Genomic DNA, 60948 nt, shown 5'->3' with positions numbered 1-60948 from the left:
TAATTATTTGAATGTTTGGCTCTGCATCGCTAACACTTTTCCGGAAGAATTCAGGGGTGTGGCCTTGTAGAAGAGGTATTTCACTGGGACTGGGCTTTGAGGTTTTAAAATTCCCAAACCACTTCCAGTTAGCTCTCTTTCTCTGTCTTCAACTTGCAGATAAGATGTAAACTCTCAGCTACTGCTCCAGTGTAGTGTCTGCCTGTCTGCTTCCATGCCCCTGCCGCGATGGTCGCACTCACCTCTGAAACTGTAAGCAAGCCCCAACTGTTTTATTCTAGACGTTGCCTTGGTCATGGTATCTCTTCACTAAGACCTGTTTGGCCTTTTTTCTGTTGTTCCAGCCTAAAGACTGCCCAACAGGCCCTAACAAGAAACAGCAGGTCACAAAAGAAGAGGAGCTGCTGGAGTTTGGGGGAACTCCTGCCTGTTCCCAGAAGAAACCCCCGAATGCTGGTAAGGTTTGTCAGCTTGACCGAAGCTGGAAGAGGGAGCCTCAGCTGAGAAGTGGCATTCCTCAGATTAGCCTGTGTGCAAGCCCATGGGGGCACTTTCTTGACTGATGATAGGTGGAAGGGCCCATCCCTCTGTGGGTTGTTCCACTCCTGGGTGGGTGGTCCTAAGGTAAATATGAAAGCATTGTGACAGGTCATGAAGATCAGCCCAGTAAGCAGGGTTCCGCCGTGGTTTCTGCTTCAGTTCTTGCCTCTGTTTCCCTTCCTGGTGTTACACCCCAGGCTGGTTTTGGTCATGGTCACAGCAATGAATGTGACAAGCACAAAGAATATCGCAGCCCCGCACCAGCCTTTGCCAGTCCTGTCCTGCCCAGTTCTGTCCCCCTTTACTTGGCTGTTCTGTGAACAGAGCTCCCTTTTTCTACCCTTTGGTCCCTGCAGCTTTTTCTACCCCAGCTCTGTCTCTGGTCCTTCCCAGAGGCAGCTGAAGGGGCCCTTTGCTTGGTCATGGAAAAACCAAAGAGTTAGGTTGCCCAGGTCAGTTGCCAGACAGGGAAATTAGGAATTTTTTCCTTGCTCAGTCTTTCTACAACCCCCACTTGCTAATACAGATAATTCTAAGGAGATATCCAAGAAGATTTTACTCCACACAGCTTCACCCAGGCCGGGTGCTAAGATAACAGAAAAAGGCCTGCAGGGGTCATGCCGCATTTTTACTAGCTATGTACCAGATGACATTATTTCATACAATAGTTTCATTCACGCATACGGATCGCAGGATTCCAATCACATTTCACTACACAGCTGAACCACTGCCAGCCCCGGGACCATCCTCCAGCAACAGAAGCACCAAGGATGCTGGTGTCCTGCTTGCTGGCAGTGTGCATCATTTCAGACCTTAGGGAAAGAGCCAGAGCAGTAGCCCAATTCAGTCTTGACGCTTTGGGAGGACAGAGAGCAGACAGCATATTGGCTGCCATTAACAAGAAGGGTTGTCCCCCTCATTCAGAATGTGTACCTGGGCTTGCTCCAGGTGTCTGGGGAGAGATCCCTGAGGTCCTTATTGAATAGTGAGAGACAGATGAGCACAAAAGCCTAGGGTAAGAGAAAAGGTATTGGAAATGCTGTTCCTAGAGGCTTAAGGTGAGGATGGAGTGGGGGTGAGATGTCAACTATTTTTAAAAGGGCTGAAGGAAGACAAAGAGAAGAGGAGGAAGAGGATAAAGAGGAAGGGAGGAGGTGTGGACGTTAGGAAAGGTGGTGACACTTGGGGTGACAACAGCAAGAGCGGCGAAAGCAGGGGGAGGAAAAAACGCACCGAGTCCAATGAAAATGAAGGAGATCATCGTGTTAAGTGAACAGAGCAGTCACAGAACACAGATCCGTGGGTCACACGCAGGGTGTGTGGGATGCTGGGTGTCCACTGCACTGCGAGCCCCACACTGCGAGCCCTGAAGTTGATGTCAAGAACGCCAGGCAGAAGGGAGATGGCGCAGAGCAGCGGGAGAGTGCGGCTCAGGGTCTCTGAGCGTGAGCCCTGCGGGTGCTGCTGGTTAGAAGCTGGCTTTCAAACAGGTTAACTGAGTTGATTAAATTGCTTAAAGTCAACTGAGTTAAAAGAAATTGTTTGCAAAAATATTTCAATTTAATGAAGGGAGACGAAACTCTTTTTTATTTAGTTTTTATTTTTTTAATATTACTTTTAGTTTTGTACGGAGTAAGACAAAAAAAGGTACCTATTTTGTAGGGAGTAAGACAAAAAAGGTACCTGGAGGGACAGCCGTGGGTGCTGGGAACCGAACTCTTATATTTTTGGTTGTGAGCCTAGCCTTTAACGGCTGAGCCATCCCTCCAGGCCGCTAGCGGTAGTGAATCTGGACCTGATGTAGGTAGCAGGCGTGGCTCAACGCCACCGCCATTTTAGTATCAAATGACTTCATTCTATGAATTTTTGCTAAAACACATACCAACAAAAAACGGACTCTTTGCAGCGATCGTTTCTGATCTGGACGACCGCTGCTTGCTGCTTCGTTCATGCAGCGCTAGCGAAATGGAGCCTAAGGGTTGAGAGGGCTGAGGACACGGATTGGAGTGAAGGGGTCGTGTCAGGAGAGGAGTGAAGACACGAGGGTTGGGCGTGTGCAACTTTGCGTGGGCTAGAGCTTGTAAAGTGCACTGATGCCTGAAAGGCTGGAGGAGTTGGTTGGTGCCAACTGGGTGCAGGCGCGGGTGCGAGGGGCCGGAGTGGGAACAGAGTGAGGTTCAGAATTGTGGCAGTTGTAGGGATGTTTGGGATGATGTGTTCCCGTGGACTTGTTTTTGTGTTGAAGTTAGAAAAAAATGCAATACAAGAGAAAAAGAAGAAAAGAAAATTGTGAGGGAGCGGTTTAAAAAATTGTGTAGTCCAGGCTGGCCTCGAACTCCAGATCCACCTGCCTCTGCCTCCTTCAGCAAATCCTACCGGCCTGCGCCACCAGAACCGGCGAGGAGATGCACTATCAAAATACTAGTTAGCATTGAGTTACGATGACGTCACCGCTTTCTCAACACTACGGAAAGAATGTAGAGTGAAAACGACCGGGTTCGCCTTCTCCTCCAAACCGCTCTGTCAGCCAGGTCCAAGCGCGTTTTCCGCCGGGCTCAGGCACACTCCCCTCACTCCAGGGAACCCCAACCTCAGGAGCCCCGAAGGCCCCTCCCGCTCCGCGCCCCCTGCTGGTCACCCCGGCAAACACACTCCCGCACCTCCCGGCGTGGATTCGTCTAAACTGAGTCTTCTTCCAGTTGCTCGTTTTTGCTTGTGCAATGCCGGTGCCTTTTTCTAGGCAACCAGACACGACTGATCCAAGTAAAGGAACTGCAGCATTAGACCTCGAGTGTGCCGGTGAGGTGCAGGGTCAGGGAAGTGTGATAAAGTCTCAGGGTGCCTGTGACCTTGTGCACTTAACGCAGAACTCCAAAGTTTCTTTACTTATTTCCTATGTGTCCTCACCTCTCTTGCCCAGCCTAGAAGAGATGTTTGCTTTCCACATGGGTGTTGTGAAGATGAACCAGAAACTTCCAAGCTCCTTCTGGAGATCTAGAAACCAGGAGCTTTCCTCACTGCGTTTTCATTTTAATACTCATGATGATAAGCGATATTGTGCGACATTTCCCGTGCTCCTTGGCTACCTTTATGCTGTTGTGATGCTCAACCTTGATTATCAGCTTGTTTGGATTAAGATACACCTAGGAAATTAGTGGAGCAAGTCTCTGTGCGTGTCGTGAGGACGTGTCCGGCGAACGTTAGTAGTGCTTCATGGTTTTAAGGAAATGTATGAGCAATCCTGGGAATATTCAACAGATGATGGCATTTTGAGAGCCGGTCACAGCTAAGAGATTGTGGCCTGAGGGAATCAGTAGCTCACAGAGATCCCATCCTAGGATAAGCACTACACCCTGGGCCTTCTCTGTATACCCCATTCACTTGCTTCCTCCTGAGATTCTCCTCCTACCTCTTTATCTGTAACCCATAAATTTGGGCTTCATGGTGTCTCCAGATTCTTGCCTATTGTTTTCTTTGTTTGAGTGTTCCAGTTGCTCTATTGTGCCTCTGAGTCTTGACATTCTATCTTCGTCTCCTAGGAAGCTTCTATATGTGTGAGCACTCAATTTCCGGTGGAGAGAGCCGAACCAGAACCTAACCAGACAGAGATCTGTTTGGTAACAGACTTTAATGGCTACTTTAAACTCCTAGGGTGGGTTTAAATGGCTTTCACTTCAAGGAAAGAAGGTCGGCTTGGGGAGTATTCCAAGGAAGGCTTTCCATTGAGTCTTCTCAACGTGAGGCTGACTCCCTTGAGACCCAGGGCAACAAAATCCAGAACGCAGCTACAGGGTGGAGCAATGCCCTATGTACAGAAACATTGATACATCTCTCCAGCAGTCCTGTCTTTGATTAGTAAGCTTTCTAGGAGGCCGTGAAGGAAGAACAAAGAGACCACCATTTCATTTCGTCTCCGCCAAAGTGCTACGTGAGACCTTGGAATACTCCCCAAGCCGACCTCCTTTCCTTGAAGTGAAAGCCATTTAAACCCACCCTAGGAATTTAAAGTAGCCATTAAAGTCTGTTACCAAACAAATCTCTGTCTGGTTAGGTTCTGGTTTGGCTCTCTCCACCGGAAATTGAATGCTCACACATATGGAAGCTGTTTGCCTAAAGGTATCCAGTGCCCTGTTCTCTGAGTGTCCCTAACAAATGGGATTTTTTTTTTTCAATTCTGTCTCCATTTCAGCCTGAGTTTCCTTCAGAATTTATGCCTCTTTATTGAGTGCACCTTTCTATTCCTGCGCTGCTCATTATTCCATTCAGCCACTTACTTGTCTTCTGGACTTCAGTTGGGATTTTATTCCCGTCCTCTTCCAGGGCATTCAAGAGGTTGTGACCTCCTCAAACACCGTCACTTCCTTGCTTCCGTTTATAACTATTCTTTTAAATCCTTAGTCCTGCGAGTCATCTAGGTCATTCTTATTAGAGAACATTCTACAGGACCGGGTCTTAGTTTGCCTTCTATAGCTGTGATAATGACCATGACCAAAAGCAGCTGCTTGTGGAGGAAGTGGTTTAGCAACCTCACGTGTCCACCATGAAGGCAAGGTAGGCAGGAAGATCTCAAGGCAGGAACCTAGAGGCAGGAGGGGAAGCAGGGGCCGTGGAGGAATGCTGCCGACTGGCTTGCTGTTTATCGCTTCTTCCGTTTGCTTTTTTTTTTTTTTTTTTTTTTTTCTGGTTTTTCGAGACAGGGTTTCTCTATGGCTTTGGAGCCTGTCTGTTTGCTTTTTTAAGTAAGCCAGGACCACCTGCCCACAGGTGGCACCCACCCACGGTGTGCTGGGCCCTCTTATATCAATCATTAGCAAAGAGAATGCCACACAGACTTCCTGCCAATCCAGTCTTATGGAGATATTTTCTCAATTGATGTTTCCCCTTCCCACAAGACTCTTACGTTCCAAAGTTTCACAAAAGCTAGCCAGCGCACATGGGGTTACTACTGTTGTAAGTTGTTTTCCCCAGTGCCATTTTGGACAGGTTGGTTGGTGCAGCCCAAAAGTAACCCCAGTATAGAGTGCATTTTACCTAAGAGGAGAGAAGAAGTGGGAAGACGCAGGAAGAAGCAAGGGTGAGAGGAAGATCATATGGCAAAACAGGAAACTAGAGTCAAGACTGGCGCCAAGAAGGACTTCCAACCCGGCCTCTTCTTTAACATCCTGCCCCCTCAGTATTGGCACTGAGGACCAAATATTCAGACAGACATGCCAACCTTTTGACACGGCGACAGGATGCTGTCATGCACAAAGTTCACTCTTGAGAACTACACGCCTGAGTCAAAACAAAACAAAACTCAAACACAAAATATCTCAGCATGTTTTAGTAAGTTTTCGATTCTGTGGACGGAGGGCCGCATTCATTCCGAGCTGTCTCAGGGCTCGCTGTGGCCCGTGGGGTGTGCATGCAGGCTTGTAAGAAGGTATTCCTGTGCCCACGGTGATGACAGCTGGACCTATGACCATCTGTTTTCAGGGGGTAGCTTAATACCCTGTGGGAGTGGTCTTGAGCATCTCTGGGGGAGGGGTTATCATTTGGCCGGCTTTCTGAGATGCAGCAGGGTTTGGAGAGAGCCAGAGGTGGGGTAGGGTGGGGGCTTGGGGTGGAGCTTCTTCCCGAACATTCCAGACTCTTTGGGTATATGGATGCCAGGGGCTGGGGTGAAGCATTCACCTGAACAATTGTGTTTGACATTTTTAAGTATTATATACACATTGCCATACAGGTATACTTGTTTTTTGTGTGTGCTTGTCACTTAAAATCTACGTACCAGTATTAAAGTGCCCTGTGCTGTTGTGTGTGCTGGAAACATTGTATGACTGTGTTTTTCTCCTTACTGTCCTTTCTCTTTGACCTGAAGACCTCTGGGTTGTCTCTTGTGCAGCAGGTACAGTGCTAATAAACGCCTTCACCTTTGGAATATTTGGGAAGGTCTCAGTTTCTTCTTCATTTTGGAAGAATAATTTTGCTGACTGAAATATTTTCAGGTGGAATGAATTTTCCACAGCTTTGAAGACGTCATCTGTATGAGTCCATTTGCTGCACTTACAAAATACTGAGACCAGAATATCTCTAAAGAAAAGTGGCTTATCACTTTTTTCCACTTTTTATAAGAAGGCAGTAGGTGTACAGCCAAACAATTTTCCTTGTGACATGTTCACGCGTGTGTGTACCATGCTCTGATCCACTGACACCCTGTCACCTTCAACAGTCTCCCCTCTTTTTGTCTCGTCCTTGTTCTCCTTCACAAACATTCCAACTTTTGCTTTCATGAAAAAAAAGTTTGTTTTGCTTACAGTTTTGAAAAATACCAAGTTCCCTTGACCCCCAGTGAACATTTCATTTCCGCTGTTGTGGTTTTTCATTCCCCAAATCTGTGAGGTTCTATGCACATATTTCGTGTCCTTGTTGGCAGATGATTTTGCTTGTGTGTCGCCTTCCTGTGTCCCTGCTCATCTGGGGCATCCATCGGCTCATTAGTTCCTAGTAGCTGACCAAGCATCTTTAGGATAATTCTGAAAACTCTTGCTGAAAAAGCTCATACATTTGTGATGCTTTAATTTATAAAGTATCCCTTCCTTTCTCTGCTTGGCCATGATTCCCTATTTTTGTTTTGTTTGTTTTTGTATCTGTGTAATCTTTCTGTGATTTTGACATTTGAACTATCACTCACCTTTCCTAGCCTTATTTTAAATTACAGAGACATCTGAACCAAGCTCATGGAGCTCATGAACTCTAGATTGACTGCTGTGGAGCCTGCACGGAACTGAACCAGGCACTCTGCATGTGGAACACAGTTGTGTAGCGTGATCTATCTGAGGGACCCCTGGCAGTGGGACCAGAATCTTTCCCTGGTGTATGAGCTAGCTTTTTGGACCCCATTCAATACAGTGGGATGCCTTGTTCAGCCTTGAGGCGGGGGGGGGGGGGCTTGATCCTGCCTCAACTTGCTGTGTTAGGCATTGTTGACTCCCCATGGGAGGCCTTACCCTTTGGGGGGAGTGGTTGGCAGGGTAGGCTGTGGGGGGAAGGCGAAGAAGGCAAGAGGAGGAGTGGGAAGAAGAACTGTGGTTGGAATGTGGAATGTAAATTAAAATTTAAAAAATTGTTAAATTATTTTTATTTAATTTTATGTGTGTGGGTGTTTTATCTGTATGTACATCTGTGCAGCATGTGAGCACTTGGTGGTCAGAGAATCTAGAGGAGGGTATCAGGACACTTGGGACTGGAGTTACAGTTTTGAGCTGCCAGTGGATGTTGGGAATCAAACGTGTGACCTCTAGAAGAGCAGCCAGTGCTCTTAACCACTGAACAATCTCTCTACCCCTCCTTTTATCACTTTTTTTTGGTGTAGTCTCTTTATTTCTTCACGTTCAAGGGTAATATTGGTCTTTCACTCTATTTTTCTGTACATTCTAACTTCCACTATGAAAGTAAGAGAGTTCAATATCAAAGCAGGCTACCACTGGGATGCTTGTCTTTCTTAAACCTTGAGATTTTTAATAAGACATTAACTACAGCCACTTTGAAACTCAGTATCAGGATTTGGAGAGATAGGCTCCGCAAATAAAAAAGATACAGCAAGACAGGTGTGGTCCCTGGAACACTGTAACCCCAGCATCCAGAAGGGAGGAGACAGGGGGATCACTGAAGCATGTTGTTTTCCAGACTGTCTGGAAAAAAAAGAATATCAGTGCAAGGTCCAGAGGAAGCACTGCCTCAAAGGAACAAGGAGGAAAGAATATCCCGCAGTCCCCTCTGCCCACTGGACATGCACACAGGCGTGTACACACTCAAACACATGCGCACATACACCATACAAACATACACTGTATTCACACACATGCATAAACACATACATGGATAAATAAAAATAAATAAAGCCCAGGATCACCTACACCCATTCACCATTTGAATTCTTTAGTAGTCACGTCACATCATGAATGGTTAATGTCACATTTTACTCTCTCGCGCACACAAATACACGTCCGCTTACCCTCCTTCTGTTTTAGAGTAACAGGATCAATGTAATCCTGAAATCTGACATTTTGCAGTGGAACAATCGTTTAGGCAATTAGGTGATCAGATGACTTCAGTAGGCAGATGCTTTCCCCACATGTGAACGCTCAGTAGGGTTTTATTTTTATCTGTACAATGATGGCTACATAACAAAACTCTCGTTGTATTTGTAACTGTGTGGTCATTGTCATGGCTCCTGTCACTCCATCACAGGAAAAGTGGGCTATCAGCTGCGTAGAACACACAGACCAATGGCGATGTGTTTGGTTGTTATTTTTAGTTTCTTTATGCTTTGTGGCTTAGAGATGTTTGAAAGCACCTGCTAATGAAAACACCTCCCCCTCAAATCTCTTGCATTTAATGAGGTCATTGTAGAGGCATCGGAACCAGGCTTCAGAAATGCTAAATTTCAGTGTTGGACCTGACGAGATGGCTCAGTAGTCAAGAGCACTGGCTGTCCTCCCAGAGGATCGCATTCAGTTCCTATCTTACAAGGCAGCTCACAACCACGAACACAAACACATAAAATAATAGAGTAAGACAAAAAGAAAAAAGAAAGAAAACTTCAATATCCTTCACTATCTTTTCAAAGCTTAATTCTTCATCTAAACACAGAATCAGACTCCTCTTTACTCTGTTGGTCTAATATATCCCCATAGTCACTGACCACAGCGTTGTTTGCTTAACCATTGCCCATGACCCACCTCAAATATTCGAAATGTTCTTCATACACTTACCCCTGAAGGTTATGATGTCCCGGAAAGGGAGGGGGATTGTTGGATAGAAAATGAACTATTAATGAACTTTTAAATAATTCTTATTTAAACAAAAGCCTGAGGACCTGATGTATATGAAAATTACTATACTAAAAGTTCAACACCAGTTGAAATTAGCACCCTTGTCGACCAGAGATTATAGTAATCTGAGCGAAAGAAATAAATAGAATCACACAAGATGCACAACATTGGAAAATCTTGCACACTTGTTGAATCTTAGGTTTAGATGGAGAATGAGACAGAACTCCCTCCATGCTTGGCGTTGGGAGAAATGAGCGTCAACAAAGAGTGACAGCTGAGGAGGTTCTGGCCTTGGGAAATGAATGTGCTCTCCACGCTGTAAGTGTGCACCTGACTCCTGGAACGCACAGCCTGCAGACTGCTGCCACGGTCATGTAACTGTGTGCACCTGGTACAATTCCACTCCGACCACAGAAAGTGACTTTAAGGAAATCCTCGCTTCTCTTCTTCTTTTTCACTTGTGATATGAGACTGTCTGACTTAGGTGTGGTCCTTGCTCTAAGACTCTGGGTCTAGAAATCCCTGGAGGAGATAGCACATCGCATAGACCTGTGTCCTCCACTCCCTGTCGCTCTGACAGATGAAGTCCTTTCACTCAGGACTGCTCTGAGTGGCACACGCTGCTCCCATCACTGCTCTTCCTATTTTGTCAGTCATGAGGTTACCCCACGTTCCCGTCTGCAGCTCCACACTCCACAGCTCCTTTCACAGTGTGAATATTTCAGGAGGATTTCAGAGCTTCAACCGGTGCCAAATGGCACCGTAGGCTTTCATGTATAACCCTCAGTTTCATGCACAAAATGGCATACATCTGAACCCTGGGAGTTCAGGAGCAAGGTAAATTTGAATTCAAGATGAATATTTCATCAGAGTTCTGAGGGAATAACTTATAACAGACAGAGGAACAAGAACAAAAAAGACCGTCCCAGAAGTATTCTTTCTTTAAAAAAAAAAAAAAAAAAAAAAAAAAAAAAAAAAAAAAAAGTAAGCTCTTGTGAGCAAGACAGGCACCACGGTCAGTAACTATGGAGAAACCCCCAGCTACCAGTGTGGGTGGGTGTGGACACGCACAGTAGAGAGTGTGCAGCGGACTTCCTTTTTCGCTTATTTCAACTCACAGACCTTGGAGTCTGTTCCTGTCTACAAGTTCAGTGTCAAGTCCCTCCACCTACAATGGATGCATCAGTGGTCTACGATAACTTAAACCAAGCCAAGACCCAAGAGCCAAAGCAGGCATCCTCTCCAGCTCCTCTCCCAGGTAAGCAGCTTTTCTTCTTTGGCATTTGAATTATCTTCCAGAGTTAAAATTTTCCTCTGAAACGTATGGGTTTAAGTCACTGCTTTGAAGGTGAGAAGCAGGTCTCCGTCTATGTTAGTGTTACATACCGTGGCAGTCTGCCTGCAGAAAACCACAATTCTGGAAGGTCATGCATTCCATTTTTATTCGATTAGGCAGCAGAAAACCTGCCCATCACTTCCCCTATTCAGTCTTTGTTAAAATCCTGAAGAAAGAATATTTTATTTACATGAGCAAAGTCGTGTTTCAAGAGATGTTGATTCAATCAATTGCCAGTTCCGAGTTCACCTACAGAATGCGGACACTGTGGCCCAGCTCTACTTCACTGCAACCTCAGTGTCCCTTCACAGTGCAGAGTGTAGATTTAATGGTAATGTCTCCATCTCCCAGAAAGGAAGGTAATCTTGGGAAACGTCACAGTCAAAATCAAAGACTTGAATTAAATCAAAAGCTGCTGCTGGTGCAGGTGCTGGTGCTGCTGCTGCTGCTGGTGGTGGTGATGTGTGTATGTGTGTGTATAATTTTATTTAATTTTTTTAAAAGCTGGCTGTTTCTATCTTTTAAGTATAACGGTTTTAAATGGATGTACCACACAAAGTACCAAAGCCAGTCAGGAATTAACCCTTCAACACTGACTGAAAGTAGCACTCTTGTCTACCAGAGCATTTAGTGATGCAAGCTAAAGAAACGTGGAAGGTTGTTCAGATGAAGCACACAACCTGAGGATGGCTGAGATGTAAGAGGCCAGGAGCTCAGGCAGAAAGTCTATAGAATGATCATGACACATTATTCCGTTCTGCTGGCTAACTGAACCCACTGACATCCGTCTTAAAGCAGTTGCTTTCCAATCTGACGATTCTATGTGTTATGACACGTGGACTTCCAACTCCAGAGCTTCTTGTGAGAATTGTGTACATTGCCAAAGGTTTGAGTCAAGAAGAAAGTCTTCGAGTCAGCAAATAAGCTTCATTATAATGTTTACATAGGGTGAACAGAAAGTGGAGGGAATGGCTGCTTTGATAAGTGTAGAGGGAATTCATAGCAGCAGTAAATTGTTGTTGTTGTTGTTGTGAAAAAGCAAGTCTTGGTTTTCCCCTCATGTCTAGCAAAAGTGGAGGAAGAGTGTAAGAAAATGAATATAGAGAAAGATAAGGAGGCTCTTCTCAGGCTCTACTGTCTAAGATCCCAGTCAAGAAGACTAGAAAAAAACGTTATCTAGAAAAAAAAAAAAAGGACTACGGAAAAAAAACAAACATTATTTTAATCTTCAATAATCTGGGAATAAACCTGAAGAAAAACAAAACAAACAACAGCAGAATAGAAACAGAACATGGCGTTCGATAGAAAATGTTGATGCAGAAGCATAACTGTGAAACCACCAGGACCCATTTAGCTAAAGGGCTCACACCATGGTAAATTCGAAGCACTGTGATTAGATCTGCCTGCAAAGAGAACCGGAAAGGGGGACGTGAGTGGTGACCTATTTTGTTTGTGGTCAAATGGCCAAAGATTTGTTCAGATGGTTCAATGGATATGTAAAAATGTAATTGTAATAAGTAAAAATGCCTCTGGAATTTATTTATTCATTCAGAAATAACCAATTACTATGAGACAAATATTGCTCTAGACACTGGGGAAACAGCCATGAAGAAACAGGAAAGGGTCTTTCTCCCGGTATTTTATATTACTGTGAAGTTTTAAATCAGTGATATAAACACCTGTGTCAGAGACTGTGCAATTTTGAATGCCAGTGAGAAAGCATTTAAAAGGAAATTAAAATTTTTGCCATTAGAGATGGCATCCTGTCAAGCAGAGTGATCAAGGCAGGCCTTTCTGAGAGATGACGCTGGCCTCAAGTCCTGGAAGTCTTTGGAGACCATGGTTGAGTATCTGAGAGAGGAGCCTTCTAGTCAGCTGCACCGGCAAATGCAGAGGGAGAACAGGACTGCGATGTGGGGAACATGCATGCCCGGTGTGCTGTGGAGATCAAACCAGGAGGAATGGTGACCAGTGGAGGGATTTGGAGGACAGTCCATAGGTTCAGATGTGAGGGGAAAACCATTGAAATGCCTGGAACAGTGGATATGACTTAGCATTCTGTGGGTACCAAAGCAGGTACTGCCGCATAGCCAGTGCTTACATAGCCTCTTCTGTATGTAACTGCAGTAGTAGAGCAGATAGTACGGGGAGTCCGGGGAGCCCAACTCTGAGGACAGGAGCTCTTTAAATTTTGTCATGAATGGATAAAGATTTTTTTAAAGTCACCTAAGTGGCTTTTTACCTATAATTAAAACAAAAACAAATAAAAAGCCTCACATTTTGGAAAAAGAAAGGAAGGGAGGGAGGAAGGAAAGAAAGAAACAATATTTATTGCCAGTTACCACAGGCCAGATGCTATGCTCAGGAATTTTGAGTAATTGTTGTCTACAGTTCTGCCTCCTGTCCAGGACACACCTGAGCTAAATAGCAGCGGTGGTCAGCCACTGTCTGTTTCTTCAAACCTAACACACTGCTTCCTTCCATGACAGTTCCATCACCTCTCTCCCTACAGCCCTGCCCACTGTCCACAGAAGGTTGCTTCCAGACCTCTGCATGCATGCTGGTCTCTTACACAAAATGTAGTCCTTATATGTAACCTGCTTGCATATTGCTGCGTGCTTCAGGTAATCTGTAGATTACTGACGACACCGAGGATGCTTTCAGAGCCATGGGAATGACTGCTGTGGAGTATTTGTTAGAGACTAAAGATGGAGAAAGGAAGTGTGCATTCCACACAGAAGCAGCCTTCTGTATGTGACTGTCTTCTGTCTGTAGCTAGCTGGGTCTATAGATACCACTCCAAGCACATGTTAGACTGTCCATGTCTCTTCTGGAACACCTTTGTTCTTCTCTCCCTCTCCATCCCTTCCTTTTATTCTTTCTCCAGAGGAAAATTTGAAAAGGAACTAACTCATCTAAGTGACTGTTCTGTCTCAACGCTGGTCTAGAGACTAGAGACAGTTGGTCCTTGTCTTCAGTCTGGGTTAAACTGTTCAGTTGTCTGCGATAATGTAAAAAAAAAAAAAAAAAAAAAAAAAAAAAAAAAAAAAAAAAAAAAAAAAAAACCTAAAATGTATCTAGAAGAGGTAGAATTGGATATACAAACATTCTGGAAAATACAATGAATAATAAAAGACAATATAATAAATAACAGCACATCTGATTTTAAAAATTTAACATGAACTCAAAACATGTATTCATTTACATTAACATTTAAATTACAATTACATTAATATTTAGAAACATATAAAGCCAACAGGAAATATATGTAAATCATAAATCAAAAGGTACTTTGCAAAAATAAGGAAACCCAGGCAGGTATGTGGTTCATAACTATGATACCAACCAGAACCTGGGAGGTGGAGACAGAAGATCAGGAGTTCAAGGCCATTCTCAACCATGCAGAGTTAGAGGTCAACCTAGATGACAGGAAACCCTAGAAAGTACAGCAAAAAGGCAACTAGGAAAGTTTTCTTAGAATTTATAAGAACATTATAAATGTAGATGTTAGAGAGCAAATAAGAGCTATTTGTTATTTTAATTAAATTAGAGTGATAGAAGCTAGCTAATGGTTCTCCACAGTATTTTCATAAATAAACCAAAATGATTGTTACTTGTTTCATATGACACCCATGCTTTTAAAGTAGCCTAAAGTCAAGAGAAACTGTCCAAATCATGAGACTTTATGAACACATTTATAACTTGATGTATTTGAACTCCTGATATACATAAGATTTTATTGTGTAGTAACTGATATGGTCACCAATAAAAGCACAGATACAGGACCTGGTATCTCACCAAGGCAGTATTGTAGATGCTTGTGTTATAGCACAGAACCCCCTTAATCAACCATTTCAATCTGGTGCACTTTCATAATTTGTAGTCAACAAGTTGATAAATATTAATCCAATTATTGAATAGAAAATTCCAGGAAGAAGTAACTCTGTGTCTTGAGCTGGACATTGTTGTGAAGAGCACAGTGAGCTCTCGCACCGTCTTGGTCAAGGCATGAGTCACTCCTCACCTCCTTCGTCACGGCTCTTCTTGGTTTTCAAATTATGTCTGGAGTGAACTAATCCAGAAATGAGGGCATGTTTGTGATCCAGATGTTGAGGCAGGAAGACATCTGGCCTTTAAGCCTGGATGACACACAGACCTGGAGACTGGAAGGCACACCTTTAATCTGGGTCACACCTTCTGTTGGAAGCCCATAGAAGGACAATGGAAGAAGGAAGGGTGGGGAAGGGTTGCTTCACCTGCTTGCCCTCACCCCCATCAGCACTTTCGTTCATCTCCTTCTTCGAGATCCCAGCAGAGCAGCTGAGACACCAGCCTTGCGGGACTCAGCAGCTACTAGAGTGGAGCTCTCCATTCATAGCCATTGTTGGGCTTCAGCCTGAAAGTCCTCCCAGTGAATTCATGTATATCCGGAGAGAGAGAGATTCATTCTGTAAATTCTGTGACCCTAGATAACCCTGACTAATATAGCCTGCCAGTCACCCAGGCTTGTGCTCAAATACCTCTCATTTTACTGAATAGTGACCTCAAGTTGTGAACTCTCTGAACTCTGGCAATACTCCTGTGTCAAAGGGAAGCCACACTTGCTTCCTCTACATGAAAAGGTGAAAAGACTCCATTTAAGGAAAGGGGAAAAAAGAAAAATAAAAACAGATTTTGCTAGTAGATACCAACCTGTAAAAGGCACAGCCACACTTACACATGCACTCAGTTAAGACGGAAAACTCCATTGTGTTTGTGTGTGTGAAGCAATATTCATAGAGATGGCTTCTAACCACAGCTCAGCTCTCCTTTAAGAGTTTGAGAGCTCGATCTGTGCAGATATAACAGAATTGCTATACATCACCAGTGCAAAGGTGGTACTTAGTACAAAACTGAGGAGCTGGGCGGTGGTGGTGCACGCCTTTAATCCCAGCACTTGGGAGGCAGAGGCAGGTGGGTCTCTGTGAGTTCGAGACCAGCCTGGTCTACAAGAGCTAGTTCCAGGACAGGCTCCAAAACCACAGAGAAACCCTGTCTCGAAAAAACAAAAAAAAAAACCAAAAAACAAAAAAAAACCCTGAGGTCTCTGTGTGTGTGCGTGTGTGCGTGTGTGCGTGTGTGTACCTCCTATAAACAAAGATACTCCTTCTTGGAGGAATGGCTGGTTCATTACCATAGCAGAACATGTACTTTACTTTTGTACAGCACCCACTCAGCAATTTTCAAGACATCTTCTCCATCAATCAAGTTTGACCTTCCTACCACCCATTTGACCCAACTGTAGAATTCCATAGTAAGGAGGCTAAGAAAGACTTTTCTGTACCCCACCCTCAACGTGAATCCAATTGTCCATGTTGATCAAACTACCTCATTGATTGCAAACACTCTCAACTAGATTAAAGGTGTGTTTTTCTTTAACTTCTCAGATTATTGCTGGTGCCCACACTGGCATCGGTTGGCTCTGAAACTTGGCTGTGTTTGGCTGATCCTTCTTGTCCTGATTGGGATTAAACTCAGTGTCTTAGGTAAGTGAGACAAATGTTTTTACCTTAGAATTCTCTCTCTAGCCTGGCAGTGGTGACACAGGACTTTAATACTAGCATTCTGGAGGCAGAGGCAGGCAGATCTCTGTGAGTTCATAGGCCAGCCTGGTCTACAGAGGAAGTGCAAGGACAGCTAAGGCTACAGAGAGAAACCCTGCCTTGAAAAACAAAACAAAACAAAATCTTCCTCTAGTTCCACCGTAAGTATTTTGGCTTCTTCACATGAGCTGGCCACCCTGAGCCTGGGGGAGAAACAATGACGGGCAGTTACAGGACAATATCCCCTGTTGCATTTCTCCTGTTTAGAGAATCACTATGGGGATGACGCATGTGCACCTAGAACTCTAAAAATGGTCACAAGTGACAAGATGACAATAACAATGAAAACCACAATGCCTACATATGAGTTTATAAGGTGTCTGCCAGCAACCTTATGGTTGGTGCGGGTGTGAGCATCCTCACTCCACAGGGGCGAAGTTCAGAGGTGCGAGAGGTGCATGGGCTTCAGCAGTGCCCTTAGATGTGGTGTAACCAACAGCAGTGTGAACCTGTTTGTTCTGTGCTCTTCTGGTTCTCTGTTCACTCTGTCTCCAAAGTGGTCCACGTGTCGCTAATACATTGTCTCCTGTCCATACTCAAGCTTGTTGAGTTGACTTCATTTCCTGAAGTGATAGATACAATATTTATCTTCTGAATATAGAATATACATTTTACCTTATTCCTGTGTTTTCTATCTACCGCTAGTACAAAAAACACCAGTAGGAAAAGTCATTCAAGAGAACAAGACAAAAACAACAGGCGAAAAATGCAATGTGAACGTTTCAGAGAGCAGTACGAAAGCAACAGGTAATTTTGATATTCTGATTTTAATCAATACCACATTACCTTTCATCAAGGCTCACATCATGGTGGGTCTTATGTTCGAGAAAAAGGAAGCATAAAAAGGTTAAGAACTTGTCAAAAGTGATGTCACTGGTAAGGGATGCTGTTGGAAACTGAAGAAATGTGATCTTGAAATCTAGCACCTTGGCCTCCTGTCCATGCTGCCTCAGCCTGATAGCACAGTTGGTTACTACAGACGAACAGCTACTTAAAAAGTAAAATATGGAGCTTAAGAGATAGATCAGTGGTTAAGAGTGTTTGTGTGGAAGCGTGGAGACTGTAATTACACCTTCAGCAGGAGCTCCTTCTGCTCCTTCAGCCAATAGCCGCTGAGATAGCAGCCCCCTGGGGCGTGGTCTCTCTCCCTTTAAAAAAGCGGCCACTTCCCTCTACTCTTTCTCTCTCTCTCTCTCTCTCTCTCTCTCTCTCTCTGGCTTCCGGCTCCTCTTCCGGCAACTAGGCTCCCTTCCTGATTGAGCAGAGGGCTGTTGTCTGGGACGGTGATCTGTAAGTTTTTCCCCTTTAAATAAATACCTTGTCTATTGGTCATAATTACAAACTGGTGTGGGATTGTTTGTGACTTACGCCTTCAAGTATCCCTGTAATCAGCACCCCAGGTCAAGCACTGGGACCTGCCTGCTTCCAGTTTTGGAGAAATCAGTATTAGTTTCACATTCAATAAGAGACTCTACTTCTAAAGAATAGGTGGAGAGGGATAGAGGCGGAGACCTTACATCCTTCTCTGGCCTCCACACATGCATAGGCACATGTACTTGTACACACATGCATATAAAACACACACACACACACACACACACACACAGACACATACCAAAAAAAATAGTTTGCTTTAGAGGAATGTTTTAGAGTCAGTGTTCTAATGCTGTGCAGAGACACCACAACCATGAAAACTCTTATAAAGGGAAGCATTTACCTGGGGCTTGCTTACAGTTTCAGAGATTTCGTCCATTGTCATCACAGTTGGGAGCACAGTAGCATGCAGGCAGACATGATGCTAGAGAAGTAGCATCTGGATCTGCAGGCAGCAGGATCTGCAGGACTCTGGGCCTGGTTTGGGCTTTTGAAACCTCAAACCCCATCCCCATAACACACTTCCTCCAACAAGGACAAATCTAAAGTAATACCACTCCCTGATAACTAAGCATTCAAATATATCAGCCTATGGGGACCATTCTTATTCAAACCACTACAATGAATAGTTGGTTGTTTTAATCAAAATTTTATATAGTTAACCTTATCTGATGTTAATCAAAAGAAACAAAAATAAAATAAATTCTGTGTCATTTATATTTCTTTGAGGTGTTATTAACAGTGATCTTGTCCCAGCACATGTTCCTGTGTGTGTAAAAGCGTGTTGGCAAAGCAACTACTGTGTGTAACTGGCTGTGGTGCAGCAGAGACAGGGTAGAAATTCACCATGTCTGCTCCTCACTTCAGAGAGTCCAGTTCAGCTAACGTGCCCCAAAGACTGGCTGCCACACCGAGAGAAATGCATACAGTTTTCTCAAGAGTCCGGTGTTTGGAAGGATGGTCTATCTGACTGCACTAGAAAAGGAGCCACTTTGCTGCTCATTCACGATCAAGAAGAACTGGTAAGTTGTTCTATAAAATAGAGGTGTAAGCATGTTCGGGAAGCTCTATCACTATCTCTAGATTGAACAGATCTTCCATGCAAAGGCTGTGGAAACTTTACATTATGGAAGCTCAGAGTCTGAGAGACTAATGGGACATGTGAGTCAATACCTGCATATGTAAGGTGAGTGTCCTAGGATTGTAAATGCTGGGCACAGATTCCTCAAGGGAGGAAGAATGAACTGTGCTGAGGACTCAGGACGGACACAGGTGACACTTGACCTAGATGTCGGGAGGCTGTGGAATACGAGTCACAGCACACAGGCTCAGGGTAAGTCCTCTCCTCTGCTTTGATTGTAGAGATTCGTAAAGGACTTGATAAAGAAAAGAGGACATTCATTTTGGATTGGACTAAATTACTCGTTTCCAGAAAAGAACTGGAGATGGATAAACGGCTCCACTTTAAGTTCTGATATGTGAGTATTGGAGGAGCTCACCCGAATATTCAGTTCAGGTCATCTTACTGTAGGGCTCTAACACTGACATCAAAGATTAAAGATGTTCAGAACAGTCTGAAAGTACGATTCCAAAAGTGGCTGAAAATTTCCATGTATAAAAAAATATCAACCTTTTATAAAGGCATGTGCATGCATATATGTATATATGCATGAGATAGAGTTTTAAAGCCAGGAAGCAGACTAACTTGTTTGAAAAACGACTGCTTAGAACCTCAGCACACATTGCTCTTTCTTTTACCTTCTATCCTTTTCTACACTTTGCATGAAATGTTTTAAGCAGCACATTTGCTATTTGCCCTTTGGTGTCTTGTTTTCTCGTTGTGTGAGATTGTCTGCACAGTCACAAACGCAATGAAAGAGCTGATGCTTCATAGTTAAGCTATTTATTTTAGCAGGATTCATGATTATTGGTATAACAAGGAGCAACGTGTCACTGCTCCAGATGTGGTAGGAGCTGAGAGAATGGAGCCAATAAATGAGGTGGACTAGAGCCTCGTGCAGCAGTCGGCTTTGTACAGAGCAGCAGCCATCTGTACTCTGAAGGTTGAGACGGTTCACATGAGCAAAGTTCACAGGCTTTAGCTGTACACAATAACAAATCAAGCTGAGCATGACAAACATGCTCTTCCAGAGACACACACAGAGGACAGCTTGAATATTATTGATTACCAATAGTAAGTACTAATAAGTAATCTGAAATAAGCCCACTCCTTTCTGTTGTGCTTGGAGGAGTGAGAAAATGCATTCCAACAACATTTCCATGTTTGGAAGGAACTGAGTCACAAGATTCTTGTCCTGTTTTCTTGGAGTGTTCCCTCAATCACTCAGACTTCTCCTTACCTGAGTCCATTCCTGGACCATGTCCCAACAGCAACGTGTTTATGTTTTTCATAAGCAAAAGCAAGCAGGATTCAATCAAATCTCTGTGCAGACTTTTTTCAGGAGAGATGATGTTGAGAATCATATTTTAGTAACTGTGCTAGTGAGTTTTATTTTATACCAACTTGACACAAGCTAGAGTCATCTGAGAGGTGGATCTGAGAACATCCATTGAGAAACTGCTTCCCTAAAATCAGGTTGTAGGTAAGCCTGTAGGACATTTTCCTAATTAGTAATTTAAGTCCCAGTTCATTGTGGGTGGTGTCACCCCCTGACCTGGAGGTCCTGGGTTCTATAAGAAAGCAGGCTGAGCAAGTCACAGTGAGCAAGACAGTAAGCAGCATCCCTTCATGGCCTCTGCATCAGCTCCTGCCTCCTGTCCTGCTCCTGCCCTGCTTAAGTTCCTGCTCTGACTTAACCTTAGTGAGTATCAGTGAAATAAATCCCTTTCTTCTCTAGCTACTTTTGGTCATGCTTTTTCATAATAGTAGCCTTAGCTAAGACACAAATCTTGAGTAAATTTGTGCACATTGCTCAAATCAATATTTAAAATATTCCTTTTAATCATTTAGAATAAAAAGGTAGAAATTGAAACAATGAAGCATATGTAGGCTTATATACAATATAATGATAACATATTAAGTATAGAGATTGTTAAATAGAGAAAATTATCTAGATAGTAAATATTGACACTATACAGGACCACATTTTGAATTTTTTTCAGTGAGTGAGATGTTGAAGTGAGGATTATTTAAAAACAAGTGTCCTGTTCTAGAATATATTTATGAAAAAAATACATATTCTATTTCATAACCTCTATCCTGATTTTTTTCTCATGCTTTCTGAAGTTTCTTACTTAGAGTTATTATTGCTGTGGCTAAAAGCAAGTTGTGGAAGGGGTTTATTCCTCACTGTTTATCACTGAAGGAGTAAGGACAGGCACCTAAAACAGGGCAGGAACCGAGAAGCAGGAGCCAATGCAGGGGCCATGGAAGTATACTGCTTACTGACTTGCTCCTCATGGCTTTCTCAGCCTGCTTTCTTATAGAACCCAGAACCACCAGCCCAGGGGTGTGGAAGGAGCTGCGGGCTGCGTTCCTGCTACCCAGCTCCCGCCGCCTGGCTAGCTTATGCCCCGAAATAATTACACGGAAACTGTATTCTTTTAAACACTGCTTGGCCCATTAGTTCTAGCCTCTTAATGGCTAATTCTCACATCTTGCCTAGCCCATATTTAGTAATCTGTGTAGCACCAGTCTTACCGGGAAAGATTCAGCATGTCTGACCTGGCAGCTTGCTTCATTGCGTCTGCCCTGGAGATGAGTGGCATGGCATCTGCCCCAGAGAGGAGAGGGAATGGCGTCTTACCTCACTTCCTCTTCCTCCCAGCATTCTGTTCTGTTTACTCCACCCACCTATGTTCTAACCTATGAGGCCAAGCAGTTTCTTTATTAATTAACCAATGACCTTCCTCCATCACAGGGGTATCCCTACCCACAATGAGATGGGCCCTCCCAGGTCAATCACTAATTAAGACAATGTCCCACAGGCTTGCCTGCAGCCCTATCTTATGGAGGCATCTTCTTATTGAGGTTTCCTCCTCTCAGATGACTCAGTGGTGTCAAATTAGCATAAACCTGTGACACTGAAGACTATTTTCAACATAGTACCTATAAAGAAATAAAACTATTTGATGTTAACTTATACTTTTCATACAAAGCAAGGCTTGATTTGTGAGGTGTTCTTTACTAATTTCATCAAAATATTGAGTGAATTTGGGTCATTTTCATGTACTATTTTCTCCTATCTCTTCTACTAAAACTCTTATTCCCAACAACCTCAAGTTCCTCTCCTATTGTGTGTGTGTGTGTGTGTGTATGACGGGGGGAGGGAGAGTGCGTTGTATGTGGGGGGGAGAGTGTGTGAGAAAAAAGAGAGCGAATGTGTGTGTGTTTGTGTGTGTGTGTGTGTGTAAGAGAGAGAGAGAGAGGCAGAGAGAGAGAGAGTTATGTGACACTATTTCTGTGGAGGTATGAATAAATGTCTACTGACCCCAGATAGGGAACCAATGACAGATCAAAATAACATTACTACAAAAGTCCAACTTGGCAAGCCACTGAGTTAATTGGAATTACTTGTAAGACTATGAATGAGAGGGTATTTACAGAACATAAACGACACAAAGGCAGCTGATCACTGAAAACCCTTCCCCAAAACTTGTGACGACACATAAAAGCTGGAACCTTCAAGCTCTCTGCACAGCTTGTAGGCAGTTCAACTGGTGAAACAAGTTCTTCTTCTCAGCAGTACTTACTGTTCATATAACCTTTGGGTATAAAATGTGTCCTGCATCTGATCAGTTTCAGGAGCTTGTTAATACTTGTGAGTTGTTTATTTTCTGAGTTTTAAGGAGTTTCCCTTTAGAACTTTCTGAATCTGAATGAGTCTCCCTCCAGGATGGATTGTTTCAGTTCAGAGGAAATTGCTATACAATTGGGTGGGGGTGGGGTGTGTGGGGAGGGGAGAGAGAGAGAGAGAGAGAGAGAGAGATCCATCGAGTTTAATTGTGCTTGTTTGCATGAATATGAACTGGGGGTTATTCCCTGGAGTATGGGCATATGAATAACTACTATGTCATTGATGAAAATGACATCTCCTCACCCAGCAACTATTAACTACCTGTATGCTCAGGGAAGTCTGGGGGATGAGATCTCCCTTTCTACCTGTGATGGTAAGTTTGCCGTCCAGTCCCAATCTTGTCCAGGTCTTGTGCAGGTAATCATAGCAGCAGTGGCTTCATGAGTGCATCAGCCACATCAAGTTCAGAAGACACTTTCAGGGACATCAACTGCACCCTCTGGCTCTTACATTCTTTCTGCCCCTTTCCGTGATGATTCCTGAGCCAGAGGGCATGGTGATGATATAGCTGTCCCACTTAGGGCTGAGCACTCAGTGACCACTTCTAGTTGTCAAATCACTTCTTACTGCAAAAAGAAGTATCTGTGCTAAAGACTGAGAGCAGCAATAATCTGTAATAAAAACGTATGTATTTGGAAGGAAATTTGAAACATATTCATCTAGCAATGCAACAGCAGTGTGTTCCCATGTGGGTTTGACCAGACTAGCAGTAGAGGCATGAATTCCATCCTGTTGAGTGGGCCTCAAATCCAATCAGAACAGAGAGTAGGTGGTTACTTCCATAATAGTCTTGCCACTATGGCTTCAGTGGTTTAAGCAGGTTGTAGTCTGTGGGATCCACAGCTAAGTTGGACATTGATGACTCTTCTTACCTAGAAGCCTGCATAACACTTGTATGTGTATGTTTGTGCGCTCACGTGGATGTGCATGTATGTGATGTAACATGCTCCTTTTATTGTGATCACAGTGATAATAAAATTATAAGGCACATGAAGAGTATGGATTAAGCTCGGTCGATCTGTCATTTTACCCTGAGTGTAAAATGATGCTTAGATTATATGACAGCCATCATGTAAGCCCGGAGCCTGCTGAGCTACAGCGGAGAGAGCATTGGTTAAGCCCTGCTTTTGTTTTAGCTTTGACCTGGTTTTCAGATAAGGAAAAAGTAACCATTTTCCCTGAACGATTATTTGAGGAATTAATAAAATAATGTTTGAGGTTTCCCAAGGCCAGGTAGGCAAAGGCCTAGGAAGCCTCAAAGGCATTTTGAACAGATCAGTCCTAAGGAAATCATCTTTAAAAACTGAAGAAAACCCCGAAGCATGGAAGAAATAAGACAAAGGAACCCTTAGAGTGGAGGGAGTCTATGGTATGACTAGCATCCAGGCACCTGGGTGAGAGCAATTTCTCTCTCAGACCCAAAGGGCTCCATGAAAAAATGACCAAAGGAGAGACAGCATCTGGGAGGAAGTCCCGCCCACTGTCACACACCCCCTTCTGTTTACGATAAGTCAGTGAATTTTGAACTCATCTCGGCCTTACAGTTAACTCGAATTTCACCTGTGCTGTTTGAATTCTTGTATGGTTCACACTGGCAGTGTACCATGGGAGCCACGGGAACCATGTATAAGTACTAAATCAAATACTCCCAGGGAATAAAGGGACCACTGCCGTCACAGAGCCTTAGCCTCTTTCCTCTGTGGATGCTGAGAGTCTGTAGAGCCACTAAGCACCCGCTGTCTTTGGCTGTTGTCACATTTTCATGTAACATGAGCTCCTTCCCCAAGCATTGGCGGGTTATAGCCTATATATTTAGGAGACCGAAGCTCAGCAAATTGAACTCAGCAACTTTTTTCCTTGCAGGAGATGTTAGCAGTAGAATAAGATTCAACTGTGTTTACAAAACTTCTCCTTTGTTACATCAGATGAATGTTATTTATTTATTTATTTTTTTGCTGCAAGAATTCTGCTCCAGTAATAAGTAACTGAAAATTATGCTGGACATTTGTTCCCACAAACCTTTATCTTTAATGTTGGTATATGTTGTTACTCTAGGTTTACTATAACTAAGAACTATATAGTCTACAGTCCTTACAAATCCAGAGGAAAACATGACCAACTTAAGATAATTATGAGAAAATCCTAAACACTAAGAGTGGCTGTTCTCTTCCTACTCAGATTGAACATCATTGGTGATGATATAAGAAACAGCTGTGCTGCCATCTCAAAGGACAAAGTGGTTTCTGAAAGCTGTGATTCAGAAAACACGTGGATCTGCCAGAAGGAACTAAAACATCTCTGAAACCAGGTGTAACGACTCCTGACTGCGAATCCCGTCTCGATTACTTTACCATACAGGTCTCTGCTCTCACTCTGACTAGGCTGCCGGCCCTCCCAGTGTGCAGCAAATCACTGTGATTCTTCCAGATACTCCTGTCTGGTTTCTTTATTCTGTAAAGGGGACAAGATGCTGATGTGCCCTTCTAAGAGAGTTGTTCTGTGGAAAGAAGCCCAGGCAAGCTGAGGGGCACTGGATTCTAACCCTGGAGTCTGTGTGACCTTCGCTGGTCTCTCTGTTCCTGAGATCATCTGCAGAAAACTGCAGAGTCCTCTTCTCTCCATCCCCTCGGCCAAGCCAGCACACACTGATGAAAGCCTTTGCTCTTGCCTGACCTCAGAAGCCATGGTTAAGGGGTTGGAGAAAGGCCTGACAGTGGTTTGAATGGCACCTACAAAAGCCTAGGTAACTGAGCTCTGGTCATGTGACATCCCCACCAGGACATGATGCACCAGCAGACCCTGGGCCAATGCTGGCATCTTGGCATTGGGTTTCACAGCTCCAGAACTGGCAGAGATGAGCTTCTTCCTTACCAGAGAGGCAATCAAACGGGGTACGGCTGTGTCTTGGTTGCTGTATTTCCTGATGTTGCAATGCTCCTTTGTGGACAGAGACCTTTGAAGCTGCAGCTGGGCTCCTCCTGCCATGTAAGAAACTAAGGCACCAGGGCACTTTCCCAATGACCATAGATGTCATCAACAATTGTGCTGATGAGCAGGCAAGGGATAACTGTGCGGACATCTTGGCCCTGGAACAATTTCAGCAGAGTAAGATAAATGAAGCTGGCTCCCAAAGGGAGGAACTTGATATTGGTATGAGAGAGATGGGACCATCAGAAACTTTACAAACCTCCACCATGTAGAGCCCAGTGGGCTGCCACCCACCTCCAGTCTCGCCTGCTTTGATATTATTCTGGAGTTTGAGTTCCTTTGCTTTGCTGCATAAACTTGAGCTTAAACTGTGTCTTAGCTGACTTCTCTCTGTGGAAAGACAAAATGAGAGGGGAAATCTGGTCAGTTAGCTAACCTCTTACCAACCCGACACAAGCTAGGCTCATCTGTGCAGAGTGAGACTCAGCTAAGAAAACACCTCCATGAAACTGGAGTGTAAGCTAGCCTGTTGCCATTTTATGATTGATATAACAGGGCCCCCACTGTAGGTGATGATGTAGGCTCCCTGAGAACGTGATCCTGCATAGTATAAGAAGGCAAACCGAGCAAGGCTGGAGGAACAAGTCAGTAAGCAGCCTTCATCCTTGGCTTCTACTTCAGTTCCTGCCTCCAGGTTCCTGTCCTAAATTCTTCACCTGACTTTCCTTCAAAGGCTAAAATATAAACTGAAACAAACGCTTTCCTTCCCAAATTGCTTTTGGTCATGGTGTTTATCATAGCAACGAAAACCTGACTAAGATACCCGGTGATGAAATGGTCCACATGAGATAGTTCCTGACAAGCATGAACGTGGGGCAGGAAAGATGGCTCAGAGGTTAGAGGTCTGGGGTTCAATTCCTAGCAACCATATAATAAGATCTGGCACCCTCTTCTGGCCTGCAGGCATACATGCAGGTAGAACCCTATACATAATAGGTAAATCTTTAAAAAAAAAAAAAAAAAGAAAAGAAAAAATAATTAAATGTTTAGAACCTTTATTAATAGCCAGACATGAATGGACTCACACCTCTGGGATGTTTCTTGGTGCCTGAGCTCAGGAGTACAGTATTTAAAAAGACAAAACCATAATTACCTCAGTCCTGGGGAGGTATATTACCGAGGGATTTAGAGTTCCCTAGTAACATCTTTATTCTTTACCAGGCTCGTGGGTATTTTTCAGACACTATACAATACATAATGAACCATAGGCAAGGTCGCAGATAGTTCCAGAAGCATCAACACTGTGAATGTGGCTGTTGGAGGTGGAAGGCTGAGGATGACCAGGCAGGCACAAACTATGTTAGGACAGGACGATGATACCTTTGTTATTTCAGTAACACAACGACAACATCAGAGCACAAATCTGAAGGAAATAGTGCCATAAATTATCATTTGCACGCTCACCTCCTGGCGTGGTTAACAACTTGGCATGGTATTGGCAACAACTTTATGGCTCTGTACAAGATGAACTGAGTCCTTCATGGTGGCTCCTGAGTCATCTCTCACACATATGAAATCAAGTGACCCTCAAGGCACATTGGATAGAATGTTTTCCCATGACCCCAAATAGTTAGATTTCCTGTCTCCATCACTTCCACTGCAGTCTTAATTTACTATTGGATCAGATCCTACTGAGAGCATCTCTGAACTCCAGCTATGGAGGTGAAATTTCACCAGGAAGGCTTGTGAAACCTCAGATCTAACTCATATGTCACAGGTGGTCACTGAGCCCTGTCAGAAATGAGTCAGTGTTTATCCACATAAACTATCTGCACCTCTAAGTCACATCCAGAGGATGCAATTCCAATCCCGCCTCCTGTCAATTATAATACAAAACAGAGATGAGTGCTCATGAGGATACAGAGAAAAGATCAAGTGCCTACACTGGTGGGAATGAAAGCTGTCGTGGCCGTTCTGCACAACAGCAAGGGAGTCCTCAAAAATTCGAGACACGTCCACTTTACCGTTATACAATCTCATTCTGTGCCTATATCCTAATAAAAGAAAAACTGAGAAATGGTTTACTTTTAATTTTCAAGTATGGGGGACGGAAAAGGAAGAGATAAGGGATTTAATTAGTTATTAGCTATTAGTTCAAGGATGGCTTTCAGATTCTCCTGCCTCTGCGGTTCTAGTGCTGGGATTAAAGGAGGGCCCCTACGCCTGGCCCCAGTATGTCAGTATGTGTCTTGTTACTGTTTTGTGAATCCTGTCAGGGCCCCTGCCTTCTAAGGCATCTTTGTACATTTCTTTTCCTGTTCTGCTCTCTCAAGGTTATTGTCGACAGTGTGGCTAATAGCCAGACCTTGTTCTTCAGGAATAGAGAAGTACATATGTTCCTGCCCCTAACAAAAGTCTAGGATCCAACTACAATTCCAGTTTCTTTAAAGAGATAACATTGGATTCCACACGGGGAGTGGTTTGTCTACAGAATGTTTTGGTCTAGGGTGTGAGTGTGACTTGTTTTGTTCTAACAACAGAATATTTAACTATGGAAGTAGCTCACAACCTTCTATTGGAGGGTTCTCTTGTTCGTCCCGGCTGCCCAGCTAGCTTATCCCTGAAATAATCACAAAGAAACTGTATTAATTAAATCACTGTTTGGCTCTCTGCTTGTTATTGGCTAACTAGTACATTAATTAAACCCATTTCTATTAATCTGTATATTGCCACTAGGCAGTGGCTTACTGGGAAAGATTAGGGATGTCTGACTCTGGCGGGTCCATGGCGTCTCTCTGATTCTGCCTTCTTCCTCCTAACATTCAGTCCAGTTTTTCCGCCTACCTAAGTTCTGCCCTATCAACGGGCCAACACAGTTTTTTTTATTCATTAACCAATAAGAGCAACATAGACAGAAGGACCTCCCACACCACTTCACCTTTTCTGGTTAAACAACTTTACCATAGTAAAATTACATGTAACAAAACACGTATCAAGCAAGAATTACAGTTACAATATTTATATCTACTTTATCTTTTATCATAACTGAGGAAAACTATAACTGTAACTGTCTTATGTATTCTTCAATTCTATCAAAGACTCCAGAAGGACATAATATTATCCAAGTAAACAGGAAGTTTATTATTTATTTATTTATTTATTTTGATTTTTCGAGACAGGGTTTCTCCGGATCTTTTGGTTCCTCTCCTGGAACTAGCTCTTGTAGTCCAGGATGACCTCGAACCAGGAAGTTTATTGTAAGCAACTTCCAAAACTCTTGAATTGACAGAGACAATGTGCTACCTGAACAGTCACCCAAAGTTCTTCCGCACCATTGGGTCATCTGTCTTCAGCCTACGGGCCTTCAGTATCCAGCAGACTTTTCCATGAAGCAGGAAATTTCAAAGACCGTTCTACCTATATTGGCAGTTTCTCAGCCATTTTCTTCTGTGTCCTGCAAAATGTCCCACAGACTCCCTCATGGATCAGGAATTCTGAAGGATCATCTCACCTTTAGACAAGTTCAGCAGTCATTTCTCTGTGGGTCCTGCATGTCCAATTATGCAGTCCAGGCAAGAGCAGTATCTTGCCCAAATGGCCAGCAAACTCCATAAGGAGGGTCTTTGATACCCATCTTCCTCTTGAAGTAGCTTGTGCTGCCAGGAGCGGATGAGTGTCATTGTCATGAAAGCCATAAGTTGTTTTTATTTTATTTTATTATTAAAATTTTCTGCCTCCTCCCCACTTCCAATTTCCCTCCCTCTCCCCCCACTCCTTCTCCAGTCCAAAGAGCAGTCAGGGTTCCCTGCCCTGTGGGAAGTCCAAGGTCCTCCCTGCTCCATCCAGGTCCAGGAAGGTGCGCATCTAAACAGACTAGGCTCCCTCAAAGCCAGTACATGCAGTAGGATCAAAACCCAGTGCCATTGTCCTCGGCTTCTCAGTCAGCCCTCATTGTCTGCCACGTTCAGAGTCCGGTTTGATCCCATGCTTTTTCATTAGAGTACTACAAAGCGGTAAAAAACAATGACATTTTGAACTTTGCATAAGTTTTTAAAACATTATAAATGCCATATTCTGTAGTCTTTGAAAGGTTTGAAAAATGACTACCAATCTGAAATACATCTCTGTACATCTAGAAAATCTTGACTATTATAGGTGATTATATATTAACCTATATTTCTTAATTACACATCACATTTTTAAATGGACTGCACAATCACAATGCCTTAATCAAGAGTAGAAATATACATATAACAAGATTGACCTTATATTTTTATCAATAAACCAAGATCCATACCAATGCAAATCTCCATAGCATATCCCCACACATAAATGTAAAGAAGCACCTACAAACAATATTTGGGAATATGGGTGTGGTTTTGTCCAAACTGCTTCCTGCTGTTTGGGAGCACTGTTAATCAGGTCTTTCATGGTGTATCCTGTGTGCTAGGTTCATCTAAGTCAGCAGTTGTGCCGTGAGTGCATAGGCAGGGCCAGGCATTCTTCAGCAGCAAGGGTCTCCCACCCACCATCCACACCTAGGAAGACCTGGAGATTCCATAGCCACACGAATCACCATCCACCTCATCGCTACCCGCTAGCAGCAGAAGCACAGAGGACGCTGGGGCCCTGATGGCTGCACGCCTGAGACAAAAACAAAGTCAGAAGGAGGCCTGAACACTAGGAGACAACACAGGGCTCCTCCCCAAAGGCCAGCCTTGACACAGTAGGGCCTTTGTCAGGGCACAGTGGCTGCCATGACACCAAGTCCTGGCCCCTGCATGTGGACCCTGAGGCTACTACAGGGGTCTGGGAAGGGAGAAATCCCTAAGGGCCGGTGAGTATCGAGGGACAGCTCAGCACAAGAAACTTCGGAGATGAAAGATGATGAGAACGCGCGTGTCCTGATGACTTGAGGGTATTCGTGAGCTATCGACCTTTGTTATTATCAGAGGAGAGGTGTAGGAGGAGAAGAGGAGCATAGGGAGAGGCTGTGGGGTCACCAGCAAGAGCTGGGGGCCGGAGGGAGAAAATGCACTGGGCACAAAGATAAAAAGAGGTCATCATCATGCGAAGTGAATAGGGCACACAGGAGGGCAAAGCTGTGTATCATAGGCCTTGCGGCTGAGGATCTCTGGCTATGTGCCCTGTGACCCCACACAGTGAGCCCTGAAGCTGACGTCAAGAAGAAGACCCTTAACGGCCAGAACTAGAGAAAATGAACCTAACGGTCGGGATGGCCGAGGAGGGGGATTGTAGGGAAGGGAGCATGCCAGGCAGAGGCGTGCGGAGCGCGGGCGTGGACAAGCACAGGGATCCAGCGTGGGAGTGGGTGCGTGGGCAAGGGCTTTTGAGCAGAGCTGTGGAAAAGGCGCCTGCGTGTCTGCAGAAGCTGGAGCAGGCTGGGTGTCGGTAGCCGAGCGCAATCAGGGTGAGAAGAGGGTACAGAGAGGCTTCGTGGGTGTAGGATTTTTAGTGGGTGTTGGTACTTTAGTGTTTCATGTACTGTGGCTATTTTCTTGGCGGCAAAAAAATGTGTAGTCCAGGCTGGCCTCGAACTCCAGATCCACCTGCCTCTGCCTCCTTCAGCAAATCCTACCGGCCTGCGCCACCAGAACCGGCAAGACCGAGGGTTGATAAATTGCTACTTGAGGAGGAACTGCAATGACGCCACTGGCCCCGCCCTCAGAGAAGGAGGGCAAAATCTTAGTTGTAGTTTTAAACCCAACCTTCCTCTAATGCAAACCTCTGTAGGTCCCATGTCTTCCGCACACTACAATGCCGCCACTGTTTCTGAGGAACCGCAGCCTCACAACTCCTGGAGACGAAGCCCGCTCGAGCCACCCCTGCCGGCCTCCCCGGGAAACGCTCCCAATCCACCCGACAGCTCCTCAGCCTAAACCGCAGCTCTGCAGTCAATCTCAACTCTCACCGCAGAAAAACACCTTCAACGTTCACCGAGCCTCAGTCTTCACACTGCTTTTCACCACACATCCAACGAGTCAGCGCAAAATACAATCTCAATAGTACTTTTATACCTTTTCTTACAGAAATTTACAATCGTACGCTTTTAGCTCCTTCATATATTCTGACTTCATTGCTGTGTATGGTGAACAATAACACCCAAACCTGCGTGCTCATTCATTTCTCCCGTCGTCATTGGCCCAATAGACTGTCCCCCCTCACTCCCCGGTGTGCTTTTGGTACCCTTGTCAGAATCGTGAGACCGTATAAGTGAACATTTGATAATACTCATTGTTCTCTAATCTTTTACTTTGGTTTATTTTTCTCTATGTCAGTATCATACATATTTTGTTTCTATAGGTTTCCTTTTTTTATAGGTTGTTTTGTTTTTATAGGTTGTTTATATTTTCGCATAAGCCTACCTAAATCCTCCAACTTTGCGTGTTTTCCAAGTGTTTTGTATGTTTCAAATCTATGCAGTTCTAGTAGACAGTATTAAGGTTTTGATAGGGATTGCTTTGCATCTGTAGATCGCTTTGTTAGTATGGCCATGACAATATTTTTTCATCCAATCCATTAACCCAAGATGTCATTTATTAGTGTGCTTTAACTTGACTCCGCAGTGTTTTCTGACTTCCAGTATAGAAAACACTCACATTATGTGGTATAATTTCCCTCCGTCACCAGGCCAGAGGGAGAGCAAGCAAAACCTTCAGTAGCCCTTGGACTCCCCTGGGTTATACCTGGACTGGCCCCGGAATTTTCACACAGCCCCTAGGACTTCCATTGTGTTACAAAGACCTCTTGCTGCTCTGTGTGAATCTTACCAGTGCTGGCGTCCATTAAACCTGGGCTTTTTCTAATTTTGTTTAATTTGGTCTGATTTGGATTATTGCGTCCGCAGAGAAGTTTGTTGGGCCGTAAAGACTTTTCATTTCCCATGGATAGAGAGCCTATGCAAAACTTGGTTTAGAGGAAACCCGGAAAACCGTGGTACCTCGTGAATTTGGTATTTGCACCTGACATTGTATTGTCAGAAGTTTCTATCAGTTTGTTTTGAGATATGGAAATCAACTAGCTAAAATGTAAACACAGGGGGGAAGAAAAGATGCTGAGAGGCGAAGGGAAAGCGCTTCAGTTCTCTGAGACTGAGCCTCCTGAAGTCGCAGAGGCTACGTTCATTCTCACGTGTCTCTGAAGTCTTCATTTCTCAGACCTGCGCCAAAAATATTCGCGTCATTTTGTCGCCCAACTGGGGCTTGAAGGACAGAAAAGCGGGGCTTTGAGAACTAGGAGGAATGCTCTCACTGTCAGAGGATCCCGGGACTGGCAGGGTCATGGGAAACTTCCCATCTCAGGGGCGACAGTTTATGCAGCTATTAAAATACCTGTTAAAGGGAAATGAAGTGAAAGTGAACGAAAAACGGCTACAGAGCTTTTGATGTTAATCAAATGCTATTACAAGTGGTTTCAATGCAACTCCTCACTGTCAATTGAAACTGAAGGATGGAAGCAAGTTCTGTGAGCTTTGAAGAGAGCTCATCAAAAAGGAGAGCTCACACCATTAAAATTTTGTACTTTATGTAATTTAATATCAAACGCTCTGGAGCCGTTGCAGAGTAAGGAGTCACTTAAAGCTGCATCAGAAGGAGAACAGGAAAGTAAAAGGGAAGAAACTTGGGCTAGAAACGGTCAGCCAGCAGAGGAGAATGTTCTTTCACAGGTCTGTAAGAAAGCTGTTTCAGAGGACAGTAAAAGTGAGGAAAACCACGACACAGGAGATGACTCTTCCTCCGCCTTCGTTAGAAATAACAGATTTAGGGATTAGAATGGTTGAGAAGAAGACTGCACGTTTAAAAACACAAAAACTCCAGAGACAAAAGACAAAAAAGGAAACTTCCCAGTAAAGAAAAGAAAAACTACGGAGATGCAAGGGAAATATTCCCAGTAGAATTTCAGGAGGAGAGAATTGAAAGGAAAAATTTCCCTACAGAAGAAAGGGAAATGTTTAATTGTAGGTCCCCCCTTTTGAGGGATTTGAGGAATGGTTGCCTAGGGGCGTAAGGACACCTCCACAGGTGTTCCCAGGTATTATGCAAATGATCAGCAGCCTCAAGGGTATGTTCAGGTTGATTGGAGACCTACGGACTTAAAGGTCTGAACGGATTAAAAGAAGCAGGAGTAGCTTATGGAAAGCATTTTCCGTGTGTAAGACAGGTTTTTAAGCAACTGGGCTACTCAGAATAGAGATACTCCGTAAGATTGGAAGGACCTCTTGGCAGCTATACTAGAAGCTAATCCTCAATTGGCTTACTTGGCAGAGAGAGGAAGCTGAGGCTGTGAAACAGGGCAGTCAGACTAGAGGAGAGGGACAGTATGCTAATGTCCAAAGACAAAGGTAGTTGGATGCCTCTGTAGTGCAGTGTCCCCTAGTGGCTTTAAGGGCACTGGATAAGGTGGAGGAGCCAGGGAAAAGATCAAAAGACGCACAAAGTGCAGAAGACATCTACACTGCCTTTTTTTTTTTTTTTTTTTTTTACAAAGATTAACTTCAGCAGTGCATAGAACAGCAGCTGATCCAGATGTTAGAAAGGTTTTATCTGAATCTTTGGCTTTTGAGAATGCTACTTCAGAATGCCAAAGGCCATAAGGCCCTTGAAGGCTCAGGGAGCTCCTTCGGAGGAGTGGGTTAAAGCCTACTGCTGATATTCGCTCCGCAGAATATGATGCTAATATGGTTGGATAAGCTATAGCTAAAGGCCTTAAATCCCGAACACAAGATGTTTCAACTGTGGGAGACTGGGACATTTAAGGAAAGCCTGTTACCGGTCTGTTACAAGAAGGGATACCCTTTAGAGGATGATCGTATAGAAGCCTCATTCCTCAGGAATTTGTAAGAGATGTGGGAAAGATAAATACCGGACTAAGGAGTTAGATCAAAGAGAGATGTGCACGGTAGTCCTTTACCTTCAGGAAACTGGATGAGGGGCCTAGCTGGGGCCCATTAACAGACAAGAGCTCTCAGATTCCCGTCAGCAATTGTGTGCCTCATCAACAGAGCCACCAGGGAACACAGACTCAGCAATAGAGGTTTAATGCTTGCTGCTTCAGGGAGCACTGCTTTAGAATTGGCAGCGGGCAGACATCTAACTTTGTCCCCACAGATCCCTTGTTAGAAGATAGCCACTGGGGTGTATGGTCCCCTTCCCCCAAGGAACAGTAGGAATGATTTTTGGTAGAAGCAGTCCAAAAGCTCAAGGAAATTACAGATGAGGATTACCAGGGAGAAATTACAATTATGGCACATGTAGAAAGGAGTGTGCAAACAGAAGCTGGTGATAGAATCGCTCAGTTGCTGACACTCCCATAGCTAAAAGTCTAAGCAGCTCCAGTGATGAGGACAGGAGGCTTGGGAAGGACTGAAAAGTATATTTTGGCAAATGGGCATTAATGATGAAAGGCTCAAATTGAAAGTAAAATTAAATGGGGTTAAGATTAAATATTATTGGATTCTGGTGAGGATGTATCTATAATTTCACAAGAATCCTAGAATCTAAACTGGCCTCTACAAGAAGTCTCCACTCAACTGTGGGTATTGGAACCTTATCTCAAGTAAAACTGTGTAAAATGGGTTAAATGTATAGTGCCTGAAGGACAGGTAAACATTTTGAAGCCTATGTGGCTGATATGGCCATAGATCTATGAAGAAGAGATTTGTTACAACAATGGGGACCTCAAATTAATATTCCTACAATTTCAGAATCAGCTTGTAATTTGATTTTTAAATTGGGATATATTTCTGGAAGGGGCATCAGGAAAAAGTATAAAGGAAGGTCGCAGGCTCTGCAAGTTATACAAAGGCAAACAGGACAGCAATGGGCTGTCCAGATTTATAGCAGGGGCCACTGCTGACAGCCCCACTGCTCTGCCTGTGTGGATAGAGCAGTGGCCCTTGACTAAAGAACAATTACAGGCGTTTTAGGAACTTGTGAAAGAACAGTTAGAAACAGTTAGAAGCAAACACACTGAAGAAACTACTAGTCCTTAAAATACCCCAGTGTTTGTATTAAAAAAAAAAAAATTCAGGTTGGAGAAATGGCTCAGAGGTTAAGAGCATGGGCTGCTCTCCTAGAGGTCCTGAGTTCAGTTCCCAGCAATTACATGTTGTTAGGGGCCATTTGGGGCCTCTCCTTTCTCACAGGGCCTAGAAATAGAAACCTAAAGTTAACTAAAATATTGTGTGCTATTCTTAGAGACTCAAGCTCCAAAAAACACCACAGAGTGTCCTCATTGTCTGCCGCTTATCGCTAACAGCAGGTGCTCTAACTGCTGACCTTGAAACTACTCCACTGAGCTGCCGAGCTGCCTAGTCCCTCCTTCCCTTCCCCTTTCCACTTGCCCGAGTTCCTCACAGGAGGAGTATTTAAGACAAAAGCTTGCTTCAATAAACAAGACCTTGACAAAAGAATCTTGCTTAGTCTCGGTTCTCTCTCCCGCCCATGATTTTTTCAGGACTCTGGAATAACTGGACCTCAGACAGGTCAGACACGGTGGCTCCCAACCATCTGTAATGAGATCTGCTGCCCCCTTCTGGCCATGTATGCTGTATACATAGGGAAGGGAGTGGAGAAAATAAAAAATAAAAATAAAAAAAAACACCAGTTCTTTAAAAAAAATCTGAAAAATGAAAAATGTTAACTGACCTAAGAACTATTAAAAAATAATTCAACATACGAGACCTTTACAGACTGGGGTCCCTTTACCTTCTTTATTGCCCCAAACTGGCCTATTATAGTTATTGATTAGCAGGATCGCTTTTTTACTATTCCTTTACAAGAACAGGATAGAAAAAAAATTAGCTTTTACAGTTCCCACTTATAATATTTCTCAATCAGTTAAGGAGCTATCACTGGAATATCCTTCCACAGGGTATGGTAAATGGCTAAGCTTTGAGTCAATAGTTTGTAAATCAACCACTTAAAGCAGTACCTAAACATTTTCCTCAATTATCTGGACACTATTTTATTGGATGTTTCTGATACAGATACTTTAAAAAGAATGTTTAATGCAATACACAAAAATTTACCTTATTGGAGATTACAGATCTAAAAAATTATAAAAAAGTACAAAGAGGAGATTCTCTAAACTATTTAGGTTATAAATTAAGTAAGCTAAAAATTCAACAACAGAAGGCACAAATTAGGAGAGATTGATTGCATACTCTTAATGATTTTCAGAGGCTATTAGGTGATGGAAGAGTTAATTTCATTGGTTAAATAAAGAAACTGCCTTAGCCCTTTAATAGGACAGAAAATTAGGTAGGCGGAGTAGACAGAACAGAATGCTGGGAGAAAGAAGCCGAGTCAGGAGTCGCCATGATTCTCCCACTCCAGACACAGACGCAGGTTAAGATCTCCCTGGTAAGCCACCAGAACATGGTGCTACACAGAATATTAGAAATGGGTTAGATCAATATGTAAGAGCTAGCCAATAAGAGGCTGGAACTAATGGGCCAGGCAGTGATTAAAAGAATACAGTTTCCATGTAATTATTTCGGGGCATAAGCTAGCCATGTGGGCGGCTGGGTGCCGGGGACGCAGCCCTGCCGCTCCTATTACAACAATTAGGAGATATCAACTAGTTGTGGCCTACAATTGGACTGTGTTCTCAAAAATTAATTTGTTTCAAATTTTGCAAGGTGACGCAGAGTTAAACAATCCAAGATAGTTAACAGCCGAGGCTGACAAAAAATTGACCCTGCTAGAACAAAAATTCAAAAGCCTATATGGATAGATTAGACATCACAAAGAGGTTTATTTTGGCAATTTTACCTTCAAATCATTTCCATACTGGGCTTGTTATGCAGAGAGAGAGAATAATATTTTGGAATGGATTTTCTTAGCTCACAAACAGTAAAAAATCAAAGACCCATATAAAAAAGTTTCTAAACTAAGTATACAAGGAAGATTAAGACGTTGTCAATTGTCAGGTATGGATCCAGCTAAGATTATGGTATATACCATATACCAATGCTGAAACTAGGAAAATGTGGGGGATTAATGATGATTGGCAAAGAGCTTGTAGTAGTTTCTTTAAAAATATTAACAACAAGTATCCAAAGAGTAAGCAAATTCAGTTCATAAAAAGACCTAACTGCATTCTTCCCTGCATAGTGAGAAGGGCACCTATTTCTGGGGCTGTTACATTTTATACTGGTGCAAACAAATCAGAAATGTCTTTTTATAAAGCAGGAAACAACAGTAAGGTTGTTCAAAGTCCACATGACTCAATCCAAAACTCAGAGCTGTGCACCATTCTGATGGTTTTACTAGATTTTAAGGAACCTCTCTACATAATTACTAATTCTCAATATGTAAAAAGAGTTGTGTTGCTTATAGAGACTGTTAAACCTATTCCTAATGATTCAGAATTACCTTTATTATTGGTGCAACTACAACAGATAATCTGAAAAAGAAATTTCCCACTTTATATTACTTATATTCGATCTTATACTGGATTGCCTGGACCATTAGCAAAAAAAACAAACAAACAAACAAACAAAAACCAACAACAACAACAACAAAAAAACGATCAATTACTGTGGAGCCCAAATATATGAGCCTATTTCCACCTTGACCAAAGGTCAGTGAGCTGGAACTTGACTCTATTCAGAGAGTTGGAACTAATCTCTATTCTTTTAATGTTATTGTGTTTTTACCGCAAAGAAATGTCTCACCTATGCTTACTCAAGATTATTGTCAACAGGTGTGGCTAATATCCAGCCCTTATATTTTAGGAATAGAGAAGTAGATATGTTTTACCTCAACCAAAAGTCTACAGAGTCAACTAAGGTTCCAGTTTTCTTAGGGAGATAAAAATGGATTCCACTCAGGATACAAAATATTTGGGTGTTGGGTGAAAGCTTGATTTGCTTCATTCTAGCAACAAAATGTTTAACTATCGATGTAGCACACAACCTTCAACTGATCTGTTCATTTTCTTATATCATGTTAAGGCAGTGGTTTTTTGTTTGTTTTTTGTTTTTGTTTCATTTGTTTTTGTTTTTTGTTTGTTTGTCTTATGTTTCTCCTACTTTAGGGTTGGGTGTTTTAAGGAATTGGAAATTAAACGTGGACGATTTCAATATTCACTGGAACTCCCTCCCATTGTTAATAGGAAGTGTGTTGAAAGTCTCTAAATTTCTTAAGATACTTCATGGTAACAGTAGGGGATGAAAGAAAAAAATTCTGTTACTTGGCAACAAGCTAAGAAAAATATAAAAAGCTGTCCTGTTTGTTCCTTTTATAATCAAATTCCTTTACTTGCAAAAAAAATGATAAAGGTATGCAAAGGAATAAAAATTGGCAAAGGGATGTATTTCATTTACTAGATTTTGGAAAGTCATAATATGTTCATCATACTTATTCTGAGTTCCAGTGGGCATCTGCCTTAAGCTCAAAAATGGGCAGATTCTATAATGACTTTATTGTTTGAGACAATGGCTCTAATGGGCATGAGTGAGGGTCGGCGAGTGCATGGGCAGGAGCTTGTGAGCAGCATGTGTAGCTGGCGCCTGTGAGTCTGGAGGGGCTGGTGCGGGCACGCGGGTAAGCAAGCAGGATCCCGGTGTAAGGAGAATGGTGAGCTGTCTTGTGAGTGTTGGGCGTTGTTAGTTGTTTGTGGATGTTGTAGACATAGACTGAAGAATTGTTGTTGAAAATTGAAGGAAAAAAATGTGTAGTCCAGGCTGGCCTCGAACTCCAGATCCACCTGCCTCTGCCTCCTTCAGCATATCCTACCGGTCTGCGCCACCAGAACCGGCAGGAATAATGGCTGTAATACTTGTAGTTGAGGAAGATCTAGGTGACGTCAATAGCTCCACCCCTGAAGGGAGAGAGCCGAACTTTAGGGGCACAACTAAATCCACGTTCCTGTAATGGAAGCCTCAGCACAACCCTAGCCTTCTACACACTGTTTCTAAGGAAACCACACAGTCTCTCAACTTCTGGACACGATGTCCTCTCGTGCCACCCCTGCCGGGCTCCCCGGGAAACACTCCCAAACCGCCCGACAGATCCTCAGCCTAAGCCGCAGCTCTGCATTCACTCTCAACTCTCACCGCAGAAAAACACCTTCAACGTTCACCGAGCCTCGGTCGCCTACTTACTGTCTTCACAGTGCTTTTCACCACACATCCAATGAGTCAGGGCGAAATACAATCTCATTAATACTTTCCTACCTTTTCTTACAGGAATTTACAATCACAGGCTTTAGCTCCTTAATTCATTCTGAGTTCATTACTGTACATGGGGAACAATAACGCCCAAACCTGCGTGATCATCCAGTTCTCCCATCGTCATTCGCCCCAGAGACTATCCCCCTCACTCCCACGGTGTCAAGATCCTGGGACCATCGACGTGAATATTTAATAATACTCACTGTCCTGCGATCCTCTACCTTGCTTTATTTTTTCTGTGTCAGTACAATACTCATTTTGTTGTTTTAGGTTGCTAATATATTTTCATCTTCGCCTACCTGAGTCCTCCAGCTTTGTGTGTTTTCCAAGTGTTTTGCATGTTTCAAATCTATGCAATTCTAGTAGACAGTATTAAGGTTTGACAGGGATTACTTTGAATCTGTAGATCGGTTTGATAGTATGGACGTCCCAATATCTATTCATCCAACCCATTAACCCAAGATGTCATTTATTAGTGTTTGCTTTCATTTGAATCTGTTTTCTGACTTCCACTATATAAAGTATTATTCACATTACAATTTGGTTCCAATTCTAGCCTCTTCCATGGTATCGTTAATGGAGTTATTTTAGTTTTCTCTTCGAATTACTCATGGTAAGTGATGTACACAGGTGACTGTGGTGGTTTAAATAAGAATGTCCTGCGTGGTCCTGAGTGTTTGAACACCGGGTCCCAGGTGGTGTTGATGTTTGGGGAGGGTTAGGAGATGTGACTCTGCTGGAGGAAGTATGTAACTGGGAACAGGTGTTGCTATCCTAAGTCCCACCCTACTTCCTGTTTGCTCTGTTTCATGTTTGTCTTTCAAGATGTGAGCTCTTAGCTTCCTGTTCCAACTACCATGTCTGCTTGCTACCTCTACCCTGCGACTATGGACTCTAATCTCCCAGAGACAGACAGACAGACAGACACAAACACAGAGAGAGACTAAGAGACACATAGAGAGAATCTTTTAGTTTTTATATGTAATATGTTGTAGGGCCAGTAAGTTGGCCCAGTGACCAGAGTGCCTGCTGCCAAGCAGGAGGACCCAGAGTTTGACCTCCAGGACCCGTGTAGTAGACTTCTGTCAGTTGTCCCCTGAGCTCCACGTGTGTGACATGACATGTACACAGGTAAACGCATGTACACACACACACAAATAAATAATAAAATGTAACTTTTGAAGAGTTTGCTCCCTGCTAACAGAGAATGTTTTGATATCTTCTCTAATAGAGATATCTTTGTTTTTAACCCCTTTGGTGTGCCTATTGTTACACCCAGATCTGCGGAGTCCCCCCAAAACTAACAAGGAGACCGAGTCCCATATGTAAAAGCAAAGAGCCTTTATTCTTACACAAGCTGGCAAACTCAAGCTCTAGTGTGTCCAGTGTATTAGTGATCTGAGAGCCCTGAGCACAGCTGGGTGGGTTTTTTTTATAATAGCAGAGGTTGAGGTGAGGGATTTCTGACATTGGTCTAGGGTTGTCCTGGTGGAAAGGAATGGGTTGTGCTGGCAGGTGATCCTCTCCACACACATTAGGAATTTGCTTCTTGGTGGTCCAGTTTCTGGTCTTTCTTGGAACCAGGTATTACCTTAGGGTAAACCACTGAGACTCAGACCACTATTGAGCTTCTTGTGGCTGGGTCCTACACCTATGACCTCCAGTCCTACGTTGATGAGCAGTGTGTTTATTGACCAGCAGGGGTATGCGCACTTGCTCTGAGTCCTACCCTCTGGCTTTCTATAAATGGTGTTGACTGTGTTAGTGGAGGGTCTTCCTCCTCTGCTTTGTTAATGCCTCACCATCAAGTGGCGTGTAATCTTTCAAACGCCGTTTCTGTGTTCCCCGAGATGAGCATGGGACTCTCGTCTTACCTCTGTTAACACTGTGTGCTGTATTGGCTTTCATGTGCAGAAATATCCTTGGGTTCCACACTCTTTGAAATCAGCTCTCCTTGTCTTTCAGAGGATTCAGTAAGCCGAGTGAAAGAAAAGTGGAAGGTTAACAAGAGGCCGTACATGAAGGGCATGAAGGGTGGAAGAGAAGAGACCAGAGCCTGGCCAGAAAATAAGAGCACAACACCATGCCGCAGTATCCCATTCTCAGTGAGCGCCCTGACATCAGCGATAAGGCCGTTCCCAATGAGATATGCCGTCAGTTGTGGCAAGTGTGTGGGTCATGACTCTTTCCACTTTTACAAAAAATTAAATTGTCAATGTTTTTAATCAGGATAAACATTTTAGTCTCCCAGGTTTCACTACAGTCTTTACAAGGAGTCAGGAGTGGGGGAGTAGAGGATTTGGATAACGGCAAGGAGCATTTGGTAGAGCTGTTTTGTAAGTTAAATTTATTTATTTATGTATATGTATGTAAGAGTAATTTCATTTTATAATGATATGTTTGAAATTATTATGCAGGCTATGAAAACCGAATCTGGGAATATGACCTTCTGTCTTAATTCAAGTCATTCTGTGAGACTGATTTCTGATGGAGGAAGGTCATTGGTTAATTAATAAAGAAACTGCTTGGCCCTCATAGGTTAGAACATAGGTGGGTGGAGTAAACGGAACAGAATGCTGGGAGGAAGAGGAAGTGAGCTCAGACTGGATAGCTCTCCTCTCTGGGCAGATGCGGTGAAGCTCCGACCCAGGATGGACGTAGGCTAGAATCTTCCCGGTAAGCGCACCTTGGGGTGCTACACACATTATGAAAAATGGGATAGTCCAGGTGCGAGAGTTAGCCGAGAAAAGGCCAAGCAGTGTTTAAAAGAATACAGTTTGTGTGTTGTTATTTCGGGGCATAAGCTAGCCAGACTACCAGGAGCTGGGGCGGCAGGAACACAGCCCACAGCTCCCCACTACAGATTTCAATGTTCTTAACTCCAGAGAAAAAGGTTAAAGGCCATGCCTCTTACAAATAGAGGTGTGTCTGGGGGTTTTGGTCACTGCTTGCTTACTTCCCTGAGGATGTCACTAAATAGCTTTGAAATTTTAGTCTTTAGTTAAAAAAATAGAGAAGACACACAGAACTCAAATATTAAAAAATGATGAAACCGGGTCTTCTGTGGCCAACAGGGATTCAGATGCACAAGTCTAGCAATAACTCTCCTTAGAGGCGCATTAGCAGGCCGCTCCGGGCACACAGACCAGGTGTGACCAGACAGAACCAGTCTTATCTGTTGGGACCAATTGAGTCCTGGCCTTCAGCTACTTTTTCCTGCTAGAACCTTCTAATTGAAGTTACTAGAAGCTGTGCCTAGCTTAGAGGATCAGAGGATGGGATTTTCACCTGTTGGCCATTGACTGCAGTGTTTTTAAGCCTCCTTGGTTCTATTAAAGAGAGGCTTTTGGTACCAATGTTTGAAGGTCTGTGTGTCGGTCTGTCTCTTCGTGTGTATTCTCGACCTCCAGCCCTTTGCCTGAAGCTTGCGAACTGGGCCTAGTGCATAGAGTGCAGACTGGGCCAAGGGCAATTGGAGGTCCCCACCTAGATTTTGGAAACTAGGGAACGCTGAGAGGTCGCCCTCGGAAGTTGAGGGTGGATTGGGGTATGTGTTAATCCTGACTTCCTTTGCAAGGTTTCAGTTCCAGGCCATGCAGGCAAGTGGAAGTCCACTGAGAAAGAGGGGTAAGAGGACAGGGTTGTACCCAGCCAGAGTGGACGTATTGGGGAATTAAGATGGCACACCCTCTGAAGCAGGAGGCGGGAGGTGACTTGATGGCTTCCAAAAGATATAATGTATACAGCTCAAAAAGATAAATGTGTACAGATGTGTGATATGTTGATTGTGTTGTGTTCTGGACTGGAGAAAGACATTTGATTCTAGGAACTGCTAAGAAAGGTATTTTGACTTTAAAATATGGGCTTAAAAATTTGATGCTTTGGAAAAGAGGTTCTGCTTGTCTCCACAAAAGATGAGAACCTGAGGTTTTATTCGAGATTCATGTGGTTTGATTCACCGAGACCTCCTGAAATGTTGCAGTAAATACCCCCAAGAATGCAGCGTCCCCGCTCAGCAGGAAGTAGCCAGACAGATTGACAACGCCAAAATTCCCTAAAAGATTGTTTAAGTGGGGCCCCTTCAGTGGCTCCAGAGCAGCAAGCCTGCTTTCCTGAGTTCTGTTCCACTCCATATACCAGTTTGGACCCAGAAGGAATGCAGCTGGGGCTAGAAGGCAGCTGGAGCAGAGCTTTGCTAGGTGGCTGTGGTGGAAGACACATTACCTCAGCCCAGTCGATGCCCAGCCTGGCAGATGACACAGCGGTGCCAGGAGTGTCAGCAGATGTGACAACAAGTGCTGGAGCTGAGAGGAGCTGGAGCACAGCATATAGTCATTTAGCAAGTCCTTCTGAGCCTGTTGGCCAGCAACTCGAACATACTCCAGCTTTGGTTGCAAATACTGCAGAAACTATGAAGACTCCTCCATAGACGGGCAACTTCTACAGAAGAGGGCCTGCCTAAGACAGGGAAGGGGCCTCCCAAAGACGAGTAAGGGTTTACTCTTCTGAGAAGACCTAAGACAAGAGGGTCTTCTGCTTTATAAAAATTTAGCGGGGAGATGTTGGAACAAACTGAGTCCTGGCCTTCAGCTGCTTGAGCAGAGACATTGCCAACAGGTTGTTGCGGCTCTACCTCGTCCCGCAAGGATGATACATGACACACCGGAGTTCTTCCTGCTGCAGTTTTATTCAGGACCTTTTACAATTATCTCTCTCTCTTTCTCTCTCTCTCTCTCTCACTCACTCTCTCCCTCTCTCTCTTTTCCTCTCTCCTCGAGCAAAACCTCCCAGCCCTTAAGTAGGCATGGGCAACCAACCCTGGATTGCCAGGTGGGCACTGCCCATAGGTCAACGCATATGCAAGCAGCTGACAATCATTGTGTGATCACAGCATAAGTCAGGCCTAGTTGATATTAGGAGCTGATTATCAGATGTGGCTTCACGCAGCTCGCTACAGTTCCCCCTTTTGTTTTGTAAAGCAAACAGGCAAGAGTAGAGGTCTGATCTCTGTTAAAAATGGAACATGTACTAGTGTCTGTCCAGGTGTCATCCACCCAGAGAACACTAGACCTGTCTGGTGTCCTTTTACAGAGGTGGGAGCCAGACACCAACCCACATGCAATCAGACTTGCTCTTCTTGAGGTTGATGTATGCTTACCTCAAGTGCAGTGCGCAAGCCTCGCATCCTGTGCTCGCTTACATCTCTAGCCAAATTTGGGGAGACTGTCTTGCTTCAATGGCCGTGAAGGCCTGAATGATCATAACTGCATTGCGATGCTGTGAAACCCTTATGTGACAGATGCACCACAGGCATACCAGGGAGGCAAGCACCATTAAGCCTGTTAGGGCTCCTACTCCCGCCCACTCCTTCAGATGATCCATGGAGTGATCCAGGAGGATAGTCCTTCTGCCAGGCTGGTATCCATGCGTGTGGAATCTGCAGTCACCACTTGCAGCTTTTCCAGTTGTTCGAATTCACCAGACCAATTACCTAAAAGATATCTAGACAATTCTTTAGACAGATTAGCTGCATGAGTCATATTGAATGCTGTCACACACAGCCCCGGATGGATAGAAATGTCTGACAGAATAGGGTATAGACTTGCCTCTCTTAACATACCCCAGCTGCCATACCCCCGTGGCACATTCATTCTTGTCAGCTGAGTGCATGGAAGACACCTTCTCCCTCGTGCATCTCTTTGGCTTCCCTAGCAGCTCAGCTGATCCTGCTTCTGCTAAGTGACCATATGCTGCATTCTCATGGGTTGTCTGATCTTACACAGGATTTAAAGATAAATGCCCATGACAACAGGTGTTGATTGCCAGCAGTAGGGTTCCTAATCACCACTAGACCCAACCTCCCATTTGGGCTATGGTATTCTACCAACCCTTTGGCTAAAACAGATCACACAGGTATCAACAATCTGGTGTGCTAATTGTAACATTTCAAGGGCTATTCAAGTAACCATTGAGTTGTTTCACCACATAAGAGGCATTAGCAATATTAACAGATGTCATACAAATGAAATAATGAACAAGACATTTGTTGTACCAGCCATAGTTCCACCTGCTCCTACAATAGGGCAGTCTCTTGATTTAAATTCGCTCTGCCGCAGACTCTTCAGTGGCGTGCAGAGCCTGAAACTGCCATTACCTTTTCCTTGCCCTGCAGCTACGCTGCGTTCTTGGGCAGCCCTGTGGGGTCTGTGCTCCAGCTTGTCTCAGCTCCAGCACTTGTTGTTGCCTTTGCTGATACTCTTAGCACTGCTGTGGTATCCGCCAGGCTAGGCACCGACTGCTGAGGCAATGTGCCTTCCACCACAGCCACCTAGCAAAGCTCTGCTCCAGCTCTGCTCCAGCTGCCTTTCTGTCCCAGCTGCATTCATTCTGGGTCCAGAATGGTGCGCGGAGTGGAGCGAACTCAGGGAAGCAGGCTTGCTGCTCTGCAAACATTGAAGGGTGGAGCAGAACTCAGGAAAGCAGGCTTGCTGCTCTGCAAACACTGAAGGGTCCCACTTAAATTATCTTTTAGGGAATTTGGATGTTGTCAATCTGTCTGGCTACTTCCTGCTGAGTGGGGACGTTGCATTCTTACTGCCATTTTTAGCCACGCTCGGGGCAGGGACAGAGGTCCAGGCCAACAGATCTTATCGCGGTTGTGCTGCGCTCCTACGCCCTGAGACACACGCTGGGAGTTGCCTAGCGTTCTGGTCTTGTTGGTCCTCAAGGCAGGTCCTGGGTATTTGCAGCTTCACAGACCCTCAGCGCTGCTTGGCCTTGGAGCCGCAGCTGCTCACACTCCATTGCAAACTCAGGAGGTCTCGGTAATTCAAACCACATGAATCTAACTCCCTTCCTTAGCATACCTTGTTCGGGGGCAAAATTCAGATCTCTACCAAGCTTGTCCCAGGATGACACATTAAGATTGCCAGAGACGGCAAACCAAGGAGCAATTGTGTCACATTCAGTCAAAAACCTTTCCAATGCGCTCCTTAACAGCTCGTTAAGAGCCAGAAAAATCAGGTGTGATGTTGAAGCGCCCATTCTAAAATCCCATTCTTCCTTTCAGTTTCATTTTAAACCGTCCACTTTGGTCGTGGCTCTCACTTTGATCCGTCTGCTATAGTCGCAGCCCTATTACCCCCACTCTCCCTTCTACCGGCGAGAGTGGAAAACCCCGCTTTTTTCACGGATCCCCAGCCTTTACCTGAGGATTATATGGTGCACCCCCTGACTGCAGCAAGTTCTGGGCTCCACAGAGAGAGGTTTGGAGGTTCCCTGTATGCAGCACCACTTGTCCCCGTATGGGCCCCATTTGTCGCAGCTCTACCTCGTCCTGCAAGGATGACACGTAACACACCGGAGCTCTTCCTGCTGCAGTTTTAATTCAGGACCTTTTTACAGTTATCTATCTCTTTCTCTCCTTTCCTCTCTCTCCCTCTCGTCCCTTCCTCTCTCTCTTTTCCTCTCTCCTCGGGCAAAACCTCCCAGCCCTTAAGTAGGCATGGGCAATCAACCCTGGATTGCCAGGTGGGCACTGCCCATAGGTCAACGCATATGCAAGCAGCTGACAATCATTGCGTGATCACAGCATAAGTCAGGCCTAGTTGATATTAGGAGCTGATTATCAGATGTGGCTTCACGCAGCTCGCTACAACAGGTGTTTGGGATACTAAACCCCGAGAAACTACCAGCATTTCCGTTTGGAGAACCGTCTGTAAAAACTGTTCGAGCTCCCTCTAGAGGCCTAGGTTTTACTATTCGTGGAAAAATAACAGGATGATTTTTAAAGAAACTTAACAATGAATGTTGGGGATAATGGCTATCAATTATTGCATGAGTTGATAATATAGAGTCTAGTCATTATTATATTGCTGTAAATGTAACAATTGATCTTTATCATAGGGAGGTACAATTTTGTCTGGAAATTTGCCAAAGGTTTGTATACTCATTTTCCTAGCTTTCCGCTTGATTGGGACTCACCAGGAGGCTCATCAAGAGAATGAAAGGTGTCATTCTCAGGCTCATCACAGGTTCCTTTCTCAACATTTTCCACAGCCCAAACATATCGCTCTGCTACCCAAATGAGCTTGTCCATTCCTGGAGGAAAAACACAAACAACTCCTCTCACCCTAGCTAACAGGGGTGATGAAGGAAGGTCATTGGCTAATAAAGAAACTGCCTTGGCCCATATGATTGGCCATCCTTTAGGTGGGTGGAGTAAACAGAACAGAATGCTGGGAGGAAGAGGAAGTGAGCTCATATGCCTTAGCTCTGCTGTCTGGGGTAGACGCGATGAAGCTCCGACCCAGGATGGACGTAGGCTAGAATCTTCCCGGTAAGAGCACCTTGGGGTGCTACACAGATTATTAGAAATGGGCTAAATTAATACATGAGAATTAGCCAAGGAGAGGCTAGATATAATGGGCCAAGCAGTGTTTAAAAGAATAGTTTGTGTGTTGCTAATTCATGGCATAAGCTAGCCAGGGTGGCAGGAATGCAGCCCGCAGCTCCCCTTCAACATAGGGGCATGGACTCCTTCCATTGTCCTGTAAGAATGTCTTTCCATCGTACCCATTCTAAGAACTGAGAACTTTTATTCCAATGTCTTTCCATGGCCAAATGACCCTCACTATCTACAGTTAAAAAATTTAGAATAAACAAAATAGAAGCCAATTGTGTATTGGGAGAGAGAATATACTCCCCCCTATTTATTTTTGTGAAATACTGTTTTATTACCATATGCATTCTCTCTATATCCCAGGATGTATTTGGATCCCCTTTAAAAGGGTACTGCTTCTGCCTAATATAAGTCCCATGGTACCGGGTGGTAAGGGCCCATATACTCCTGTAGGGAGTGCTTGCACTCCCATTTGTGGAGTTAAGACTGTTCTGGTGGACGCACAGAGGTCCAATCCTGAGCTCCCTGGTGTGCCTCTGACAAGGTCTGCAATGTGAAAGGATTTCTCTGCAGAAGAAACTGGACACGGCCACTGCCAGGGTACCGTCCCTGTGGTCCAGTGGTCATTGCTCCATACACTGAGGTTTTGGGGCCCTGGAGCAGGGCCCTCTGCCAGTTTCCCTGCTGTTGATTAATGGTACGTGCAGAGGTTTCCCATCTATATCTGTTTTAGAGAAGCAATCTTTAGCCCAATGTGCTCCCCTTCTGCATTTAGGGCACAAGCCAGGTTTCCTCCTTCCCTTCATTATCAGCTGTTGGCATTCCTTTCAAAAATGACCAGGAGTTCCGCAATTAAAACAATTACTACTGGTGCTCTTATGTTTCTCCAAGGTTGAATAGCTTCTGCTATAACCTGGCCTTGAATGAAATTCCAATCTATATCTCTACATATCCTGATACATTCATTTAAACTTTGTTTTGTGAGGGCATAATGCTTCCTTACAATATCTATTGGAATTTTCAAATACAAGTTGTTTTATCATAGGCATGGCTGTTGTCTCATCTGCAAACAATCTACCTGCTACTTGTAACAGTCTATCTACATAATCTTAATGGTTCAGATGGTACTTGTAGAACTTTTGATAATTGGTCTCCAGCTGCCCTGTTAGGTAGGGCCTTCCTCGCCTTAGTGGCAGCTGCAGCTATTTGGGCGAATACTCCTGGATCATACAGAATCTGTTGCTGTGTCGCCGGAGCTCCTTCCACTCCTTCAGCCAATAGCCGCTGAGATACCAGCTCACTGGGGCGTGGTTTCTCTCCCTTTAAAAAAGGGGCCACTTCCCTCTGCTCTCATGCTGGCTCCTCTTTCAGTCACTAGGCTCCCTTCCTGATTGAGCAGAGGGCTGTTGTCTGGGATGGTGATCTGTAAGTTTTCCCCCTTTAAATAGCTTCTCTATTGGTCACAATTCCAAACTGGGGTGGGATTGTTTATGACTTATGCCTTCATTGCTGCAAATCAGCATAAGCCCCAGCCCCAGTTAACATATCTCGATTGCTTTGAGCTTGACATGCTAGAGCATTTAATTGGGCCATTTGCTTACAATTTTCCTGATATTCCACTCACCATAGGAGATAATCTCCCCCAGATAAGACAGCATGACATAATTCCTGCCAATCACTTGGTGTTAAATTCATAGCAGAGAAAGATTCTTCCATGGCCAATGTGAAGGGTGCTTGAGCCTCATATGCAGCTACAGCTTCCTTTAATTGCTTCATTCCTTTAAATTGTATTGCAAAATGTTGACAAATTTTTTGACCTGGGTTGTTGGTGTCTGGCACCTCCATCACCGGTGCAACCATGTGTACAGGACGAAAACTCCCTTGTTTTGTTCAGTGACATAGCCCCTATTCAACTGAGACCACCAACCTTCATTATTATGAGGCGGTGGGGCTGAGGGAGTTGGATGTCTTTTTTTTACTCTGTTTTCTCAGCTTTCTAAAGAGATTTTTTAATTCCTTACGTATAACCTCTTCTTCTGATGATGAATCCTCCTCACTATCCCCCACTAGCTCTAAATCATCAAACTCTTCCCTATCATCCGACTCTTTTCTGAACCAAAAACAAGATACCTACCATCTTTACTCCTCAATACATCTCCGTTGGCCAGGAACGACACTGTCTGCTTACCTCTCTCGGAGGGGCTTCCAAGGGCCATGCCTTTGGCCAATATTTTAAGGACAAAACTGATACATCTGCCCCGGAATCTAAAATACCATCAAAGCCTTTTCCCTTTATAGTTATTTTAAGTTGGGGTCATTCATTTAACTGTGCAACCTAAAAAGCAGCTGTTCCAGGGAATCCAAACTCTTGATTGCCACAGGCTTATTTATTATTGTAACCTTGTTGGGAATCAACACTAATTGCTATCCGCTCACCTTGAGGAATTACCACCAAGAGTAAGGTTTTACTATTCTGAGATGACCTAAGACAGGAGGGTCTTCTGTTTTATAAAAAATTTAAGGGGGGAGATGTTGGGATCAATCGAGTCCTGGCCTTCAGCTGCTTTTCCCTGCTAGAACCTTCTAATTGAAGTTACTAGAAGCTGATCCTAGCTTAAAGGATCAGAAAATGGGATTTTCACCTGTTGGCCATTGACTGCAGGGTATTTAAGCCTCCATGGTGCTATTAAAGAGGGGCTTTTGGTACCAGTGTTTGAAGGTCTGTGTGTCAGTCTGTCTCTTCATGTGTATTTTAAGATCCAGAACCTTGCCTGAAGCTCCCAAACTGGGGTCTAGCGCAGAGAGCACAGATTGGGCCCCGGTGCACGGCACTTATCATTAAACAGGTAGAAACAACTTTTCGACATGAAGCAATTCCTTGATGACATGAACATGGAAATTTACTCTTCTCAAAGAGATTCCATGAAAAAAAAGCTGCTGTAACCCTGTGAAGTAAGCGACCATTCCGGGTACCAAGGCACAGCAACAGAAAGGAGGTAAAACCCCAAACTGTTGACCTTGAAGTTTGAGCTTTCTGGCTGAAAAGACTCGTCGACGAGATGGATACCATCAATGTCCTGATAAATGGATGTCCGTCATTTGAGAGTCTAAGTGAGAGGTCTGAGCGACTCTCAGACAGCAAGAGGCTCCCACCAGGGACTGGAGAGACTGGCTGGTCCTTCAGACCACTTGATGCTCTTGTAGATGGTTTGAGAGGACAGTAGTCAGTTCCCAACACCTATACCAGGTGATCTACAGCCATCTGTAACTCCCGCTCCAGGGGAATCCAAGGACTCTGACCTTTGAGAGTACACACATACAATTAAAAAATAATAAAAATACTTTTTAGCAAGAGAGCTGCCGTCCAACTGATGCAATAAAGTTCAGTTTCCAATTCCAAGCATCTCTGTTCCTTTCTACATGTTCATCTCTGATCTGGCCTCCGAAGGCACTTCCACAAACCACAGAGACTGTGAAAGATGTCACAGAGCGTCCCAGTTTCTCTTCATCCTCCTACTGTTGACACACGCCCAGCCCCCGGGCATCCCCCCTTCCCTCCACCTTCTGCTACTCAACGTATTTTTTCACACATTTTCATCAGCCCCCAGCTCTGATTGACTGGTAGACCTGTCAGCCTCGTCTCTTCATGCTATTTGAAAGCTGTTCTGTGATAGCATTTTCGCAGGGTAGATGTCACCCACAAGGGGAGAAGACCTGTTGTCAAGGGTTGAAAATGTTTGCTTCATGTGTAAGCATCGCTCTCCACAGAACATGTTGAACAGTCACCTCTATCTCTGTGACATTAAAGTTTGGGTATGACAATTGCAACAAAATGTCTTTCAAAAGGCAAGAAGGCACTTTAGGGGATAATGATGTAGGTGATTTCTTTGGTTAATAAAGAAACTGCCTTGGCCCTGATAGGTCAGAAAATTAGGTTGGTGGAGTAGACAGAACAGAATGCTTGGAGGAAGTGAGACAGATGCCATGCCTCTCCTCTCTGAGCCAGATGCGATGAAGCTCCAGCCCAAGATGGACATACGCTAGAATCTTTCTGGTGGGTCACTACCTCATGGTGCTACACACATTAATGGAGGTGGGTTGATAAGGATGTGAGTGTTGGCCAGGAGGAGGCTGGAGCTAATGGGCCAAGCAGTGTTTAAATGAATACAATTTGTGTGTTGTTATTTCGGGGCATAAGCTAGCCAGGGGCCAGGAACCATTCAGGACGAAAAGCAGGCCTGCCTGCAGCTCACAATTGAGATACACTGCTTTAATATTTTAGTAATGGAATTTATTTTTAAGATTTTAATTTCCTTTCTGATGCTAAGAAGGTGGGAATAGGTCTTAGGCTTTTTGTCTGTGAGGAGGGAAACCCTGACCACTGAACTTATCCCCTCCACCCAGAAAGCACATTTCCTTTCCTTCCACGTGACTTTTTACTTATATATATTTCTTGTTTATTGTCGGCCTCACCGACAGAGAATGTGAGTTGTACAAAGACCAGGGTCTGTGCCACTTTAGTACAGTGATGTAGTCCAAGCCCAGATAATCCGATAATCATAATCCTGACCATTACTAGTCTACCAGCATTCCTTTGGTAAATAAACCTATATTGAGGTGAGCTTTAATGTACAAGATATGTAAAAGCAAAACGTTTGAAGTGTATGTAAAATTTATAGGAACAGATCATAAAGGGATGTTTGTCGTGAAACTCTCCACCTGCTAAAATCGCCGGAGTAAATTAGCGTTAGTATGTAGTGAACTCGGATACAAATGAGAACGCAGGCCTGTGAGCTTTGTATTCTCCATCTCAGGGAATACGTCATTTTTTCCCTCAAAAACCCCAATCCTTTATTATTTGAAGTAATTTCAATAATAAATTCAAATAATAATACAGAGTATTTATAACAAATAGTGTTGGAGCTGGAGGGATGGCTCATGGGTTGAGAGCACAGGTGACTCTTCCAGGGGACCCAGGTTGATCCCCAGCACCCACATGATGGCTCACAGCTATCTCGAACACCAGCTCCAGGCCATCTGATCTCTTCTGCCTTTTCCAGACACCAGGCCTGCAAATGGTACAAAGATATACAAGCACACAAAACACCCATACACATAATATAAAATTAATAATAATAATTCAATAAAAATACTGGCATTGTTATGTATCTAACCAACTCATTGTCAGAGAGCTTATCACTGTTTTTAATGTTCTTTTTAATATTGAGAAATTGAGTATCAAAGATAATCAGTTGCTTATTTGATTGAATTGAGTATTTTGAGATTAGGTGGACAATAAGGACATGCAGCACAGTTATTTTCTTATCGCGTGCATACACTGCACACACACACACACACTCAACTCACACGCACTATATACATATGTATAGGAAATGGGGTGTGGTCCACGCCTTTAATCCCAGTACAGGGCAGGCAGAGGCAGCGGGAATTGGGTGAGTTCCTAGGCCAGCCTGGGAAATTAAGTGAGTTCCAGCATAGAGAAAGCTATTACATAGAGAAATGCCATCTGGGCGTGGGAGGAGGACTTAAAGACTTCTAGTAAACAATATCTCACCTCCACAGATTTTACCTCATCTGCAAAGCAAGCAGAAGGAGTTAAATATAGGAAAAGGTAAATGGTATTGGAAACCTTATGATTACAGTGTTCACTTCAGCCCTGGGATACAAGATTTCACCGAGGACGTACTTGTGGGAAGCAGTGGGTGTTATAACTGCTTGAGTGGGTAAGAGGTTAAGAAATGAGCTTGTTTAGACCAAGACGTTCTCTAAATTTGTTTTGTATAAATAGGAATATTCAGAGATGCTGACACATCATTAAGGCAAGCAGACAGCTGAACTTGGGCCGAAGGAGCAAGCAGATAAAGCTGTTCTGATTATCTGTTGTATTAAAAAGTGCTATCTATTGCTGAATAAATCCTTCCAAAATCTTCTAAATCATTTTGACATCACTCTCTTTGTGACTATAATACAAAGACTGACAAGGCACTGATGTAATTATGGTTTTGTCTATTAAAACGCTGTATCCCTGAGCTCGGGTACCAAGAAACTGTCCAGAGGCTCAAGCCTCTGGAATTTAATAAAAGACTCAAAACTTTTAATTGGCTTAATCAGTGTGCTTGTCAGAAACTACCTCATGTGGACCAATTCATTGCCAGGTATCTTAGTCCGGGTTCTGTAGCTGTGATAAATATCAAGCAACTTTGGAAGGAAAGGGTTCGTTTCAGTTTATAGTTTACAGTAAGCCTTTGAAGAAAAGTCAAGTGAAGAACTCAAGGCAGGAATCTCGAGGCAGGAATTTAAGTGGAAATCATGGACGGTGGCTGTTTCCTAGAAGCTTTCTCCTCCTGGCTTGCTCAGTTTGCCTTCTTACACTATGTAGGATCATCTTCTCATTAACCAAGAATATTCCGGACAGGCTAGCTTACACTCCAGTTTTATGAGTCCATGTTTTGTGCCACTAACTATGCACTGGGTGGGGTGGGGGACGACAGCCTAGGCAGAGAGAGTGCAGAGGTCTGTGTGGTAAAGTAATGGAGACGGGATTCGCAGTCAGGAGTCGTTACACGAAGTTTCAGATGTTTTGGTTTGTTTTGGCAGATCCAATTGTTGTGTGAAGCACAGCCCTCAGAAATCACTTTGTCCTTTGAGACTGAGACCCAACTGTCTCTTTCTCTCCAAAGATCTCGGATCACAGCGTTGCCTGCTGAGTGCTGGGATTAAAGGCGTACAGCACCACCTCCCGGCACAGCAGTGATTTGTAATCTGAGAGCAAGAGAACAGCCACTGTTAGTGTTTCGAATTTCGTCCTAATTATCTTTAGTTTGCTATGTTTTCCTCTATTATTCTAAAGACTGTAGAGTACATAGTTATTAATCCTAGTAAACCCTGACTAAGAACATACACTAGCATTAAAGCTAAAACTTTGTATGAAGAAATCTCCAGTATAATGTTGAATAAGAATGTGCGTAGACAGGAGTTGTTGAGGTTTGAGTGTTTTGGGGACGAGGGTAGGCAAAGAAAATGGTGGAGAGCAGCCTTGTGGTTGTTGGGGGGTTGTTTGTGGGTGTTGAGTATCCTTAAGGTGTTTTGGTTGAGAATTGAAGGAAAAAAAGTGTAGTCCAGACTGGCCTCGAACTCCAGATCCACCTGCCTCTGCCTCCTTCAGCAAATCCTACCGGTCTGCGCCACCAGAACCGGCGAGTGTAGTGTCTCAAATTGATACTTGTAAATGATGGAAAATGACGTTACTGGACCCAATCACGGACAACTAGGATAGAGCCCCAGCCGCACCACTTAGTCCCACCTTCCTGCATCGAAACCTAAGAGCAGAGTGCATCTCCTGCACACAGCCACACAGGCCCTTCTCTCCACCGAACCGCTGCCTAGCAACGCCTGGAGGCGACGTCCTCTCGTGCTACCCCTGCTGGGCTCCCCGGGGAAACGCACTCCCAAACCGCCCGACAGATGCTCAGCCTAAACCTCAGCTCTTCATCCACTCTCAACTCTAACCACAGAAAAACACCTTCAACCTTCACCGAGCTTCAGTCGCCTACTTACTGTCTTTACACTGCTTTGCACCACACATCCAACGAGTCAGCGCAAAAAACAATCTCGTTAGTACTTTCCTACCTTATCTTACAATCGTACGCTTTTAGCTCCTTAATCCATTCTGACTTCATTGCTGTATGTGTATGATGAACAAGAACACCCAAACCTGCGTGCTCATCCTGTTCTCCCATCGTCACTGGCCCAAGAGACTGTCCCCCTCACTCCCACGGTGTGCTTTTGGTACCCTTGTCAGAATCGTGAGACCGTAAAAGTGAACATTTGATAATACTCATTATTCTCTAATATTTTACTATGGTTTATTTTTCTCTATGTCAATATCATACATATTTTGTTTCTATAGGTGGCCTTGTTTTATAGGTTGCTTTGTTTTTATAGGTTGTTTATATTTTCACATAAGCCTACCTAAGTCCTCCAACTTTTCCAAGTGTTTTGTATGTTTCAAATCTATGCAGTTCTAGTAGACAGTATTAAGGTTTTGATAGGGATTGCTTTGCATCTGTAGATCGCTTTGTTAGTATGACCGTGCCAATATTTTTTCATCCAATCCATTAACACAAGATGTCATTTATTAGTGTGCTTTAACTTGATTCAGCAGTGTTTTCTGACTTCCACTATAGAAAACACTCACATTATGTGGTATAATTTCCCTCGGTCACCAGGCCAGAGGGGGAGCAAGCAAAACCTTCAGTAGCCCTTAGACTCCCCTGGGTTATACCTGGACTGGCCCCGGAATTTTCACACAGCCCCTAGGACTTGCATTGTGTTACAAAGACCTTTCACTGCCCTGTGTGAATCTTAACAGGGCTGGCATCCATTAAACCTGGGCTTTTTATAATTTTGTTTGATTTGGTCTGATTTGGATTATTGCGTCCGCAGAGAGGTTTGTTGGGCCGTAAAGAGTTTTCATTTCCCATGAATACAAAGCCTATGCAAAACTTGGTTTAGAGGAAACCCGGAAAACCGTGGTACCTCATGAATTAGGTATTTGTGTTGGGATTAATGAGTCCTGGCCTTCAGTTGCTTTTCCGTCCTAGAACCTTCTAATTGAAGTTACTAGAAGCTGTGCCTAGTTAGAGGATCAGAGGATCACCTGTTGACCATTAACTGCAGTGTATTTAAGTCTACATGGTGTTAATAAAGATGGGCTTTCTGCACCAGCGTTTGGTGCTGCGTGTGTCAGTCTGTCTCTCAGCCTCCAGCCCCTTGCCCGAAGCTCGGGAACTGGGTGCCAGGGCACAGAGTGCAGACACGGGGGCGCATTGCATGGCATTTGGAGGTCCCCACCGAGATATCTGGAACTAGGGAACGCTGAGATGTCGCCCTCAGAAGGTGAGGGTGGATTGTGGTATGTGTTAATCTTGATGTCCTTCTTTCGGTTTGGCCTCAAGTGGAAGTCAACAGAGAAAGAGGGGTAAACGAACAGGTTTGTCCCCGGCCGGAGGGGACGTATGTATTGGGGAAAGATAGAATGTATATAGCTTAAAAAGATAAATGTGTACAGATGTATGATATGTTGATTGTGTTGTCTTTTGTGTTCTGAACTGGAGAAAGACATTTGATTCTAGGAACTGCTAAGAAAGGTATCTTGACTTTAAAATATGGGCTTAGGAAATTGATGCTTTGGAATGGAGGTTCTGTTTTTGTCTCCACAGACGATGAGAGCCTAAGGATTTGTTCTATATTCATGTGGTTTGAATCCCGGAGACCTCCTGAATGTTGCAGTGGAGTGTGAGCTGCAGTGGCTCCAAAGGCAAAGCGGCTCCAGGCAGCGGGTGCAGCCCGTGCTGCTGGTCTGGACCTATGTCCAAGCCCCGGCTCAACCAGCCCATACGGAATCCGCCCCACCTGACAAGGTCGGGGCCACTGCTCCGCCCCACCACGACTCCAACTTCCAGCTTTGTGGGGAGGTGGAGCATCTGCTTCTCCCCCGTTGCTGAGACACGTGTCCAAGCGCGACTGGAAAATGGCAGTAAATTGCAGTAAATACGCCTAAGAATGCAGCGTCCCCGCTCAGCAGGAAGTAGCCAGATTGACAACGCCAAATTTCCTAAAAGATAATTTAAGTGGGCCCCTTCAGTGGTTGCAGAGCAGCAAGCCTGCTTTCTTGAGTTCTGCTCCACCCTTCAGTGGTTTCAGAGCAGCAAGCCTGCTTCCCTGAGTTCCGCTCCACTCCATGCACCAGTTTGTACCCAGAAGGAATGCAGCTGGGGCAAGAAGGCAGCTGGAGCAGAGCTTTGCTAGGTGGCTGTGGTGGAAGGCACATTGCCTCAGCCCAGTCTGTGCCCAGCCTGGCTGATGGCACAGCGGTGCCAGGAGTGTCAGCAGATGCGACAACAAGTGCTGGAGCTGAGAGGAGCTGGAGCACAGACCCCACTGGGCTGCCTGAGAACGCAGCCGCGGGACATGGAGAAGGCAGTGGCAGTTCCAGGCTCTGCAGGTCAAAGAGCCGGCGGCAGAGCGAATTTAAATCAAGAGAGTGCCCTACTAAAGGAGCAGGTGGACTTATGGCTCCTACAACAGATGTATAAATATTGCTAATGCCTCTTTTGTGGTGAAATAACTCAATGGTTACTTGAATAACCCTTGAAATGTTACAATTAGCACACCAGATTGTAACTATTTTAGCCAAAGAGTTCCTTAGCAGAAGCAGGATCAGCTGGGCTGCTGGGGAAGCCAAAGAGGTGCACAAGAGAGAAGGCATCTTCCATGCACTCAGCTGACAAGAATGAATGTGCCACGGGGTTATGGTAGCTGGGGTATGTTATTTAGGGGACTGCTGAAGGAGCAGTGGTTTCTGACTGCTCCTGGGGTCATGGCAAAGCCACTCCTAAAAGTCTCGAGTCTAAATGGTCACACGCCTCTGTTCACTTGAGGGGAAGAGGGTGTGTGGGAAATAGTATAAAAAATTTAGGGGGAGATGTTGGGAGCAGTGAGACCCCAGATCCTGAATTTCTTGTAATCCCCTACTCTGAGTTCCTACAGCTGCTCTTAATGAGACCTTCAGGAGTTCCTGATAAGAGTGGTTTCTGGTGGGTTTGGCTGGGGCATGGCTATCTCTATATAATCTGCCCCTGAACACAATAAAGGGGGCATTCTTGAGGAATTCAAGGATGACCCGTGTCGCTGTCTCTCTGTGTGTGTCTGTGTATTTTAGCCTCCAGCCCCTTGCTCAAAGCTCGGTAACTGGGTGCCAGCGCACAGAGCACAGACATGGGGGTGTGTGCATGGCAATTGGAGGTCCCCACCGAGATATCGGGGAAGGGAACACTGAGAGACTGCCCTTGGAAGCCCCTCCAAGAGAGGTAAGCAGACAGCGTCGTTCCTGGTGAACGGAGAAATATTGAGGAGAAAAGATGGAAGGTATCTTTTCTTGGTTCAGAAAAGAGTCGGAGGGATAGGGAGGAGTTTGATTTTAGAGCTAGTGGAAGATAGTGGGGAGGATTCATCAAAAGAGGTTATACGTAAGGAGTTAAAAAATCTCTTTAGAAAGCTGAGAAAACTTAGAGTAAAAAAAGAGATCCAACTCCCTCGGCCAAACTGGCTTATAATAATGAAGGTTGGTGGTCTCAGTTAGGTAGTGGCTCTGGCACTGAACAAAACAAGGGAGTTTGTTTCCATCCTGTACTCATGGTTGCACCGGTGATGGAGGTGCCAGACACCAACAACCCAGGACAAATAATTTGTCAACATTTTGCAATAAAATTTAAAGAAATGAAGCGATTGAAGGAAGCTGTAGCTGTATAACGGGCTCAAGCACCCTTCACGTTGGCCATGGTAGAATATTTCTCTGCTATGAATTTAACACCAAGTGATTGGCAGGAATTATGTCATGCTGTCTTATCTGGGGGAGATTATCTCCTATGGTGAGGGAAATATCAGGAAAATCGTAAGCAAACGGCCCAGTTAAATGCTCTAGCGGGTCAAGCGCAACATAATTTAGATATGTTAACTAGGGCTGGGGCTTATGTTGATTTGCAGCAACAAATTCTGTATGATCCAGGAGTATTCGCCCAAATAGCTGCAGCTGCCACTAAAGCGTGGAAAACCTTACCTAACAGGGCAGCTGGAGATCAATTATCAAAAGTTCTACAAGGACCGTCTGAAGCATTCCAAGATTATGTAGATAGACTGTTACAAGTAGCAGGTAGATTGTTTGGAGATGAGACAACAGCCATGCCTATGATAAAACAACTTGTATTTGAAAATTCCAATAGATATTGTAAGGAAGCATTACGCCCTCACAAAACAAAGAGTTTAAAGGAATATATCAGGATATGCAGAGATATAGATGGGAATTTCATTCAAGGCCAGGCTATAGCAGCAGCTATTCAACCTTGGAGAAACATAAGAGCACCAGTAGTAATAGTTTTAATTGCAGAACTCCTGGTCATTTTCGAAAGGAATGCCAACAGCTGATAATGAAGGGAAGGAGGAAACCTGGCTTGTGCCCTAAATGCAGAAGGGGAGCACATTGGGCTAAAGATTGCTTCTCTAAAACAGATATAGATGGGAAACCTCTACCACGTACCATTAATCAACAGCAGGGAAACTGGCAGAGGGCCCTGCTCCAGGACCCCAAAACCTCAGTGTATGGAGCAATGACCACGGGACCACAATGACGGTACCCTGACAGAGGCTGTGTCCAATTCCTTCTGCAGAGAAATCCTTTCACATTGCAGACCTTGTCAGAGGCACACCAGGGAGCTCAGGATTGGACCTCTGTGCCTCTGCCAGAGCAGTCTTAACTCCACAAATGAAAGTGCAAGCACTCCCTACAGGTGTATATGGGCCTTTACCACCGGGTACCATGGGACTTTTATTAGGCAGAAGCAGTACCCTTTTAAGGGGAATCCAAATACATCCTGGGATAGTAGATGCAGACTATCAAGAGGAGATTAAGGTTATAACATCTGTCCAACAGGCGGTGGTGGTAATTCCTCAAGTTGAGTGGATAGCACAATTAGTGTTGATTCCCAACAAAGTTACCAATATAAACGAGCCCGTGGCAATGAATCAAGGGTTTGGATCCCCTGGAACAGCTGCTTTCTGGGTTGCACAGTTATAGAATAACTATAGAGGGAAAAGGCTTTGATGGTATTTTTGATTCCAGGGCAGATGTATCAGGTTTGTCCTTAAAATATTGGCCAATGGCATGGCCCTTGGAGAAGGTACTGCATGGCTGCAGGGAATAGGTCAAACAACTCCTCAAAAAAGATCAAAAAATTGAAATGGCATGATGGAGGACATGAGGGTTTTTTCCAGCCATATGTTCTTCCTGGCCTGCCTGTCAATCTATGGGGACGT

At 44.1% G+C, this 60948-nt stretch overlaps 1 pseudogene; it reads left to right on the top strand.

The window, feature by feature from the left end:
* The first annotated feature begins 228 nt into the window (after positions 1-228).
* LOC130886797 (killer cell lectin-like receptor subfamily B member 1B allele C) lies at positions 229-24849 on the top strand (annotated as a pseudogene).
* The last annotated feature ends 36099 nt before the right edge of the window (positions 24850-60948 follow it).

Source organism: Chionomys nivalis, chromosome 1 (genome assembly GCF_950005125.1).
Source record: "Chionomys nivalis chromosome 1, mChiNiv1.1, whole genome shotgun sequence".
Taxonomy (NCBI): Eukaryota; Metazoa; Chordata; class Mammalia; order Rodentia; family Cricetidae; genus Chionomys; species Chionomys nivalis.
Note: the sequence above shows the minus strand (reverse complement) of the source record. Positions and strands in the feature narration are given on the sequence as shown.